The sequence below is a fragment of the Akebia trifoliata genome, chromosome 3 (assembly GCF_017979445.1).
Source record: "Akebia trifoliata isolate Shusen 1 chromosome 3, ASM1797944v1, whole genome shotgun sequence".
In the NCBI taxonomy this organism is placed as follows: Eukaryota; Viridiplantae; Streptophyta; class Magnoliopsida; order Ranunculales; family Lardizabalaceae; genus Akebia; species Akebia trifoliata.
Window position 1 is genome coordinate 45590690 of NC_141377.1, and position 72089 is coordinate 45662778.

At 33.9% G+C, this 72089-nt stretch overlaps 2 protein-coding genes and 3 pseudogenes across 4 annotated transcripts; all 5 read left to right on the plus strand.

Moving 5' to 3' along the window:
* Nucleotides 1-2759: 2759 nt before the first annotated feature.
* On the plus strand, nucleotides 2760-6718 carry LOC147407332 (cholesterol 22-monohydroxylase CYP90B51-like). Of its 2 annotated transcripts, none has more exons than XM_086435851.1 (9): nucleotides 2760-3124; nucleotides 3213-3537; nucleotides 3639-3791; nucleotides 4037-4288; nucleotides 4427-4519; nucleotides 4608-4686; nucleotides 4775-4881; nucleotides 5692-5919; nucleotides 6432-6718. In XM_086435851.1, the coding sequence occupies exons 1-9, from the start codon at nucleotides 2922-2924 to the stop codon at nucleotides 6603-6605; spliced, it is 1614 nt and encodes a 537-aa protein (XP_086291977.1). In that variant the 5' UTR covers nucleotides 2760-2921; the 3' UTR covers nucleotides 6606-6718. The 2 variants fall into 2 exon arrangements, with proteins under 2 accessions (XP_086291977.1, XP_086291978.1); XM_086435852.1 differs by lacking the exon at nucleotides 6432-6718 and adding an exon at nucleotides 6001-6070.
* A 25630-nt stretch (nucleotides 6719-32348) lies between these two features.
* On the plus strand, nucleotides 32349-33415 carry LOC147407333 (putative glucan endo-1,3-beta-glucosidase GVI pseudogene; annotated as a pseudogene).
* A 1739-nt stretch (nucleotides 33416-35154) lies between these two features.
* LOC147407334 (succinate dehydrogenase [ubiquinone] flavoprotein subunit, mitochondrial-like) lies at nucleotides 35155-47434 on the plus strand (annotated as a pseudogene). The gene is made up of 11 exons (XR_015176764.1): nucleotides 35155-35362; nucleotides 35610-37960; nucleotides 39567-39713; nucleotides 39806-39946; nucleotides 42380-42472; nucleotides 42781-42921; nucleotides 43184-43360; nucleotides 43466-43847; nucleotides 44508-44630; nucleotides 44740-44777; nucleotides 47128-47434. The product of XR_015176764.1 is annotated as a succinate dehydrogenase [ubiquinone] flavoprotein subunit, mitochondrial-like (transcript).
* LOC147407335 (succinate dehydrogenase [ubiquinone] flavoprotein subunit, mitochondrial-like) lies at nucleotides 42828-44620 on the plus strand. The gene is made up of 5 exons (XM_086432602.1): nucleotides 42828-42905; nucleotides 43184-43360; nucleotides 43466-43619; nucleotides 43797-43847; nucleotides 44508-44620. Exons 1-5 carry the CDS (start codon nucleotides 42828-42830, stop codon nucleotides 44618-44620), a joined length of 573 nt encoding a protein of 190 aa, XP_086288728.1.
* A 9646-nt stretch (nucleotides 47435-57080) lies between the features above and the next one.
* On the plus strand, nucleotides 57081-59459 carry LOC147407336 (SCARECROW-LIKE protein 7 pseudogene; annotated as a pseudogene).
* Nucleotides 59460-72089: the final 12630 nt, after the last annotated feature.

Below are 72089 nucleotides of genomic sequence, written 5' to 3' on the forward strand. Positions count from 1 at the left end.
CACTAATCATATTTTCTAAATTAACATTTTATTCTCCTTTTTTCATAAATGTCAGTTTTGACATTCTCTTTTCATGGAACATGTTTTAAATATCATTTTTGTCTCATTTTCTTTTCAACTTTTCAAGTAAATGAATAGTATCTTAAATATCGAATAGTACATCAGAGAAAGGATCGGTTGGAGTTCAAATTGGTTAAGAGGAGAGCCTTCTTTAAATTTAGAAAAGATGCCAATTTGGAAGAAAAATTTAGAGATGTGATTTGGAGTTTTTTTAAGGCTTTACAACCTTTAATCTTTCTTCTCTCTTTCTCAACTCTTCACTTAGGGAGGGACTATGGGCTTTTAAACCATCCAACCACTATCCTCTCCTACAAATGATGGGGAACCACCATTTTCTCTGGGTAAGTTCCTTTCTTTCTCTGTCATCAATCTAGTAAAAAATCTCTTTGATTTTTCCCTCAAAATCCATTATCTTCTCAAGCTCTTTAGTCTTTGGTGAATTTTATTTTAATCTGCTTAATCTTATCTTCAACCATTATTCTCTAGGGTTACAACTTAGGAGGGTTGGAGGATCAACCTAGATTTAACCCAAGTTGTAGAACCCTCAACCCGAGCTCAACTCAACTCAATCATCGAGCCAGAACTCATCAAACCGAAGCTCAACCCGAGATTAAGCTTCTAAAATCGGGTTGAGCTCATATTAACCCAAGTTAAGTAAGTGTGTTGGACTTACTGAGCATGCTTAATTTCATTTTTCAAGTTAAGCAATTTTGGGTGGGTTGAGCTCATTTTGTTTCTTAAAAATTTATGTAAAAAAAAATGACTTTTCATCTATAAAATACTATACTTAAACATATATAACAATAAATTTAAATATAGAAATAAAAATTAATAAAACAATTTTTTTTCTTATTTCTACAAATATATTTAGGAAGAGAAAACTATTTAAAATATATATATGTAAATATATAGCATCGAGTTTGGGTGCCTCAACCTGAGCTCATCAACATGAATTCAATTCGAGTTGAGATTTCCTAGCCTAGGCTCTCATTTTCCATATAACCCAGTTCAAGCTCGCTCATTAATCGAGTTGAGTTTGGGTTAGCCCACACAAGCTACAACCGTAGTTCTTTTAACACTATCTAAAAAATAACTAATATTTCTACCCAAAATTTCATTGTTTTCTATTTCCCAAAAATCTTATATTACCTTGAGTTTTGAAGATTGAAGTAGATAGAATATTAAAGTTGGAGATGATTGGTTTTGAACAAGGTTGAAGATGAATGGTTTTGAATTTTTTTTTCCATCACTGGTAATTCTTTAATTGATCCAATACCAGATGAAATATTATTGAATATTTGATAAGTTTATTGGACTCAAATTTGAATATTGATTCTGAATATTGATCGGATTCAGATTCATATTCAAGTTTGGATACATTTTTTTTTTCCTGATTTGAATATGAGTCACGATAATCTGATACTCTTTTTTTTAGACGTCCCCATCATAGAACTGTAAATCCTTTGCTTCGAGATACACAAGGAAAAGATTTATGATTCTGTAACTGTCATGTCAAGGAGCTTAAGGGGGTGTTTGAAGAAAAAAAAAGGTGTCAAATTATCATTTTCTTTGAATTTTAAATAGAATAATGATGAATGCAAGCGGTCTTGGTAAGCAGCTGATGTGGCAACGGCACATAACACTACATCTTTTTCTTGTGTATCCCGATGAAAACTATCTATTGTTTTGTGTCCTCACCACGCAGCCGTGTAGTAAGACTGCGTGCATTCATCACGACTCTATTGAATATACCTATATCTGTTTCAGTAGTACCCATAGACAGCCTATGTAGATCCAATTAAAGGTGAACCGAAAAATTATCTGTCGGCCCAGAGAATGAGCTACGTGGCGTTTGTGAGGTTGCGGGCCATTGGATATTCAATGTCCCCATGTCATGACAGCATTATCCTCTAAAAGGATAATAGCTTCACCAAGTTTTGAACAAAGGATCAGGGTCAGTTGTGTAATTTTACTATTCTGATATGCTTTTTGTTATTTTTTGAGAGCTGCACTGGTACCCTAGCTTTAACTTATTACATCCCAATTTCTCAAATCATCTATTCCACCCTAATCAAAGATTTAAATACACCATTCAAATTTCATTGTATTCAAGTTATTAATTACTTCAACATCACAAACCATTACAACATGTTCAAACAACTTCAAAAGTTGTTTACAAATATGATTAGGCTCATATAAATCTTAAATCTAGCAAATAAAAATCTAAAAAAGAGAAAGAATTTCTAACGTGACTCCAACTTTTACTTATTAATCCATTGACTTATTTATTTTATGGATTTCTCCCAAAACGTGTGCAACTTATATCCAAATTTCGATTTTGGTGCAGTGGAATTCCTTTTAATTCCCCATACATGCATTTTCGATTGAATTCATCACTTATATAATCAATGAATTCGCTAGTATAACTACAATTTCGTAGATATTAAAAGAGACAAACTCACGAGTTTGTAGATTATGAAAATGATGAATGCATGTTTTGAGAATTAAAATGAATAATGTAACGAACTCAGAATTTTTCATATACAACACATGAAATTGAGATTTACCCTTTTTTATTTATTTTATTCCAATTGGGATTTAATAAGTAAAAGTTGGGGTGTCAATAACAGCTCCTTTTCTTAAAATAAAAAATAAAAAAAGGGCAAAACACCTAGAACTAGAAGGACAGGAAAAAAAAAATCCTTTAAAGCAACCTATTCGCTTCAAGTCTTTCATTACGTTTTGGTTCTTCCATGCTTAAGGCTCTAGAGAGTGAGATCTTTTAAATATTTCAGCAGAACTTATAAAAGAGATCAAATAAAGTTCTCTGCCTAAAACAAATAGAGAGTGAGAGAGTGGAGATGTCAGAACTAGAACTTCTTTTCTTGCTTCCTCTTGCAATTTTAGCTTCAATTCTCATCCGAGATTTCCTCAAAAGTAAGAAAAAATCATTTAAACTTCCACCAGGAAACATGGGTTGGCCTTTTATAGGTGAAACAATCGGTTATTTGAAGCCTTATTCAGCTACTACTATTGGAGAATTCATGGAACAACACATTTCAAGGTAATTGATCTCCAGTTTTCAATACCAATAAAGAAATGAAATAATTAAAACATAACCCAAGGGACTTGAATTTTGTGTATATTTGCAGGTTTGGAAAGATTTACAAGTCAAATTTATTTGGTGGCCCCACTATAGTTTCAGCGGATGCGGGGCTAAATCGATTTATACTACAGAATGAGGGGCGCTTGTTTGAATGCAGTTATCCAAGAAGTATAGGTGGGATTCTAGGTAAATGGTCGATGCTTGTTTTGGTTGGAGACATGCATAGAGACATGAGGATGATATCTCTCAATTTCATGAGCAATGCAAGGCTTCGAACACATCTTTTACAAGAGGTAGAGAGTCATACCTTGTTGGTTATAAGATCTTGGAAGGAGAATACTACATTCTCAGCTCAAGATGAAGCAAAGAAGGTAACTTTTTTTTTTTTTTCTTTCTTGTCAAGATATTTTTTGTTTGTTATTTTCATATGTTAAAAGTTCAAAAATAGCTTATTTGTCAAGAAATTTTGTAGTTTACCTTCAATTTAATGGCGAAACATATCATGAGTATGGAACCTGGAGAGCCCGAAACCGAGCTTTTGAAAAGAGAGTACATTACATTCATGAAAGGAGTTGTATCGGCGCCTTTGAACTTTCCTGGAACAGCTTATAGAAAGGCCTTAAAGGTATAATTCAATCTTCTCTTCATACACAAAAATTTTAATTTTTTTTAGAGAAATACCAGTTTTAATAATTGTCATTAGTTTAAAATTTTCTGTTTTGTGGTTAATTTAATCATAATTTCAAGTTATTAAAGAATAAATCCATTCTCTATTTTTTTTTTTTTCCAGAATTAGTGTACCACTCTAATTATTAATCATGATTAATACTCAACACTAACGTTTTACTTTTGATGAACTATATATGGTAGTCTCGGTCGAGCATCCTTAAAGTTATCGAGCGAAATATGGAAATGAGAATACAGAAGACGAACGATGAGAATGGGAAAATGGAAGAAGATGATCTTCTAGGATGGGTATTGAAGAATTCAAATCTATCGACAGAACAAATTCTCGATTTGATACTAAGCTTGCTTTTCGCTGGTCATGAAACCTCCTCAGTATCCATAGCTTTAAGCATCTATTTCTTGCAAGGTTGTCCTAAAGCTGTTCAAGAGTTGAGGGTAAGCCAATAAATCAAGCATATATTCCCTTTTTATTCATACATATATATATATATATATTAGAATTTAGGAAATTATTACTTAGTACTTATAAAATCCATTTATTTTTTAAAAGAACTCCAATTTCCTTATAATTAGGAAGAGCACCTTGAAATTGCTGGAGCTAAAAAACAGGCAGGAGAGTCTGAATTAGATTGGGAAGACTACAAACAAATGGAATTCACTCAATGTGTAAGCTCTCTTAATCATAATTATTACTTTGATTTAATCATACCTATTATAGAAATTTTATTAATTTAATGTCTCTTTGTAAATTAAGGTAATTAGTGAGACACTCCGGCTTGGAAACGTGGTTAGATTTGTGCACAGAAAGGCTCTCAAAGATGTCAGATACAAAGGTACGTAGGACAACGCAAGCAACTATACCTATGTTTTCTCACCGGATTCTGACCCACTTCGAAATTTTATTGTGTTTCTTTCTTTTAGGTTATGACATTCCACGCGGATGGAAAGTTCTTCCAGTATTTGCAGCTGTTCATTTGGATCCATTGATCTTTGATCAACCTCAACAATTCAATCCATGGAGATGGCAGGTTAGTCAAATAATAAATATACAAAGAAGTAAAAGTTCAATAAAATTTGAGAGGTTTAATTCAAAAAAATTAAAAAAAAAATTTCTCAATTTCTACAAGAGTGTAATAATACTAAATAAAAATAGGTGAAGGAGATTTTTATTTTATTTTTATTTTTAAGGGGAATTATAACTTTTATCCTTATATTTGTTCTGGTGGGCCACATCTAGGATAAGGTATGTCACTGAACTCATATCAATCAAACACAAGGATTAACACTTCTAGAAGTGGCCACCAATGTACGGGATTAGGACCCACATGAATGATGAACATGAAGCCCACCATTTAGCATTATCAGTATCAATATTTCAATTGATTAAGACTTTCATTATTTCTCTAATTTCTTTTTTTTTTCTCCCTTTTTTTTTTGTTTTTTGGGTCTGAGATGATTAAAAGAACATATGAATTGAAGCTCTCACATGCACGTGCACGAGTAACCTTGTTTGTAGTGAGTGAAAATAACAGATCTAATTAAGAACTTTCCTAGAAATTGAAAAAAAAGAAGAAAAAAAAAAAAAGAAATGCACTTTCTGAGGTCCACCCCTTCCATCCATTCAATTTGTGGGCCAATCTTATCTACATTAATATGTACGTTAGTATTTGTTTTTTTTTTTTTTTTTCTAGACAAGTTAGAACCCAAAAATTTAACGAATAGGGTAATCTGGAGCATTGGATGATTTATTATTTTTTCTTAAATGAAAAAAAAAAATCCACTTTTTCTATTTATGGTTAGCTTATAATTTGTTTTTTTTTTTTTTTTTGTTGTTGCAGAATAGAAGAAAAACGGATTGTTCTTCATCAATTTTGAACAAGAGTGTGAACAACAACTTTATGCCATTTGGGGGTGGACCACGTCTATGTGCCGGGTCTGAACTAGCAAAGTTGGAGATGGCAGTGTTTATCCACCATTTGGTCCTTAATTATCATTGGGAGTTAGCCGAACCCGATCATGCTCTTGCCTTCCCATTCGTTGAGTTCCCCAAAGGCCTACCAATCAAGGTCCACCACCACCACTAGCACCTCACCCTCTTATAACAAACAACAAAAATCGTCGAGTTCCCCAAAGGCCTACCAATCAAGGTCCACCACCACCACCACTACCACCTCACCCTCTTATAACAAACAACAAAAATCGTGTAGAAACTTAAAACTAGCTCTCACTCTCAGCCTCACACCTTGGATGTCAAAGACAAACACGAAGTAAAAAATGAGAGGAGGAGAAGAAGAACATATATCCTTCTGTATGTTTAGAGATGAGAAGTTCACACAAAGCCACTCGTTGGTGTTTTTGGATTTTTCCAACGGCTATTGGAAAGATCTTTCGACTTTATCTCACATGAAGACATAATAATTATTAGAATCTAATATATATAAAGATGGGTAGATGTACATATAAGGACCACACCCTTGATTGTAAATTTTATTTTCTTTTACTCCTTCCACTTTGGGCTTGGGCCTCATATTATTATTATTATATGTTTTTAACTATGTTTTCATGTAAAAATTTCCAGTTTTATGTATCAAGGACAAAGTCACTTCTACGATTCCGTTGGGATGAAGAAGAAGAAACGAAGATAGAAATAAAGTCCATTTTGTCGCTTGGCCCTTTTCACTTTGTAAATGTTGTTGGTTCTTTGGCCTTATTTGTCCTACAATATCTTTTGATTATTTCCTGGGCCTACTAGCAATGTCGCCCATATCCATTGTTGTATTTTTTATTATTATTATTATTATTATTTTCCTCAATCAATCCAAACCGCAGAAATCTGTTGTATTTGAGGTACTAATAATCAGCCTTGTAATTCATTCTATAAGTAGACTAAAGGAAACACTGAGTCAAAATCTGTTGTGTACTAGCATTTAAAAGATACAACCTGATCATGCAAGTGGCACATGTGCTTGCCCACGTGGCATACTCAAAATGCTCTCCTGACATGGTATGTGCTCGAACCATAGATTCTATGCCTCAGGATACACGACTGCACATTTGTGTATCCCGAGGGAAAAAGATCAATGGTTCGAGCACATACTACATCATGAGAGTATTTTGAATATGCCTCGTGGGAGAGTCAGAAAAAGATTTATTTATTAATATTTCTCCTCTTTGCTTGTGCTCAGATGATTGATCATGGTAACAAATTATTTGAGTAAAGATTTCTTTGTTAATCTGATGAACCAATGGCATGATGCCACATGTATTGAAAAAATGGAAACAGTGACTGGTTATTGGAGAGAAATTTTTTAGGAATTTCATATGATTTGATTTTACTTGTTTTTTCAATACGCGCCGCATAATGTCATTGGCTCATCAGCTTAGCACAAAATTTTGTAATAGCAAATTTATGTTCCAATTATTTAATCGTGGTAGCCGACAAGTGTAGAGAATAAGGAGTGTATTAGTGTGCAAGATTGGGATTAAAGACAATTATATATATTTAAAAAAAAAGGTAATATGTTTTTACCCTTTTTACACAGTTTTTTTTTATATTTTTAAGTATGAATTTCATTTAAGGGGTTGAATTGCATGACCATTTCAATCGATTCTTGTGGGAAAATCTCTGTGTAATTCATGAAGTATTTGCAGAATTGCTAACAATGCACGTGAGCATGCTAGTAGGGTGTTTATTCCCACTTGGGTGGTCAGCTTTGCCACATTTGTATTAATTAATGATAAGATTGACTGTCTCGATCTCATTTATGTCATGGGGCACACTTTCTAGACCATCAATAGATTGATCTACACATCAAATTGCAGTTTATTGATTGGAGATTTCTAACCATTGGATTCAACCATTATTCTTATCCAGAACTTTACTAACAAAAATAGCTAAAAACATGGATTGGGGCCTTGAAGAAATAAATGCTCATATACAGTGACTAAATTTGTTAATCATTATTATTTTTGGTTGGAAAATTATACGAAGCAAAGATCTTACCCTGTGCTAGTGATCCCCTAAACACCTTTCCACTTTCTTGTGAATTCATCTTGAATGGGGATCTTGGCTCTACTTTATCCCAGTTTTGCAAAGGGGCAACCACATATTTCACCATGAATTGGTCAAAATATATAGAATTTCTTATTTTTCATTGAAGATTAGATCCACTAGTCCTTAAGAAATCCATATTTCTCTAACAATCTCATTTAGAGGGGAGATATGCTCTCTTTGTATTTGAATGATAGTTTGAAATTTATTTCCAACAATAAATGATTTTCTCAAGTAAAATTGTAATTGGAAAATGAACTCCTTATTGTTTTGAGTCAGTGTTGAGATGTCAAGAAGAGTTGCTTTCTAGTTTTGAGGGTGGAAGTAACGTTAATGACATTAAATGAGGGAAAAACCATTTCCTTGGGAAGTGTGGGGGGTTCGAAAACATTTACTTGCCTTAAAGCTAGAAAACGATTTTCCATAAATAAAAAAATACAATTGTACACCTAAAATTCACATTTCTTCTGAAAAATCCAATTTCTACGATCAATTATACAGAGCTTAAGGATATACATCTGAGAAGCAATTTTCCAATTCAAATATATTATAGAAAACTATTGTCGGTTGAGACTCTAGTGTCCTTTGATAAAAAGGGCCTCCGACCCCATCAATATTGAATGGCACTTAAAAGAAGATCAGAATGCTCGTGTGGAAGGCGTAAAACAAGGAGAGATTTGAAGAACCAAATCTGTCTGGCAAGACATCACCATAAGTTAGGTTTTATTTCGCTTTCCAAGCGAAGCTGCTTTAATTGCTACATGTATTCGCTTTCAGTTGTTCGGGTTTCTCAAGTCTCAAGGCTCAAGTCCTACCACTCTCTCTGAGGTCTAAGACGGTGCACGTTGGGGGCTTTAAATGCAAATTATTAAACTTTAGACCAACATTTCCACATTTCTCATCATTCTCTTTGTGAGGACACTGTCTCCTTCAATTCCTTTTTCATTTTATTTTGGGCTTCTTACGAGCCATAGGCATGATTATTGGAAGAGTCTTGCTGGAGTGACCTACAAATTCACTGCATTTCACACAGTGCTGAAGTGGAGATGCACACAAAATCATAGATGATTTTCACTCTTATGTGGATGGAAAGCATTTATGGTTCTGTCACACATTCATGTCGGTAAAGTGTGAAACACGGTGAATTTTGAGGTCACTCTAACATTTTCCTTATTGAAATTGGTAGCAATCCAGAATGATGTCCGGTTCCCATAGTAACATATAGTGTCTCTGTGGCACGTTTTAATTGGAGATTAAACACACCGGTCAACATGCCATGTGGGAAACAGGAGCCTATACCGTTGTGAGAGCGCCACATTTTAGAGATAATCAAAATCCCTTTGAATATTAGGACTTCTGTGACTGATCATTTTCAAAGTCTTTTGATCAAGCTTAAAGAATTTTTTTTTTTTTAAACAAAAAAATAAATCTAATCTAAGACATGATTCTTACAAGTCCAAATTCTGATGGATTAATATATTTTTGTTTCAATATGACTTCACCACCGTAGAAAGCGTATAACATGAAATTACAAGAAAAAAAAGTACTACAGAGGATCAGCTCCCGTAGAATACGGCTTGGTTAGGGAAAGATGTGTTTAAAGTTCAACCAAAACGGGCCAGGTATACACTGTTTCTATCCTATAGGAATGGGACACCTTACCTGATCCTGAGATCCTGATTCTATTAGAATAGGAAGTTGCTGTTAACTAAAAACTATGCTAAGCTTATGATTCGATGGTAGTAGCAGCCACGTATATCAAAAATAAAATCATCATGAGATTGGTTGGCCAGAGAAAAAATAGTAGATGACATTGTTAAGAGGTCTAATGTTTGAATTTTTACCCTCTTTTGTGTGCATGCGGCATCATGCAATTGATGCATCAGGTTGGCATAGTTTTCCATAAACAAAAAAATTATGATTCATCTATTCTCTTTATAGAGATAGAAAGACCTTCCAAAGGCATTAATTAGTTAAGCCAATGACACCACCCAAAAAAAAAAACGAAATGAGGGTTAAACAACAAATTTTTATTTATTTTTACTAGGTAGGGGAAATTAGTTATCACTAATTAGTTGGTGAACCCAACTTGTACTAACGAAATTCACAGATTTTGACCTACTTGAAGAGCTATTAGAATAAAGTCAATTTTGAATGTTGTTTTAGCATTTTATTAGTATTTGATATCCAATGGTGATGACAATATATTCTCATTATTTTATAATTTATATATGAGTCAACCATTGAGTCTTTATAATTTATATAAAGAATAATGTAGTTATAGGAATCGTACGTTTCTAATTTTATTTCTTTTGACCAAAAAGAAAATTGTGAGGACATTTTTGAAAGAAAATTTTGTTGTCAACAAACCACTACTCCGCTTGATCTCGCTGAATTATAATAACTAGTATGTTGTATATGCAAACAAACATATATATACCCCTCCACAATAATGTGGCTACTTAAATGATATCACCTAACAGTGTTGGATGGGTGGTGACACTCAAGCATTAGTTTTGATGAATAAGGTTGCCCCATGGGTTGGATAAAGCCCAATGGATCATGGTCAATCCACTAGACCCAGAGATAACCTATTCCAAAAAAAAAAAAAAAAAAAGGTATTACAAAATAAGGATTTATAACTTTTAATAATTACTTTAAAATTTTTATTTTAAATATATAATCTAAATCTATATCATATTTTTATTACACAGTCTACTATAAAGGTATTTTGTAATTTGAATATTAATTATCTTAATGTTGTAGATAACAGAGTTAAAAAAGAGGATATTTCATATTTTTAAAAAGCTAAAGCCTAGTGGTTATAGGGGATTATAATTTTATTCATTTTTAAGGTAATAATCTTAATATTGATATTATAAGATGTAAATGTGGAGGCATTTTTGGTGTTAAAAAAAAAAACTATTCGACCAACTCCCATTAAAATAGAAAAGATTATTATACTAGTAAAGATAAGTTTCTTAAAGAGAAATACAAACTTATTTTTAATTATTTTATTTTTATTAATGACTAATATTAAAAAGTTAGGATTCATTCGTAAATAAAATTCTTTGTAATTATCTAAAAAGTTTGAAATAAGTGATCTAATTTTATATCTTATTTTATCATTTAATATACTGTCAAGGTCTTTTATAATTTAAAATAGTAACTAGGTAATTTCACAAATAACATAATAAATAAAGGATATTTCAATAATTTTAAAAAATTAAATATTATCATGGATTGTGGCATTGTAATTTTTTTCTAAATTTTTCTTGACAAAAATGACAGGGATGTTTTTGGTTGATAAACTTTGTATCAACAAACACCTATTTGGCCTTCTCTATAGTTAAAGGACAAAAAATACGTAAGTACGATGGACAAATCCATTGTCAAATAAATAATTATTATCAATCAATAATGTGTATTAATTAGTTTTTTGAGGGGTGGCAATTCTTTAACCCAATTTGAAAACAATACAAAATTAGCAGGTTTGGGTTCAGCCTAAATGTGTTTCTATTGTTATAATGTCAAGCTGTCTAACCCGATTATTAAATGGGTTGTTGTTAGGGCTAGGGACAATAATTCATCTAACTCATTTTTGATTAGTTTAATTATCATGTCACTAATGTGTTGCGTTGACCAGCACACAACCCGGCCTTATATAATCTATTTAATGGTTGTGATATAAAGTTTTTAGTGGTGGAACTTAATTTATGTTTTGTGACTCTTAAGTATTGATGTTAATGATAAGTTATACATACTAGATACAAGTTGTGATCATGTTTGGGTTGTAACTGTGCTTGTGTCTCGGTCGTAATTGTGTCATGTTCACGGGTTGTGCATATCAATCTGAATTCTAAACATAACACATTTCAACATGAGTCGGTCTATTTGCGCACACCAAAATGGTTCATTGCACTCATTTAAGTGACTTTTGTTAAAAAAATAAAACAAATTACCATTTTACCCTTTTATTTTTGGCTTATTGCACACACCATCACCTATCAAACAAAAACTCAAAACCCACTTTGTTGTTGTTCTTCTTTTGAATATTGTTAGAGGTTGAATCAATGGAAATTAGGTTTTAAGATTTTTTTTCTTCAAATTATCTTATTTCTTTTACTTTTGTGACTATAATCATTAAGAAAGATGAAGATTAGATTTGAATTAAAAAATTCAAAAAAAAAAAAATTTACATTTTTGTTTTGTAGGTACTTACCGAATAAAACTTTCTATCGACTATTGTAAAATAGATTCAGTAGGTACCCACCAAATCTTATAATATAGTTTCGGTAGGTACCTACCAAACAAAACTTTCTCATGTGAACGGACTTCGACTCGATTGGGTGTATTAGGGTAAGTAGAATAAATATAATCAAAGCTTAAAAATCTTATTGAAATCTTTTCAGATACAAAGAACAAGGAAAAGAAATGAGAGAGAGAATAAGAAGACGAAAATGCTTCGGTACATTTAGATGTGTGCAAATAAGCAATAGAGGTGGTTAAAACAGATTTATTAATTGGGTGTGTGCAAAAGAATATTTTAAAGTTAAAGTAAGTATCAAAGTTAAAATAAGTATCATAGCAAGCAGGTTGGATTTACAGTGGGGGCATTTGCCCTCACAATTTATTTTTTTCATTCTTAATTGCCTCCTCATGGGCAAAATCTTGGCTTGGCCACTAATAACAAGTGAGTGAAATGAGTCATTTCGATGTGCGCAAATAAATTGACTCATTCAACATATCTACTAAATGGGTTATATGGGTCATATCTTGTTAATTGTTTAATAAACTAGTTAAATGATTTGGGGTTTGGGATGGGTAAATTTTTACCTCAACACGACACTATCCAACTCATTGTGAGTCCGACTTTGAAGTGGGTAGACTGCTTGAAAATTGTGAAGATTGCAAGTCACGTGGTGTTTTAAATTTATTTCAGGCCCCTACGTACATTTCCGTTAAAATTTGGAATAACTATATGGAAATGCCACATGTGATCCAATGGAGATGGTTCGTTCAAAATTTTGAAGCGTGATAATCCAATCCTAGGTTTTTTGTTTTTTTCAAAAAGAAACTTTTAATTCTTTGTTTAATTTAAAATTTACAATCAATTAATATTTTGTATTATAATTAGTCAGGCATTTTAAATAAGAGGGGATAAATATCCATCACGGAATAAAAGAGAAACGTAGAGATTCTCCCTGGGAATAAGGAATTTGTGTTAGAAGAATAGGAACTTTTCCTTGTTTTGGTTTCTTATTGGAATTAAAGAAATTGAGGGATATTTATTTCAATTCCTATTTTCAAAATCTTATTTAAATTACAGAAATTTTTGTAATTCATGTTCAACACGCATGTCTTGTTCAGATTCTTGAGAGAAATTGAGTCTAATAAGTTGAGATGGAGTGGTTTTCCAGGTAGAAAAGTCTACCGAGTTAGAGTCAAATACCATCAAGATGTATATGGAGGACGAAGGCAGTACATGCAACGTTGTTCCCCTTCCCAACGTATATGCTCGAAGAAGTGATACTCTACTGCAAAAGGCACGTCGAGGCCCATACCACTGACCAAATAGAGACGAATCTCAAGAGATTTGATTCTTATTTTATTTGGACATAAAGGAGCTCCTTAAATTGATTTGTCAAGTTATTGCCGATAAAATCAAGAATAAAAGTGTGGAGGAGATTCGATCATACTTCAACATTGAAAACGATTTCACCCGCGAAGAGGAGGCCCAGCTTCGTACGGAGAATAATTGGGATATTAATGATTAATTATATTATTTTTCCAATTGCCCATTTTGTGTTTCATCTTCTAGATTAATTTATTTTTCTTGCTTTATTTTATATATATATATATATATATATATGGGAAATGTTCAGCACCCTAAGTTTTACCACACACTTTAACAAACGTTTTTTGTCTTACATGGGTTAGAAGTTTTGGAATGGGCTGATTTTTGGTGAGGATGATCTCTATGATTAGAAGATCATCCTCCCCAAAAATCAGCCCATTCTGAAATGTTTAGCCCCATGTTTACACGTTGAAAAATCGTGGACCGTCCATTTTTTGTAAATCAATTTTGATGGGGTTAGAAGTTTTGGAATGAGCTGATTTTTGGTGAGGATGATCTCCTCACCATAGAGATCATCCTCACCAAAAATCAGCTCATTCCGAAACTTCTAACCCATGTAAGACAAAACGCGTTTGTTAAAGTGTGTGGTAAAACTAAGGGTGGCGAACGGGACCCTATATATATATATATATATATATATATATATATATATATATATATATAGGTCCAGTTCAGCACCAAACATTTTCACCAACATTTTAGCCAATCATTTTTGTCCTACATGGGTTAGAAGTTTTGGAATGGGCTGATTTTTGGTGAGGATGATCTCTACGGTGAGGAGATCATCCTCACCAAAAATCAGCCCATTCCAAAACTTCTAACCCATGTTTACAAGCTGAAAAATCGTGGACCGTCCATTTTTTGTAAACTGTTTTTTATGGGATTAGAAGTTTTGGGATGGGCTGATTTTTGGTGATGATGATCTCCTCACCGTAGAGATCATCCTCACCAAAAATCAGCCCATTCCAAAACTTCTAACCCATGTTTTGAAAAATGTGTTTGCCAAAATGTTTGCCATTGAACGCTACCCATATATATATATATATATATATATATATATATATATATATGGATGGCGTTATTACGACCCCCATTACAACCCCCTTTGCGACACATCATTTTGTCTTATATGGGCAAAAATGTTTGGAATGGGCTGATTTTTTGTGAAGATGATCTCTGTGATGATGATTTTTTGCAAAAAATCATCTCATTACAAAACTTCTAACCCCATCAAAATTGATTTACAAAAATTTGACAGTCTAAAATTTTTTAACTTGTAAACATGGGGCTAGAAGTTTCATAATGAGCTGATTTTTGACAAGGATGATCTCCTCACTATAGAGATCAATATGGGGCTAGAAGTTTCATAATGAGCTGATTTTTGACAAGGATGATCTCCTTACTATAGAGATCATCTGCACAAAAAATCAATCCATTCCAAACATTTTTGCCCATATAAGACAAAATGGTGTGTCGCAAAGGGGGTCGTAATGAGGTTCGTAATAACCCGACCCTATATATATATAAATTTTGTATTTAAGTAGAAATGGGACAGTGTGATAAAAACCCATATTTGGCTAATGGCTGTTAAATTTCATAAAATTCAAAATTTGACAGATTAAGAAATTGAATTTTTATTATTTAAATTTTCTTTTTTTGCCTTCAATGGCCAGAAACGTCAAATTAATAGGGGATGGGAGAAATTCAATGAATCTATATGAGCTGAGGTTTGGCCTGTCGAATTTTCCCGTCCAATTGCCCCCCACTCAATTATTTTTGTATGAATTTAGATGCCCTTGCTTTTTTTTCTTTCTTTTTTTTTTTTTTTGTATGATTAAGACACCCATTTAAACTTATAACTAAAATAACTTATTTTTTTCTTTGTAAAATTAATCGTCTCAAGTACTTTAACTTCTCTAGAAATTTAAGTTTAATTTATTTAGGTCCATATGCTATCCATCATTTCAAGCATTGTCTTAATCACTTCTATAAACGTAAAAACTTAAAATTTTCTATCAAAAATCTCATCATCTTTTATTTTAAAAGTCATATCATTTTCTTTGGATTTAAAAGTTAAAGTAAATCTTAAAGTTGAAATTAGTGTAAAAGTTTTGGTAAGACAATTGCCCGTCTGACAAGACCGAGGGGCATTTTGATGGATATTTGAGATATCCTATTTTTTTAATTGATGACATTGCCCTTTGACTTGAGTCTTCTCCCATACACTTATGTGAAATGATCAAAATGCATTTTTCTTGAATCTTCAAGAGTAAAGCATAGACTAGGTCGTTGGATTAAAGACTGAGTAAGGATATTCACACACAAAGCTGGATATGATTATAATGCCTTACCCGATCCACACAAAACTCATTGCCAACTCTAGTTATATTTTGAGTCATGCTAGGGTGACACAGGATTTACTGTAATTCTCACAATTCTGATGTGGACATGCATACATAACCGTAGATGATTTTTACTCATATCACGAGAAAATACATTTATGTTTACGTGCACATCCCACATCAGATTTGTGAGAATTGCAGCAAATACATTTTGTCATTTCAACATTTTCCTTATATTTTCCCCCTGGAGGGATAGAAGAATTACATTTTTAATAATCTTTGCAAAACGAGGTGATAAGACCTAAAAAAAAGTAGTCTCAAAAAGAAAGAGAACTGCTATTGGCACCCCAACTTTTCCTTATTACACTACAATTTCTTAAATTATTTAACAGACCTCAGAAACACTCTTCATACATTATAAAGGTTTGGTTCAAATTATAATCTCAACATACAAAACATTATTACATTCGCTCAAACAATTTCAGAACTTGTTTACAATTATGATTAGCCTCATACAAAATCCTAAATTCAAAAACTAGAAATCTAATCTAAAAAAAAAATGAGAGAGCTTCTATTGGCACCCTAACTTTTACTTATTCTCTACCATTCACTTATTATCTTTATTTTAAATTGGGTTGTAATAAGTAAAAGCAGGGATGCCAATAGCAACTCTAAAAAAATAAAATCTGTTTTTAAGATTGTCACTGTGAAAATTACACTCCCCCAATTAATTATTTTTTTAAAATAGAACCTTGTCCCAAGTGGAGAGAAGGTCCCAAAAAAATATAAAAAAATATGAGTGTTGATTTTCTAATTCAATTTGAAAGACTAACTCAAAAACTCACTATTGATGTTTTCCCTGGGGATACATGACTAAACATGTTTATAGGGATGCGCAATTCTGTATCTCGAGGAAAAATCTATGATTCTTGCACATGCCACATCAGTAACTTTTTGAGTTATTCTTGTTAATGTTGAGTTAGAAAATCATTACACAAAAAATATTACTTTAGAATAATGATAAATGCACACGGTTTTGATACACGGATTGGTACATGACTGACATGGCAAGGACATAAAACTGCACATCTTTTTTTTTTTTTGTATCCCTAAGAAAAACATTTATATTTATGTGCCCTTGTGTCACGGCCCTATTCTTTCGAAGCGGGGTCGTGCGGCGCAAGGGGGTCAAATCCACTTGCAAGCCTGTAAAATGATCGTACACCACACACACGTAGCTAGCAAACAAGTAAACGAGGCAACACGAGATAAAGCCCAGAGGCAACTTTGTTGATATAATATTGGTTACACGGTGTAACGCGTTATAAAAGCAAATAGATGCGTTACAAGCAATTGATAATCCTATGACACGCGGGACTTCCACGGAGCTGGGCTTCAAGGCTTCAACAACGTGGGTGTAGGCCGGGGATTGGGATAGCACTGACACCCTTCCTAGAAAGTGTATGCTAAGTCTTTACTAGGTTTCCAGAAGGAAACATCAAAAGTAGAGGCCGGTCATACTCCCTTATTACGAAAATGCCACTAAGCTAACAAGTGTGCCCTGGCACGGGACTGACACGTACCCTAAGCTAACAGATATGCCCTGGTACGGGGGCTGACATGGCTTCATAACGAGCCTTACATACTGTTACATGAGTGCTCTCGGGTAGCTCCGGGGCGAGCTTACACCTAACTCTAGGTGACAGATGATGTGGCCGTTACAGTCTCCCCCACTTATTCTGCAGACGTCCTCGTCGCATTGACCCGGCAAACTCTTCAATCTGCTGCTTGAAAGGTTGTAGGTTCTCTGCACTCTCCTATGTAGCTTCAAATTCTGGCATGTATGGTGTGACGAAGTACTCCACGTGCTGCTGCTGCTGCTGCTGTTGCTGGATGGAACTGCTGCTGAAATGACGTCTTCGAGAACTTTGTCGACAACACGCTCTGGCTGAAAAGCTGAATGAGAAGTGGTACGTGTTGGAATGCTGCGCGCGGGATCTCCTTGATCTACTTGATACGGCTTGAGACTTCTTGCATGGATGACAGAGTAGATGCTGTGTAACCTGTACGGTAACCAGAGTTTAGCAAACCTGTACGTCCTTGGACTGTGTCTCCTGTAGCCTGAAACAATAATGTGAGAAGTTAAACACTGTTGGCCTGATATAAGTTCAAAAGTACTCTTGTTGGAGGAAGAGTTCTTCTGAGTGGTGGAATTGAACAAATTCGCCCAATTCGGATGATCGGCATTGGCAAGATGTCTAAAATACTCCAACGCAGAACTGAATCTCTCCGTTGGCCAAACTGATTGATGATGTACACTGCTCGGAAAATCAAGCTGGAATCTAAGTAGTCTGCACGGTCCGTTCCATAACTTCCCTGTGACTCTTAAATCTCTGACGCTGACAACACTTTGAGGTACATCACAATTCTTGCTGACACTCTGACTAAATGGCTGAGGGGCTTCTTCTGCAACTTGAATCTTACAGTAACCTGATCTCTGACCTAACTCTGAAAAACACTTGGCTGTCCCAAGCTTATCAAACAATGCGACACTCTGCTGGATAGGATACTTGTTCTTGATGGTGATCTTCTTCACTGCTCGATAATCGATATAACGTCTTGAAGACCCATACTGCTGCTTGCTCAACTCAGCTAGTCTTGGATGATTCATCCTGTAAGGCCTCTCTATAAGAGGTGTGGCAACAAGTAGCAATTCATTCTGATGATCATTCGACCTACGTGGCTGTAGAGTCTTCGGAAGCAAATTCGTTATCTCGTCATCATCTTCTGCTAAAACCTGTGTAACCTGTGTGGGAGTTGAACTATGGTCCTTTTCTTCGGCTTCAACTCTCAAGGAAGCAATGTACGGTTGCTTACCTTTCTTCAACCCTTTCTTCACCTGAATGGCTGAAATCAAATTTCCCTCTTCCTTGCCTGTGGAGACGGGAACAAAGCTTGGACATTCACCTAGCATGCCCAAGGTGTTGGCGAATGGCATTGGTACAACCCTGTTCTGTCGCATGAAATCCATCCCAATGACAACTCTGAACTCATCGAGCGGAACTGCGAGTAAATCAAGCTTACCCTTCCATGTACCTATCTTGACGGACACTGACTTGGCCGAACCTTGGATAGGAGTGGCTTGGGAGTTTACAGCTTTCATACGGCTTTAACCCTTATCGAGCCGGATATTGAGACGCTTCGCCTCTGCAGGGGTAATAAAGCTGTGAGTAGCTCCTGTATCAACCATTGCTTGGGTGGTCTTCCCACCAACTTCAATATCGACATACATTAGACCCTTCCGTTTCTGGCTATTCTGAGTCTCAGATGTCTGTTTCATTGCATTCAAAATATGCAAGGCTCCCATGTGAGGAGAATCTTCATGATCTCGCCCACTCGTACTCTCGTGACTAGGGTCACTCTGGGAAGCTAATAGTGCAGTCAGTTTGGCTCGCTGTGGGCACTTGATTGTCTTATGAGGCCCACCACACAAAACATATCCATGCTTGTGACGACGCTTGACTGGCGAGGTACTTCTGCTCTGTGAAGGAGAGGAGTTCCGTGATGATCCCGGACTGGAACTCTTTCTATGCCTTCCATTCTTGCCATTCGAAGACTTCTTTGTGTACTCAGGTTGCTGGTAGTAACCCTTCGATTGAGGATGTACATACTGTTGGCTCCCTCCCGCGGGAGTATAATCAGTCAACCGCTCGGCTGCTGCAATTGCAGACGCGAGATCTTCCACACGTTGCCGTTGGAGTTCTGTCTGAACCCAAGGCTTGAGTCCTTCTTGGAATGAGAACAGCTTGTCTTTCTCTAACATATCACGGATATCAAGCATCAAGACGGAAAACTGCTTGACGTACTCGTGAACTGTACCTGTATGTTGGAGTTGCCTCAACTTTCTGCGGGCAATGAACTCCACGTTCTCGGGTAAGAACTGGTGCTTCAATTCTTTCTTGAGGTCCTCCCATGTATCGATGGAACATTGGCCACTTTCCATCTCGGTGTACTTTGTCCGCCACCATAGCTTGGCGTCACCTGCAAGATACATAGAAGCAGTTGTTACTTTTACCTCTTCGGAATCCGGACGAGCTGCACGGAAGTACTGCTCCATGTCGAACAGGAAATTCTCGAGCTCTTTCGCATCGCAAACACCATCGAAGGTACGTGGCTCGGGTACTCGCAAGCGCGAGGGAGAAGCTTCACTATTGGTAGGCCGTTCGTTACCGACGGCGCGGACCAGGAGACCTACTTTTGTAGTGAGCTCTGTAATCTGTTCCTGTAAGACGGCTAGACTGTCTCGGGTATCTTCCTCGAGGGCTGTCACTCTAGCTCTGGATGTCTCGGATCTTTCCTCCAGCGTGCTCTGACGATCATCTATTCGTGCAATACCATCAACAATACCGGATAGCATACCTATCTTTTCCTCCAATACCTCGATGCATTCCTTGTTTGTACGTGGTGCTGATGTGTTTGGAGCGGGTAGATCCGCGGTACTAGTAGTTCCTCTTACCATCGTTCGCGTGAACCAAATGGAATCTCGGGGAATAGCTAGGGGGAATACCTACTGTGCTCAAACAACTGCTGCTCTGATACCAACTGTCACGGCCCTATTCTTTCGAAGCGGGGTCGTGCGGCGCAAGGGGGTCAAATCCACTTGTAAGCCTGTAAAATGATCGTACACCACACACACGTAGCTAGCAAACAAGTAAACGAGGCAACACGAGATAAAGCCCAAAGGCAACTTTGTTGATATAATATTGGTTACACGGTGTAACGCGTTATAAAAGCAAATAGATGCGTTACAAGCAATTGATGATCCTATGACACGCGGGACTTCCATGGAGCTGGGCTTCAAGGCTTCAACAACATGGGTGTAGGCCGGGGATTGGGATAGCACTGACACCCTTCCTACAAAGTGTATGCTAAGTCTTTACTAGGTTTCCAGAAGGAAACATCAAAAGTAGAGGCCGGTCATACTCCCTTATTACGAAAATGCCACTAAGCTAACAAGTGTGCCCTGGCACGGGGCTGACACGTACCCTAAGCTAACAGATATGCCCTGGTACGGGGGCTGACATGGCTTCATAACGAGCCTTACATACTGTTACATGAGTGCTCCCGGGTAGCTCCGGGGCGAGCTTACACCTAACTCTAGGTGACAGATGATGTGGCCGTTACACCTTGGCACGTCGCATACTTATCCTCGTACCAAAATTGTGTGCATTCATCACAACTCATTACTTTAAGATTCTGACGGTGGGAATGTCCTACACCCCACCCCTCAAATTTTTTTTAATAGACCCTGGAATTAAGAATTTTTCCAAAAAATATATGTTAATTAAGATCTCTAAAATCCCCACTTGTTTAAAAATTTGTAGTTTCCTAAAATTCAAAAAACTCTTTAGATCTCCATCCCCTTCCACATTGAAACTTCTAAGTTTTATTTATTATCAAAACATGCCCTAAAAATTGGAAATTTTTGAAAATAGTAGACTATTCATTATTTTAATTAAATTTTCTTATCGTTTTTCAGAACTAACATTTTGATTCAAGTGGGGGAAAAACTTATTGTTTTATAAAGTAGACTTAAATTAAACGGGAAAATATTTACTATTTTATAAAATAGGAAAAAAAAATTTCACTTCAACCAAAAAAATTTAATTCAAAAAATGGCAATTTACCAATTCGGGAATTTAAAAAACCAGTCTACTATTTTGGGATTTTTTCAAAATTTTCTTTACCTTTCTTGGAATTTTTCCTAAAAATTCTTCTAAGGTCCCCTTCCTTTGTATGTTAATTAAAGTTAAAAAAATAAAAGTCTAAACAAATCTCTCTATCTCTTCTCTCTCTGTCCCTCTTTATAAATAAGTAAAAGAGTTAGATAGAGATTGATTTATTTTGGAGCATCAATAGATAAAGAGCATGATTTTTAAACTCGTCCGAGACCGAGATGTATCGCCCGAGTTAATTCGGTATCAGAGCTGAACGAGACCAACTCTCAAAGTCATTTTTTGATCGAGTTTTATGTCTCACAATATAATTTTTTGAGTTATCTCACGAGACGTTTCAAACGTATCGAAAAACTCGTCCGAGACGACTCGGTATCGGAGCTGAACGAGACGAGACACTATACCGAGTTTAAAAACCATGATAAAGAGAGCATCATATAAATGTAAATTTAATATTTTAATTAATTAAACATAATTTCAATTTATCTTTCTCTCTTCATCATCCTTTTATAAAATCTATTCATCCTCATTTAAATCTCACATAATTTTATTTAGTTGTTAGCTTATTTTAGAATTAGATGGGTTTTTCGTTAGTATTTTTAGGTTAAGATTTTGAGTTATCATTGGTTTGATTGGAAACCTTTTCCATTTCTATTTTTTTAAATATTTGTCTTATATTAATTAGTCTTTTCTTTTTAAATTTCAAGCAATGTTGGGGTTTACATAATTACATGATGTCATTCCATGAAAATATGGATAATGGATAACCACTTGCTGATTAATTTTTAGGGATATATATTGGACAAAATTAACTTATTGGATTTGTAGGTTTGGTGATTTGGTAACTAGCGGTCATAAACACCCACAAAATTCATGTTTGTGGTAATGTTATTGACAAGTCATACTTGAACTAAGCTTTTGTAATATTTTATGTCATAAATAATTTATGGTGTTCCTAACCTCCGAAGAAAATAAAAGTATAATTTTGAAAAAAGAAAATTAGAAGATTCTCATTATTTTTTTATTATATAGACAGTTAATTAATATACATATATATAAACACAATTGAGTTGCTACAGTTATGAGATACAAATCTTTGTATGAGACTTGTAGATGCAAAAACTTGAATTACTTCGAAATTCCCATTGGATGAATGTTTTCATCTCCCTATATACTTAGGTGTGCCTGTAATAATACATCTCTAACGTTTAAGTCAGAACCTTACTACCAAAAGTAGTGTAGAGTTTTAATGGGAAAAAATTACGTAGCTTTTAATGTCTTATTTTCACATACATATAGAGGTTTACTCCCTGATGTTCTCATTGATTTTTGTTCTTTCTATTTAATCGGTTCTGTTCCTTTAGGAACTTCCCTTAATCCTCGCTAATATGATTAGATTCTTGATTCTCAGGGATCTAACGCGACCGATTTATTGTATCAGTCCACGGTATCTCACATTAAGATTTGCTTTCTAAATATCCGATTTCTCTTATTCCGATCTTAATCAATCGGTCAGATCTTCCTTACTTCTTTAACACGGGAGCTTGATAGGTATTTCTCTTAGTTGCCATGTGTTAGTATTTGTAATCATACGAAAAATATCCACCCACTTTAATCACTTCATTTCTTTTCCTCTTTACTCATGCACACCGTATCAGATGATACAAATTGGAAGATTTCCAAAAGATTTTTAAGATTTGAAATTTGTCCACCAAACCTAACTTTATTAAGTTTGTTACCCAACAAAACTTGAAATGGGTTAAAGAGGTGAAAGATGAAATATGATCTCAATGTATGGCATCAAAAAACATGATCTAATACCACAGGGTTATAAAGGAAAAAATCCTTCGAATTTTTAAAAATATATGATAATTTTAACAGTTAAATTTTAGTTTTACCTTTGGGAATTAGGTAGCCTTCCATTTTCATCACCTTCAACTATGCTAAAAAAAGAAATTGTTCTGAATTGTTTTTTCTTTGAATATGAGGTTTTCCATGAAATCTAGGAGGTTGTGGTGTTGGATTGCCAATTTAATCGTTTATGTAGGCCCAATAAACCTTAGTAAAAATCAAAATCTTATTAATTTAGTCATACTAGTCTAATTCATAAAGTTATTCCAACCAAACCAAATTGATAAAGTAATGAGAAACCATTTCCCTAATAACATAGTAAGATTTTGAACTTTATTAAGGGTTGTTTTGCTTAAACGGATTATCACATCAGAAATCTAACACTACAACCCTCAAAGTTTCATTTAAAAACTCAAATCCAGAAAACAATATTCAAAAACTATTTCTTTGGAACTAGGTCCAAGGTTCTGAAAATGACCTGCTACCGAATTTTCACATAATTCCGAAAGTTAAAAATGAAATTTAATGATAAAAAATAACTTTTTTTTAATTATTTTCAAAATTCATAGAATTTTGTCCTCTACAGCAATAGGTGAGCTCAATCCTTACTAACTTAGTAAGGCTAGGCGGAATCTGAAGTAAGGGTTCCACACATTACACATCATTCCCGCCCATTTCATTCTCCTCCTAATCCCTCCATCACTACATCCAACTCTCTGCCATGGCCTATCTTCTCTACCCATTCCCTCTCTTCCTTTGGTTTCTCCTCTCGTCTCCACTCTACCAAGTCTCTCTCCACTCTCGCTCTCCGCTGTGTTCGTCATCTCTACCATGTTCGTCAAGTAGAGAAGGTAAGCTCTCTCTCTCTCTCTCTCTCTGTATGTGTGTGTATCGATAGATATTAAAAGTGACGAATTCATGAGTTCGTAGGTTAAAATGGAAATTTATCCCTGATGATTCCTAAATAAATAGATCTACTATTTTCATCCCAACTATTACTTATTAAATTCCAATTAAAAATAAAGAAATAATTGACTGGTTGAGAATAAGTAAAAGTTGGGGTATCAATAGAAGATTATAATGGTTTTGGGTATAAAATTTTATACGAGCCTAATCATAATTGTAATCAACTATTGAAATTGTTTGCAAGAGTGTCATAACATTTTGTAACATTGAGATTATAATTTGAGCCTAATCATGAGTTATAATATGATTGTCAAGAGGATAAAGATGATGAGTTGGAATGGATTTTCCACAAGGATTATAACATTTGTGAGAAGTGTCATAATATTTCTTAATGTTGTATTATAATTTGAGCCAAACCTTTGTAATGTTTGAAGAGTGCTTTAATCTTCCATTGGCACTCCATCTTTTACTTATTAAACCTCAATTAAAAATAAAAGTAAAAGTTGGGGTGCCAATAAAATTTTTTTTTTTTTTTTCTAAATTTTTATTTTTGTTTGTATAGGATTTTATATGACCCTAATCATAATTGTAATCAACTATCTAAATTGCTTGCACAAGTCTTAAAATAGCCAAACATTTATATTGTTTGAAGAGTGTTAATATACAAGAAAATTTGGAAGTAAATAATTTGTAAGGAGATTTTTTTTTTTTTTTTTTTTTGTTTTTTTGCAACTTTGCATGTAGGATCCGATGCATTTTAAAGAATAAATTCAATTTTCAATATGTAAAGAATATTCGACATGTAAGGACACGTGAAATAGTGACTAACCCATGCCTACGGCACAAGCATTCACTAGTATATATAAAAGGCCTCATTTAAAATTATTGTCTTAGGCCTCAACTTCTATTGAGATGATGAGGGGCCTTTTTGATATTTAATATGTTAGTATAAATAATATTAATTAATTATTTATATAATAAATATTTATTTTTCTTGAAACACAAAACTACTAATTAAGTTTTGGTATGCAAATTTTGATGGCAAATTTATATAATGCGACCAATGATAATATCAATTTTTTATTCGATAAAAGAATTCTTTTTGGGAACATATCAATTTTTAAGAGTTATTGAGTGGTCCAACAACTATAATTTAACAGTAAAAAATTGTCTAACTCAATAAATTTTTTAAAAATTGTCGAACTTAACAATGAAAATTTTCGATCTCAATAATAAAAAATGATGAGCTTAACAATAAAAATGTTGTTCTCAACAAAAAAAAAATTGGTGAACTCTACACTGTAAGTGTGATCCATATTTTTTCATTTTTTAAACTTCGATATTGAATAGATCTTCTCAAAATATATAAAATGCGTATACTATAATTGGGAAATGACTACTCAAATCAAACATTACAACATAAATCTTCAAAGAATTTAGAATATCAACTTCATTCATCAATTTTTTTGTTACAAATAGTAAAAAATAGATTATAAATAAATAAATGCTCAAATCAGGAGTAAATCATTCTCCATTCGTGAATGTCATTCACGACAAAAAATTGTCAGAAATAGGTGCACCTGCTATTAAAAAATCTAAATATGTGAAGAAGATGAGAAAATGATAGTTTAGGTACTTTAAAATATGTTATAAGGGGTGATGATGTTGAGAGACCGATTAGATATAAAAAGTTGAGAAAGTCTAGCCTATTTTTATGATAGGGGTTCCAAACCCTAAGCCCGACTAGTGGGGAAGAGGCAACTAGCCTATTAGAGCACCTTATCTCGCTCAAATCCCCCAAGTAAATGCAATATCCTACAAATCACACATACCAAGTAAAATTTCAAATCTTACTAAAGGTCGTTGTACTCACCTTGTGGCATCCAAAAACATGATCGGATGTCATCGGAGGACAAATTTCTAATTATTTTAAAATAAAATAAATTAAAAAACTTTAAAAAGATTGTTTTCACCATTAAATTTTATTTTTAAATAGTTTGGGGGAGCTTAGTGTCCATCCATTTTCAAATCCGTGGATCAAGCTGAAAAAATTATATTTATATTTCTTTTCATCTGAGTTTTCAATGAAATCTAGAGGCTATAGTGTTGGATTGCCACTTTTGGTAATCCATTTGAATTCAACAACACTTAGTAAGATTTGATATCTTCCTAAGTTAGTAAGAAAAGAGTTTCTTTTAAAAAGCAACAATTGTCAAGACACACGAACAAACCCCTTTAAGTAATTTATCTTTTTAAAAACGGGAAAATGACTGACAAGGCTTGTTTATTGAAAGTATGTACCATAAAGTCCTCTCCCAAATAATAATAAAAACTCTTTTAAGGCCAAATTAAAACATTATTTTATAAAATGATGTTTGGAAACCGAGTGTTTCGTTTTGGTGAATATTTGAGATACCCATATCTTCTAAAATTGACTACAAACCTCCTTGATCTTGGTCTTCTATGACAGATTAATGAAAAATGATCAAAATGAAAGAAAAGAAAAAAAAAAAAAAAACAGTTACGTAACTAAGATCAAATGTCCATCAAATTGAATCAACTTAAATAAAGTTATATTAATTTTAAGAAAATTAAAAAAAATATATATATATATATATATATGTAGGGTAGCGTTCAATGGCCAACAGTTTGGCAAACACATTTTTCAAATATGGGTTAGAGGTCTTGGAATGGGCTGATTTTTGGTGAGGATGATCTCTACGGTGAGGAGATCATCATCACCAAAAATCAGCCCATTCCAAGACCTCTAACCCATGTTTTGAAAAAGTGTTTGCCAAACTGTTAGCCATTGAATGGGACCCATATATATATATATATTTAAAATAACTAAAAATATATTTTTGTTATCACAAAAAATAATATATAACTAAGATCAAGTTTTTGACCTTACTTAGTTCATTTTTTAGTTGACTCCACAAGTTGGTTCAACTTAGTTTGGGCTCGAGTCAACTTGACCAACCAAGTTCTATACATTGTTATCAACTCGATTGAAATTTTGCAATGACGTGTCATCAAATTCGGTGGAACCAATGTTTTGAGTCAACTTGTTTGAGTCAGCTTGAAAATGCACCGAGTTAATTAAAAAACTTGACCGACTTATTTGCTTATGTAAAATATTTTTTCTGGAGAACAAGAAATGTATTTTTATTTATTTTCAACATTATTTTTTAAATATTTATAAAACTAATATATGTATATAGGGTCGGGTTCTGCAACACACATTGCGACACACATATAGACAACGTGTTTGTCTTATATGGGCAAAAATGTTTGGAATGGGCTGATTTTTTGTGAGGATGATCTCTGTGATGAGGGGATCATCCTGGCAAAAAATCATCCCATTCCAAAACTTGTAACCCCATCAAAATTGATTTACAAAAATTGGACGGTCTATAATTTTTCAAAAAAAATTGGACGGTCTAGAAGTTTCATAATGAGCTGATTTTTTGCCAGGATGATCTCCTCACCACAGAGATCATCCTCACAAAAAATCAGCCCATTCCAAACATTTTTTCCCATATAAGACAAAACACGTTGTCTATATGTGTGTTGAAATGGTTGTCATTTGAACCTGACCCATATATATATATATAGGGTGGCATTCGGAGGCCCTAAAGAGAGCCAAACATTTTTTCAATGTATGGGTTAGAAGTTTCGGAATGAGTTGATTTTTGGTGAGGATGATCTCTTCACCATAGAGATCATCCTCACAAAAAAGCAGCCCATTATGAAACTTATAACCGCTATTTTGAAAAATGTTTGGCACAATGTTTCGTTTTCTCTAGGTTCTCTGAACGCTTCTCATCTATATATTGCTTGATGGGGTTAGTGAGAAACAATTAACACTAGTACAAGGAGGGGTTTGAACTAGGGGTGTCAATGGGTACCCATTTAACTGGAATTGGAATCGAAAACCCTAGTTCCGGTTCCCTTTTTATTGGAATCCATTAGAGTTGGGTCTAAAATGGAACAAAACTGAAACCGACAAAAATCGAAACCAAACTAAATATGATGGTTATGGTTCTAAGTTCCTTAAGAATCGAACCGGAATCAACCCATTGACACCCCTAATTTAAACCTAAGACCTTGGGAACAACCTCCACCAGGTCTTACCACTCAGCTAAGTAGTCATTCTTTAATATAATTTTATCTAACTTATTTGAGTTGACACACAAATTTTGAGGTTGATTCAATTCAATGGAGATTTGAGTTAAGTTTTAAAAATATGTTTTGAATATTTATATATATTTTAATAAATTCAATTATATATTTGAAGCGTTCTAAATATTTTAGAGCTTACATCGGTCTACCTACACACTAAAAATAGTCTGATCATTATCATCTTAGATTAAGATGAATAATTTTGAGAAGAGAAACAATAGCTTTTTTTATTATCATTATTTAGATCATTTTTCTTTAGTATGTAAGAAAAGACTAAGGTCAAAGGGGGCATGTCATCAATTTTACAACATAGGGATATCTCAAATATTCATCAAAACGTGGAGGGCCACCTCTCATACAAACACCGTTTTTCTTAAACATTTAAAATAGTTATTGTAAGGGTAGGGGGATTTTTTGGTATGTATTTTCAAAAACCAAACCTTCGCCATCATTGTCCCTAAAAAAAGTTGGGAATTGAGATTTTCACCGAGGAAATTTTTTTGGGGGACTTCTCTCAGTTTGAGGCAAGTTTTATTTTATTTTGGTTTTGGGGGGGGGGGGGGGGGGGGTTGGGGTTGGTTGGTTTGCCTAAGTGGGCTCATGGTTGAGCAGGCACTGTAGACAGCCCTGATCTCCATGAGTACATGGTGCTTGGGTTTTTCGACCTTAATGCAATCGAAGGATGGAGAAGAAAAAAAGGGGATAAAAAAATGTTAGTTTGTGTGCGCTTAGCCCAAAATAAAGTGTGGCTAATAGTCAGCTTGGAAATAGTAGTAAGGGTAAAATTAGCAAGGATTGGAACCTCTTATAGAACTTTTTTCCTAGAATACTTTGTGGCATTTTTTGATGGTTAAGCGAACGCAAGAATACATATATAATAACAGTGAAATAGTCCAGCAATTTTACTCAACATCTGTTTCACTATCCTTATATAAGCATTTGAAATATTTCATGAAGATCTATTTAGTGGCAAGTTTGGCGTTTGCTTAATATTTTTCAACCATCGAGCTCACCATAGGAAAAATCTTTACAAAATACCAAAATACATATATAACAATAATAAAATGGAAATTGGTTCAAAGTCACGCCTAAATCTTCAAGAAATATAAGTGTCATTCATTGTTAGTCATTCACGATCATAAATTTGTCAGAATAGAGTAAAAGTTATATCTAATTGTAAAAGAAAATTACATCAAAATCTTCAAAATTATGAATATATCATTCTCAGTTCTTCATTCATTCAATAAAAATTGCAATTGCCGTTGAAAAACTTATGTAAGATAAAAGTTTCTCTCCCCAGTCAATTTCCCTTATTTTTTAATCTCAAATGTTGACTTTTAGAGCACATGCATACTTGTAGTCAGATCTTATATATTATAAGCTAAAAGCTTCAATATAAGCAAGAGAGGCAGAAATGATGAGGAAGGAGAAATGGAATGAGTTATTGATCAATTGGAATGTGAAGTAACAATTTGGTTTCATCTTTTATACCAAAGTGAATTAAATCTTTGAATGTCGTCTTTGTTTACTAACAATCATTTCTCAATTCTTTATATTCTTATGATCTCTTCTTAATTTGAAGCATAAGTATTTGAATGATCATTGTAACTTTAAAAACCAAAGAATGCTTCCATTTGTTTTATGAAAAAGGAAAAATTTTCCTATTTGTCTTGACATTCTCATCTTCTATGGTCATATTAAAGTTGAATAGATGTTGATTTCGTTGCCCATACTCCATACATAGAGTTTGCTTTACCCGACCCAGAAAATTGGCCCAACTTCAAGTAAGAATTAAATTCACGTGGCCCATTGACCTACACGGTTTTGATTTTTGACTTGCGGTTCTATAATAACAGAAACGTCAATAATTAAGGGATATCCCAAATATAATTGAAAATAGAAATAATTTTTAAAGTTTTAGAGGGAAACCTTAATAGATAGGAACCTATTATGGTTAAGGAAAAGGAAGAGGTTTTGTTTTGAGATGATCTCCATCAATCACCAAAACCTTAAGGCCGAACCAATAGAGAGAGGGAATCAAACAACGTGGATCGAACGATTCACATACGTTGGAGAGTTTAGCACATGGATAATGAAAGGCACACCTTCAACAAATCGGTGTGCAAGGTAGTTGCATCTAATTTTAATCTTTAAGAACATGTTAGGATTTTTGAGATATATGTGATTCTTGATCTTGAAAATATTATAAAAATAATTGTTATTTGAAAAAGATTTAGAATATGTTAAATATCACACTGCAGTCTGAAGCGACTGGAGACCGGTTAGTCTTGGACAAACAGATTTTAATTTCTAAGGTATAATTTAAGAATGAATAAAGCTAAAGTGACCTCAAGATTGTACCTCATATTTCACATCCTGATGTGAAAGTGTGTGAGAACCATAGATATTTTCATCGAGATACAAGTCAAAAGCATACACTTTCATGAGGTACAATCTTAAGGTCACTCGAGAATTAATTAGACGGGATATGTATGGGTAACATTTTTGAGGCCAAATAAATTGACCCATTGAACTCTGACACAAATCCGACCCGGCCCTGTTCATTAACAATAGTTCATGGTATTTTCTTTTAAGGCTGAACAAGGCTGTTAAGCAGTCAAATAGTAGCCACAATTCAGCAGATCAATGGTTCCTATCATCGAATCTGTCTAATTAAGTTTTGACACGCAAAAGATCCTTAAATAGGAGCCTTTTAAGGAGTGGATCCCCACATGTATATTATGCTTATGTTCGGACATCACTCACAATTGACTGTGGCTCACGTGTCCCGTGAGAAGGTCATATTCTTAAAAATCGAAATATTAATATTAAAAGAAAAATTTGTTGATGCTTGGATCATGATATCCTTTTGTTTTCAAATGCAATCTTTGTAACTTAATTTCATTAATGTACTCAACTTCTGACTTGTGCCTTCTTTGCTGTCAGAACTTTTTAGGTAACACATATGAAAAATATTTTACTTACAAAAAAGTCAATCTAAGGTTTCACAGAATTCTGAATTGATTAATCACAATAACTAATGTGCATTGAGAGCATCCCTAATTTACAAAACTACCTTCATTAGGTTTCTGGGGATTTGTCATTTGGGATTCTGTGAAATCTCGGATTGATTTTCTTGTGAGTAAAAAATCTCTCATATCCATCAAAAGAAAAACAAATAAGAGTTCCACAGCTCACAAAAGAGACCTGAATTCGTTATCTATCCAATTCCATAAAACACTAATCTCATCAATTAATAGCAAAGATGGTCCAATAATACAAATAGATCCATCAAATATGCATTTAATTGAGAAAAGATAGTGTATCCTTCCTATTTCAAGCATTCTCTCGGAGTGCATATGTTTTTTCCTCCACAAAAATCAATGTGACGCATGAGAAGCTTTAAACAAACCCTTTAAATGCAAAATCCATATTGATTCTTAGAAGTAGCAAAATTCTGTCTATAAAGCCCTATTTCTCATTCTCACTTCACCACTGTTAGTATTAGAGGTTTAGAAAGAACACAAGTGTTGCAAAATGAGGAGCTTTGTTTCAGTCAAAGGGTTATTGCTTTGTGCTGTGGCACTTTTCATTGCTAAATACAACACATTAACAGGCATGTTTTATTATTTCCTTTGTTTTGGATTTATTTATTTTTTAAATCTTTTTTCTACTTAATTCATTATACTTGGTATTGTCGTCATTGGTATGTACTTGGTCAAATATATGATTTAAGATGGACTCAAAATTATGAAACAAGATTCATGATCAAAATTTTATTCTATTTTTAATGTTTTCGATTTTAATTTATTCAGAAGCTCTGGAAATTGGTGTAAATTATGGTATGGTGAGTAACAATCTCCCAAACCCTGACCAAGTGGTAGCCCTCTTCAAATCAAGAAACATTCAAAGGATTCGCCTCTTCGACCCGAATCCAGATGCCCTGAAAGCTCTAGAAGGTTCTGAAATTCAAATCATCCTTGGAACACGCAATGAAGATATCCCAAAACTTGGGACTGACCCATCCTTTGCGACATCATGGATCAACACAAATGTGCTTCCACATGCTTCCACCATACACTTCAGATGCATATCGATAGGTAATGAAGTAATTCCCGGTGATTTGGCAACATATGTTCTTCCAGCAATGCAAAACATTGACACCGCTCTGAAAGCTGCCAGTATTGCAATCCCCGTTAGTACTGCGGTCCCCATGCAAGTGTTAGGTGTGTCATATCCACCTTCTCAAGGGGCATTTTCGAAAACCATGGAAGCCATCATGGGACCTATCACAACGTTCTTAGCAAACAATGGGTATCCATTGCTCACCAATTTGTATCCCTACTTTGCCCACACTAGTGACCCTACAAATATACCATTGGACTATGCCATCTTCGAGGCCAAAACTGTGGTTGTAAAGGATGGTTCATTTGGGTATCAGAATCTCTTGGATGCTATGCTGGATTCGATGTATTCAGCATTAGAAAAGGTGGGTGGACCAAAAGTTGACATTATCATATCAGAGACAGGATGGCCTTCAGCGGGAAATGGTGACATAGCAAGTGTACCCAACGCTCAAGCTTATAACAACAACCTGATAGCTCATCTTGCAGACACACCTGGGACACCGAAGAGACCTGGCAAGGAAATAGAGACTTATGTGTTTGCCATGTTCAATGAGAACCTTAAGCCTGCAGGCACCGAGGCAAACTTTGGGCTCTACCACCCCGACATGACTGAGGTCTATCATGTTAATTTTAGCCCTTAAAACTGATATATGGGTTAAAGCACCCTGAAGTTGTTTTAGTTTCTGTGCCATTGTAAATAGAAGTATGCTATATGAAGTATGAGCTATGTATGAACCAATCCAGAATGAATTAATAGGTATTTCACTCAAAGACTGATAAATTTGGAGGTCCAACTCAAAATCAATTGGCAATGAGTGGAGAGGCCCAGGAGCTTATAAGGAGAGAGACAAGGCAATGAGTGTCCGATATGAGACTAAGCTCAACAAAGAATGCATTATTAATTTATCAGTAAAAGTTTTGAGTTAACAAGGGGGCCATTGGCCCCTTGCCCGAAAGGTTGGGATTCAGAGCCTTTAAAGAAAATTTCCCAAGGTTATTTCCATAATTTCATTATTATTATTATATAAAACACTAGCTACCTTTCATGGGGTATACAGTTTTCATTATTCAATGAAAGAGTGGAATCTGTAACAAGAGTTCCCTTCATATATGGGTGGAATCGGTGTGATCTGTGAACCACGTATATCTCTGTGATTGCATCTTGTAAAATTTTTGTTCTCCATTGCTTCAGTTTTTTCTTAGCCTCGAGAGGCCAACAACAAGGTAGTAGTTGCTGCAGGTAGAGGAAGTATTAATGCACCAGTAATGCAATCTAATCTTCAAAATGGCTTCAGCCAGCTTTCTAATATTCACCATTGGTTACTTCACCTTATACACTAAAATAATGTGAAAAAGCCACCACAATTGATGTCGACAACGACACCACTCACCCACGGAAGTAGCAACCTGTGTTCACTTTCCCACACCATTGATCACTTTGTTTTTTTACTCAAATTCCAAGTCTCATTTTCATGTACGTGGTTTATTCTTCATAGTAGACCCATGAATTTATGTTCAATGATCTATTCTTTTGGTAATCATAAATTCATAATATGACCTGTTTTGGATGATTTACCAAAACATAGCTGGAAAATCATGAAATTCACATTTCAGCATATTCCTCACTTTTTCTGAAATGGTAAATTGTTATTTGAGAAATTAAAATGTTTTACTTAAAGCAAGGAAATTCGCATTTCGCCATGCTATTTTACAAGATAGAACTTTTTTTTTCTTTTTTAACCGTAACGGACTCCCCCTCTGACATACTCCCCACTACTCTCTTGACATGTCAGTGCATAAAACCATAGATTTTCTCGGGAGATGCAATTGTAGATCCACATAAATATATGCAGTTGTGTATCCCGAGAAAATTTATGATTCTATGCCCATGTTAAGGAGAGTAAAAATAATAATAATAACAATTCATTTGTTTCTCAAGAAAAAAAATATATATGATTCTATGCACATGCCACATTAAGAGCGTAGAGGAGGAGTTAATTTATTATTTTTTGACTCCCCATACTCTCCTGACGTGGCATGTGTTAGAACCATAGTTTTCTCCGTGGCATGTAGTTATGTATTCTGAGAAAAAATTTATGATTCTAGAACATGACACGTCATGAGATTATGGGAGAGTTAGAAAATCACGACTATTCAAAAATTATGATTCTTTGCCCACTACCACGTCAACATAAAGTAAAATGACATATGAGTGTTAGATTTCTAATTGGAAAGTCTTCATTGGATCAATACTTAAGACTGATGTGACACAAACATGGAATCATGGATCATTTTCCTTGGATTACACAACTGAACATATTCTTCACTCGGTCAATTCTAGGCTGGCATGGAAGATGTGAAATTGTGTATCTCAAGGAAAAAGATTCATGATTTCGGATCTTACCCCGTCATCTAAGTATTGACCGAGTGAACACTTTTTATTATTCATAACGTACACCATTTCCTCGGACCTTAGCATCAACTAATCAATTACAACTATAACCAACCAGACAACAAACAAACGGAAAAAAAAGAAAGAGAGAAACAAAGATTTGGAGACATTGAGATGTGGCGCTGCGTTTCTCGTGGAGTAGCTCTTTCTTCTTCGTCTACGAAGAGATTGATCTCAATCGAACCTCTTAAACCCCACTTTTCAAGATTACTCTCCACTAATTCAGTACGAAAACATTCTAATTCTTTCCCTCCGAAACTCATTCAATGATATCTCTCTACGTTATAAATAACCCTTCTTAAATCGATGTTCTCATCCAATTTCCATTCAAATTCATGTTATCGCCTACATTTTTCAATTTGGTTTTTTTTTTTTTCCCATTTTTTGTTCAAGAACTAGGGTTTAAAGTTCAGTTTTTTAATTACTTTCGTTGATTTTTTTGTGATAATTTTGGGTAATTTGATCGTAACAGACTGGGGGACGATCTTCTTATACAATCTTCGATCACGCTTATGATGCAGTCGTCGTGGGAGCAGGCGGAGCTGGGCTCAAAGCTGCCATTGGACTCTCTGAGCATGGATTCAACACTGTTTGTATTACCAAACTTTTCCCTACTCGTTCACATACTCTGTCGCTGCTCAGGTAAGAGAACAATTTTAGGGTTTTGGAGTTTTTCGTTTCAGCAGTCTTCGGATGGTGTTAGGCTTTGTAAACTCTATTTGTTATTCCAATTGGTGTATTTGTTGTTCCACATTGTGATTGATCTCAAATATTTGTTGTTCCAATTGGTCTCCCTTGTAGATGGGCTGATGAAGTTTTGAATTTGTTATATGATCATCAACCTGGACTATCCAGATGTTAGATCAGCTCTTCGATTAGACATTGCATGAATTTCGTGCTTTTTAAACACTTGTAACTATCTAATCGACTGGATTATTTTTTTGTTTCCGTGTGGTGTGATAATTTGGCTGTAACTAAGCCATGGTGTGCCCTAATAGTTGGATGATCTAGATTGTTGACCATGAGGATGTTGAGATGGATTAGTGTAAACACTTAAGATAAAATTAGAAATGATCACATTTGTAGAGTTGTAAGAGTAACTTTAATTGGTGATAACCTAAGAGAAAGTCAATTGATAATGTTTGGTTATGGAGAAGAGGAATAGTGTCTTTGAAGGGAAAGAACAATCTTTTCAATAAGCCATTATTTCTTGTCTTTTTTAATTTTTTGGGTGCCTTGTGAAACAAGGTTTTTATGGAATCGAAAGGTGTTTTCTTCGAAGATGTTTTGTCTAGGTGGGAGTTACTTTGTAAGTTGAGAGTAAGATTTTTTGCTTTGTGCTCTTTAAGGTCGTGAGATTGAGTCTCCCCACTCGCGACTTAACCCGATGCTCCCGTTTTTAGTGATTGGGCATATCCATAGGGATTAGTTCCACTTCCAAAGGGGATGGGGACACCCTGTCGCATAAAACAAAAGGAAAAAAATTATAGTCACCAAGTCGAGGTTCGAGAACAAGTCGGCAAGGGGAAATTTTCGGAAAGATCGGGAAAAAAATCAGAAATCGGGCTAGGGTTAAGTTTGTGTAATTGTTCATACTAGGAGGTTTTCTTATATTAAACCACAATAATAAATTACCAATCACCCCCCCCCCCCCCACACACACACACGCACACATAGATATCATCCTTGCATCCACAAGTACACAACACCATTCAAGATTTAAAAATATTCAATGTCGTCCTCATTTGCATCCTCATTATTTAATGCTTCATCAATACAATGATCACCATCATCTTTATCAAGGTCATCCTCTCTTACTTGTGCTTTAATTTCATCTTTTGTTTTAATCTAATTTAATCGCAAAGTTAGCAATTTAACCATGATGTTCGTAAAAGTCATGATTTATTGAAAAGCTGTGATTAAATCGATGAAGGAAAAAAGTCACAATTAATTGCGACTTTTTCAACAAGTCGGAGAATTTGGTGACTATGCTTGTATTTTGATGATAAAAGACCATATTTAAAATGACAAGTTTGGAGGTATCCTCATTATTTAATGCTTCATCAATTCAATGGTCACCATCGTCTTCATCAAGGTCATCTTCTCTTACTTGTGCTTCAATTTCATCTTTTGTTTTAATCTGATTTAATGCAAAGTTCACAACTTATTCATGATGTTCGTAAAAGTCATGATTTATTGAAAAAGTTTTGATTAAATCGATGAAGGAAAAAAGTCACGATTTAATCGCGACTTTTTCAATAAGTCGGAGAATTTAGTGACTATGCTTGTTATTTTGATGATAAAAGACCATATTTATAGTGTTAAACTCAAGCAAGTATTTTTGCATGTAAAGATGTGTACTTTTTTTCTTTTAATCAATCGCAACTATCATATAATGACTGTTTATACCATTAAGGTTTTTGACATCTACTTGGTTTTAGCTTACTAGTGACTCTGGATTTCCTAAAAGCAGCTCCATAAATTGACAGGTGCATTAGAATGCAATATCATGCATTGAAAGAGATTCAGATACAAAAAACTTGTCTCGTTCTGTCACCATTTTTCATTTAAAATATCATCCACCATGTTGTCTGGCTGTTCTGAAATAGTACTAGTTGCATCTAACACCTGTTGCAGAATTGGCTCAAGTACGATCTTTTAGAAGTTTATTACTTTATATTCTATTGTTACTGACTTGTATCTATTATTAATTTGTCCTGGTGGATCCCCATGCAGGGTGGTATTAATGCAGCATTAGGAAATATGACTGAAGATGACTGGGGTGGCACATGTATGATACAGTAAAAGGAAGTGATTAGTTAGGTACAGTATTTGTTTAAACTAATCACTTTTTTTAACTCCAAATTTTGGCCATGTTAATAAAGCTTTATTATTATATATAAATGAATTATTGAAGGAGTGTTCTTTGTATCAGTTTCTTTCAAATCTTTGCTAAGTTAAATTCAAGGGTATCTAGTTCAGTGTTTTTAAAGGGGTGTGAGGTGCATGCTTCGAGGCACATATTAGGGTGTGGCTCACTAAAAGCACTACACGAACAATCGTAGAAACAGCTGACACAAACGCCTTACACATTAATTTTTCTACTCCTTTACCTATTTTTTATTGCTATATATTAGTCATATTTTCTGATTTTCCCCACTTTTTTGTTGTCTTCTTTTGTTCTCTTATTCTATTTATTTGTTATTGTTGACATGCAACATAATTGGAGTATTTAGAAACAAATTTAAATTATAAAATAGTAATATATGCGAAGGAAGTTGATGAATTGATTTGATCCATAAACAGATTTGTCTAGTTGTTAGAATTATGTGGAGAAAGTTATTGAAAACCTGTATGTAGTTTATTTTGGCTATAAACATAAAATAGTCATTTACTACACAAGTTGTCAACTATTCAAATATAAAATATTTATTTGTTGTTGAAATATAACATAGGTATTTACTGTTAATGTAGTGGAATAGAACTTGGAATTTAATTATGCGGATTTAAAACTTATAATTTGTGAGCATGTGATACTCTAACACTTCTATTTTCTAATTTTTTTCCCTTACATAGGTATTATATTATTTATTTAAAAACCCCATGCATGTGAGGTTACACATTATGCACCAAGATTTACGCTTCAATACTTGGCCAGTTGAGCGCTTTGCTTCACCCCTCAATGTCTAAAACATTATAATTCATCTGTTGTATGTTTGGATTAGGGGTGCAACTTGGTCCGGTTCAAACTGAGAACCAAACCAAACCGATAGCTTTGGAGTGGTTTGGTTCGGTTTGGAACAAGTTGAGGTCGGTTCCAGGTTATGAAAATGGAGAACCGATCAATTTGGTTTGGTTCTCGGATCAAGCTTGTATAGAACCGAACCAAACCGAGAACTGAATCCTTATGCAATAAATAAATATATATGTATATAATAATTATTATGAATTATTTTAGGAGTTCAGATATAGATTAATGATCTTTTATGGTTAAACTAATGACTTTTTATGAATAAATTAGTAGTTTATTGTATGAAAATTTATGTTTATTATATGTTTATTTTTTCATTATAAAATATTATTTATAATTTATAGAATATTGGCAACCCATAGAACCAAACCGACTTTAGTTTGGTTTGGGTTGGTTTGGTTCTGGTTCTTATTTAGTGGAACCAACCTATGTCGGTTTGGTTCCAATTTGACCTCAAACCAAACCAAGTTGCAACCCTAGTTTGGATTGCTTCGATGCATTTGTCTTTTTTTCTTTAAGTGTCTATCAATACAATAACAGGCTATTTTATTTAATGGGCTGTGTTACATCTCCCTCGGCTTTTTGTTTTTATTTTTCCTCTGTCATTCAAAATCCATTAGTACATTTGTGGAGGCCTCTCTTGTTTCTCAATGTGCAAGCTGTGTTGAATTTTTGTAGGTGATCAGGATGCTATCCAATACATGTGTAGAGAGGCACCTAAAGCTGCAATAGAGCTTGAGTATTATGGATTACCATTTTCTCGAATGGAAGATGGAAAAATATATCAGCATTCATTTGGTGGTCAAATCTTGGATTTCAGTAAAGGTATTAAAATGCAGATTCATTACAGGATTTTTCCTCTATATGATTTATCTGTAACTTTTCTGAGTTTAGCTTCTTCTATGTTTGTGGTACAGGTGGACAGGCCTACTGTTGTGCATGTGCTGCTGATCAAATTGGTCATGCTTTGCTGCACACTCTATACGGTCAAGCAATGAAACACAATACACAGTTCTTTGCGGAATATTTTTCTTTTGAGCTTATCATGGATAATAGTGGTAAGTTACAGCATAATTTTCCTAGCTTCTTATACCAATTAATATATTTCGGTTTTCTTTTCCACAGATTTTACCTTTGTTATTTAATTATTGTCTATGCTAGCTTACCAATGGTGATGGGGACATCAACTCTTAAAGAGTAGATTTTAGTTTTTATTTAGATTTCTGTTTTAGAGCTTTATTTTAGTGTTTAGATTGAGTATTTGATGTTATTTTCATGTTTTATTAACCTATGGTGTTAGTATAAGTGTTTAAGGGGAATTTGGTAACTTTATATTGATTTTTTTAATGAGTTTTCGTAGACTGAAAATTGAAGGGAAATAAAGTTACAGGATTGGGACATAGATGGTATTTCTGCTTTTGTTTTATTTAAGTTAGTTTAAGCTTATTTACAATTGTTGGATCTCTTTGTTTTAATTGGATGGTTGAGATTAGATTTAGGGTTTAAAGAACATTATAAGAACTTGCTTCTTGCTGTAATTTTCAAAAATGATGAATAAAATTGAGATTGAAGTTTTAATATTCTCATTGATGGTGTGGTGTGAGGCGATTTTGGAGTGAGTCAAATATCTTTTTCTTCTTCTAATCTTTATTTTTCTTTATTTTTATTCTTTTAATTTTCTTGAAATCTGGAATTCTTGAATCCATCAAGAATTTCTTGATTTTCTTTTAATCTTTTATTCTTGATTTTCTTGATTCTTGATTCTTGAAACCTACAAACCCCATTTGGTTTTTCCATTTAATCATTCCCCACTTTCTTTAACTCTTACTTCATTAATCTCTTAAACCAAATCAAATTCTAATTTTCTTACCAAAATCTATACTCAAATACCTTAAATTCCCAATTTTCTTACCAAAATCAAATTCCATTTCTTACATTGAGATTGTGGTCATACTTGCCCAAAATCCAAAAATCAAATTCCATTTTCTTATCTCCCCTAATCCAAATACCCTCAATTTTGTAATTTCAAAATGTTATAATTGGAAACTTTTGCAATTGTCGCCCAAATCCTTAATCCTTAACCCAATCCTCAACCAGATTTCCCTAAATCCCAAATTTTTCCAAAATCAAATTCCATTTTCTTATCTCCCCTCATCATTCTACATCAGATGGTTTTCTTGATTCGCTTGAAAATCCCTAATGAATGCCTTTTGAAGTTTGTATGATGCCTCTTTTCAACAAGTTTGGAGATTATGAGACGATCTTATAACAAGTCACTACAAGATGCATCACATTTACAAAATACTAAAGAAATGGGTTTTGCCAAGCATTTAGCCTCTTCTTACCCATCTATGCAAAATATCATTTTCAAATCATTGTTATAGCTACTGATCAAAAAATAATAATAATAATAATTGTTATAGCATATTTTAATTATTGTAAATGATACTCAGGTACCTACCTGCAATGTATTAAATTTCGATCTCGGTGTCTATTTTGGTTAGTCTGGAAATGGAAATATTTCGTGGAAATATTTCGATGAATGTGGAAATGAATACAATTTTTGGAAATAACAGAAATATTGATGAAATTTTCATTTACCCTGTAGGAAAAGATAAAATAGGCATTAAAACACATTCATTAAGTCATCAAAATACAATGAACTATCATATGGAGTGAGAAATTGAACATCAACAACATTTTGCTACACATATGCACAGTACTAAGAGGCTACCAGTGGAAATAACAATAATAATGTTGCATTAACTACATACAACTTAATATATAAGACATTAATATGAGGAAACTATTAAGTATTGTATTCATGTGTAATTATATTTCTTTTATTTTTTGAATTAGTATGAATAAATTGCTAATGTATCCGACTAATTGGAACATGGTTTATTGTATGCGTGCTTAAGTAAACGTACTAATATGCTTCGAATTCATTAAAATAAAATGATATATATAACTAACTAATCATAATTCATTTATAATATTGGATGAATGTTCTATGCAATTTTTATTAGTAAATACTATATGTAATTTACAAGTTCTTCCTAAAAGCAATTATAAGTTTTTTTCAAAAAAGAAAATATTTCAGTCAAAATTTACTTTTCATCGACATATTTCCACCGAAATATTGCATTTTTATACCTAAAAAATGATAATTTCAGCCGAAATTCACTTTTCATCGAAATAGTTCACAAAATGAATAGTGATTTCCACTGAAATATATACAAAATGAAATTGTCGGTTAAATGTTGTGTCGGAACTTGTGGAAATGGAAATATTTCATGGAAATATGTTGAAATTTAATACTATGGGTACCTACCAAGGAGTAATTGCACTAAATATGGACGGAACTCTACATCGGTTCCATGCTGCTTCAACTATTTTGGCTAAGGGCCACCCATCTTTGTTTATATACTGCTTCATCCTAATAATTTTACCTTGGTACTAATTTCTTCTCTATTTGATGCTTCTTTTAGGGTTATGGTAGAACATACTTTTCTGCAACCCCAGCTCATACATGTACTAGAGATGGCAATGCCATGGTCGCACATGCTGGGCTACCCTTTCAGGTTTCTGTCTTGTTATCACAATGCAAAATTTCTTTACCTTCCTACCATCTATTGTTGAGTTCTTCTTGGTGAACTTTTTTTTTTTATTCTTTTTTATTTTTATTTTTTCTTATTTAGAATTGGAGAATTAGATTTGTGGTTCCAACCTCAAATACCTGGGATAAGGCATTTAAGGATGATGATTCTTGAACTTCATTAGTTTTCTATTTTATGATTAAAATACAACTTCGACCTGATACCACAATGCTCATGTTCAAATTGAATTTCTTTTACAGTATGTTCATTCTTAGTTTCTATGTAACTTGTAGGATCTCGTGGAGGAGGTATCCTTAGGAACAGTCAAGGCGAACGATTTATGGAACAATATGCCCCAACTGTGAAGGATCTTGCATCAAGAGATGTTGTTTTGAGATCTATGACCATGGAAATTCGAGTAGGTCATGGTGTAGGTATGTTTTCTCCATGATCAATATTCTCGTTATATTTGCTTACATCACATGGTTGTCTGCACCATGCCAAATAAAAATTTGTTAAACTAAATGGGGAGCCTCCTATTGTTTGATTATAGTTTTATTTATATTAGGACCTACATCCAAGTACAGTGTTGTACCAGAAATTCTCTTTTGGGATTTCCTACTTGTGTGAATGCTTGTGTCCTTATCTTGCTTCATGTTTCTACTTTCTAGTAATTTGAATTTTGATTGTCTACAGGACCACCTCTATCTCCACTTGAATCACTTACCCCCAGATGTACTGAAGGAAAGAGTTCCTGGCATCTCTGAGACCGCTGCCATTTTTGCAGGTGTCGATGTTACTAAGGAACCCATTCATGTGTTACCTACTGTTCACTATAATATGGGAGGAATCCCCACAAATTACCAAGGACAGGTAAGACTGAACTAACATGCTATTTAAGATGATACCGAGGCTTTGATTCTGTTGTTTCGATCCATATTTGCGGTTTCAATCCTTGTTATGCATGCTGCCCCTTAGGTAGTTCACGTCAAAGGGGATAATTCAGATGTTCCTGGACTAATGGCTGCTGGGGAGGCAGCATGTGCATCAGTTCATGGTGCAAATTCCTTGCTCGACATAGTTGTTTTTGGTCGAGCTTGTGCAAATAGGGTTTCAGAGATCCAGAAGCCAGGCAAGTTTTTTTTCCAAATCCATTCCATATAGCATAACTCAACTAAGCGTCTTTTAGGAGAGAAGCAAAAACCTTCGGAAAGTGATGCTGGGGAGAAGACCATCACATGGCTGGATAAATTTAGGATCTGAAATGGTTCATTGCCAACTTCAAAGATCCACCTGAATGTGCAAACAGTGATGCAAAATAATGCTGCTGTTTTCCGTACGCAGGAGACATTAGAAGAAGGTAACAAAGACACATTTCTCATCTCCTTCGATTAATTTATTTATAACTTCATGTGATGGATTAAACAAAACTAAATTTTAACATCAATTATTAAAAAAAATTAAAAAAAAATTTTAACATTACATTATCCTTTTCTCTTGGAACATGGTTCTCTCTATTACTGTTTTGCAGTTGAATATCAGACTTTGGAGTAATATGATTGCTCTTGTCCTTGTCATCAGGTCTTTTGCTCACCACAAGGGTGGATTTACAGTGTGGGATGTGGGGGCACTTGCCCCCGCAATAATTTTCAAAGTCTATGGATTAGTGAGCTATTGCGACAAATTTTAGCGGCAGATAAAAAAATCTGCCACTATTGCCCCCACAAAAAAAAAAAAAATTCTAGGTGCCCCCACAACTATTTTTTTTTTTTTTTTCACTCTTAGTTGTTCCCACAAAAAAATTTCTACTCTTGATTGCCCCCACATGGACAAAATCCTCCCCTTCTCTGTAGGAAGCTAGTTAATTAACAAACCATGGGAGAGCTTTCATGATGTTAAGCTTCAGGATCAGAGTCTAATATGCTAAACTATTTGTTTCTATTGTTGATGATACCGTAATTCACAAAATATCCATCTTCAATGGACCAGTTTTTTTTTACATTTTTTCGTTTTTTGGCAGGGACTCTTGACTTGATGGAGACTGTAGAATTGGAAAACCTTTTGATAAATGCATGTATCACCATGCATTCAGCTGAGGCTAAAAAGGAGAGCAGAGGGAGCACATGCCCATGAAGATTTTACTGTCAGTTCATGTTCTCTTCAAGTTGATCGTTTACCTTGTAAACTTATCTTTCATTGGTCATACTAAGTTCCTTTCTTTCTTTTCTTTTCTTTTTCTTGTCTTTTTGCAGAAAAGGGATGATGAGAACTGGATGAAGCACACTTTAGGGTGAGTCTTCTTTGTTTTCCTTTGTCTGATTCAGAAGGTCAGGGTTTGCAATAGTTATTATTGGAATTCATGTCTGATTAAAAATTGCTGCTGACCCCAAATCTTTGGGATAAGGCTTTATTGGAATTCATATCTGATTAAAAAGTGTCTGTATATGAGCTCGAGATATGATGTTTCACCACATGATTTTTTTCATAGGTATTGATAATAAGGGTTGATTTTGTTTATTGCAAGTTATTTGGTGGGTAATGAATTTGAAGTAGATGATTTAGATTACGTGAAAGTGGGACAATTAGATTACCCTAACCACTGGTACTAATGTATTCCTATACAAAGAAAAAGTCATGAGGTGCTCTATAGGATGATCTGAAGAATGACATCCAGTCCTGAAAAATTATGTTATCTTGGATGATCTATGTATGTCTTATTTTACCTGTACGCTTCAAGATAGATGTCATACCCATATGAGACTCCTCGTTTTTAAGTGGAAACTTTGTATCCGTGTAGTACTGATGCAAGATGAAGAGGGAAGATAAGAAAATGGAATTTGATTTTGGAAAAATAGGGGATTGGTTTAAGGATTTGGGTGACAATAGGAGAGATAAGAAAATGGAATTTGATTTAGGAAAAATAAGGGATTTAGGGTATTTGGGTATAGGGTAGATTTGGTTTAGGAAATTAATGTGTTGGAAATTTTATTTCTACAAACTTGTTTTGTAACTTGGGTGATTTTATAAATAAAATTTATTTTGATGGTCCAAAAAAATAAAGCTTTTTAGAAGGATTGAAATATTTGCTCAAAAGGGGTAAAGGTTGAAATTGGAAATTTGATTTGCAATCTAATTGGGTTTCCAAATACGATGGTTAAGTAGTTTCCATATTGATGGGAGAAGATATCTCTCCTAATTCTATGAAGGGCCGAATTAGGGGATGAATTGCTATTTAAGTGGAGCCGTCCCCACTTCACAAACAACAGACGAGCATTCTCTTAAGTTTCCCATCAACAAAGTCGTGTGTAGAGGCATGGGTAGTGTGCCACTGTTGGGGCTGTTCTTGTGTTGCAGATTGTTCATTGAAATCATTAGATTTCCACCATTGTTAATTGAATTGAAGAGCTTGAAGAATCAAGATCAAGCCAAGAAAGGGATTCATTATTCTTTATTGATCTACCCCTAATCTTCATAGATTGCTATAGGTATGTGTATTAAACTCTTTATTTTTGTTGATGAGATTCAGTTGAAGAAACAACAATTAAATGTGTTGGCTTAAGATCCATGATTTATTCGATACTGGACTAACATAATGAAGTAAGGGTCAAAGAAAGTGGGAAAGAATTAAAGGTAAAACAAAATGGGATTTGTAGGTTTCAAGAATCAAGAATAAAGAAAGGGGTTTCAAGATTCAAGAATTCAAGATTTCTTGAAAAATCAAGAAAACAAAAGTTTATGGGTTGGGTTCTAGAAAGGATTAGAGGGTTCTCGATGGTTTTTTAATTTCTCACAAATAAAAAAAGAAGATAGATGATAAGAAGAAGATTAAAGAAAAGAAAAAAAAAATATTTATTTTGGAATGACCCCAATGATTTCCATGACATCAACCATGTTAAATGCACTCAGATTCAAAGAAAACAGAAACTTCTTGTTTTTTTCATTCATCCTCTCTAAATTAACTTTAATACAATCTATAAATAAAGAAAATCAATCAAGAGTCCTAATAAAATTAAAATATTTAATTTCCGTAACTTTCTCTCTTCTAATTTACAAACCCTAATAAACTTAAATAGAAGACAAGGTAAAGTTACTAAACTACCCATAAATATTATACTAAGACCATGGGCTAATAAAACATGAAAATAAACCCTAAAAACATGAAATTAAAGTCCTAAAACATAAATCTAAATAAAAACTAAAATCTACTCTTCAAGATTTGATGTCCCCATTGGCGAAATAAAATTGTAGTAATTCTCATCATCATTTGCGTTCTGCATTAAGTACCCTCGTCTTGTCTGCTATGCAATGTATTTCAACTTTCTAAGTAGGAGATTTTCTAAGAAAGTCCGACCCACTCGTTTACATGCCAGGTGGATTCCTATGATGTTGCTAGACTGCCTCTTTAGTTTCTCTAACAGTAACATTGGATGCTAAATAAATGTAAAGGCCTCAGTTTCAAGTCTTAATGGAAACAGTTAGGCTTTTACCTTGAGAGACCATTGGTGTCTCAACAGGTGTTGTATGCAATGGTGGTGAAACCTTCTAATTACTGATTTCATTTGACTTGTATCGATTGCTTGTCTTCTTAATCCTTTATTTATTTATTTGTGACTGGAACCGATATTTACTTTGATCTGCAGATATTGGGAGAATGAGAAGGTCCGGCTAGATTATAGGTCAGTTCATATGGATACATTTGATGGTGAAGTTGAGACATTCCCTCCAAAAGCACGTGTGTATTGAATTTCATCCTCATAAACAATGGATAGGATCTCATGTGGATCACCCAAGTTCCCAATGACGTGTTGATATAATGATTGTAGCATACAGCGGAATGGTTGATCTGATAAGATGATCATTTAATATTTATTCCAATTTAAAATAAAAAGTTGGCGTTGCATTTACACTCTTGAATAAGCTCTTTGATCCCCTTGTGGACTTGTGCAATTGATTTTTTTGCGTTCAGCTATACCACAGTTATAAATACACATTATACTTCTATTATGTATAATAAGCTCTTTGATCGCCTTGTAAACTAGTGCAATTGATTTTTTTGCTTTCAGCTATACCACAGTTATAAATACACATTATACTTCTATTATATATATATATATATAAGTATAATCTATATGATGGAATGAAAGCATACCATAATTAGTTCACAGCTTTCATAATTGTTTTGATATTGTATGGTGGTAAAAAAAATTCTCTTGCAGACACTCTCTACAAGTTCATTGATCACAAACTTCTCCTTTACCTTATGACTCCTTATTCTCAAGATATTTGCATATGGATTATTGTCTTGGATGTCCCTCTTGTATGCTTTAGACTTCGCACCATATTTAGTGCTCCCATTAGTAGAATAGAATTTCAACTTGTTAAGATCCTCATATGTTTTGAAAATCATTTTTTTTTTTTTAGAGTCGTGCTGGATTAACATTGAAATTGACATCATTCCACACATTGGTGAGCACAGAACCATAGATGCTTCTCACTCGTATCTCAATGAAAAGTATTTTATGGTTTTGTACATGTCCATGTTAGCAATGTGTGAAACAATGCCAATTTCAATGTTACTTTGGAATTTTCCTTTTTATATATATATATTTTCAAATTATTGTCGAATGTGTTGTTACAGCATTATTAATTGAATCAGAAATATACCTGAGTGGGTGAAGGGGGGATAGAAAAAGCTTCTGGAGGCGTCGTGGCAGGATGTTATGTTCAGTATTATAGGCTTTCTGGATTGATAGTCTCGGGTTCTTGTGGCCTTTGGGATTCGTCTCCCATGTGATTACCTGGAATTAGTAAGGTCAGTTGTTTTTTTTTCCGTGTGAAGGTGAGATTCTTTCTGCTGTTGCTTCTTTGGACACACTGATGCTTCTGTTATTTTTAGACCCTTTTCTAGAACTTCTCTTACGGCTGTGGCATGATTGGAATATCTGCTTCTTTCTTGACATTTGCAACTTGTGTGTCTAACATGCTTCGCCATCCTCTGTAAACCATCGTTTCTCTTAGAATTTGAATTCTTCTACATTCCCTCGTTTTTCCTGTAAATCGGGTGGAATCCATTTTAACTTGGGTTGAAATGAGGCATGATGGGTGAAATTTAGATATATTCGTACCCAGTAATTTGGAAAGTTGACTTCTTTGAACTTGACAATAATCATTTGTAATTTCTTGGGCCCTCAGGGTGGGGTTTTCTTGCAACCTTAAATATGATAAAATGAAATAAATGCTATAATGGATCTCTAGCCTGCTATCTACATAAACAAACAAATAATTCGTAGCTTAATATGATTGTAGTCATTTTTTCAACTATATGAGGTGGGCCATCCCACCCAATGAAATATGGATTGATCTGATACAAAAAATCAAAAGTTGGGTAGCCTAATTTGGAAACATATGCTCCTAGAAGAGTTTAACACTATAGCAGATGTAGGCATCATGATAACAATCGTCGGATTTTAAAAAAACATTGTAATTAATTTGCAACTCATTCAATTTTAGTGTCTTCAAAGTCAGAATATATATCGAATCATAATGAGGTTCAAGTCGTTTAACATTGTTCCCTTTTACAATCTGTTTTTGGTAATTTTGCACTTAAGACCCTACTAGTTATCGTGGAAATCATTTGCAAATGCGAATGTTTAAATGATTTAGATTAATTAATGATTTCAATCACTCTATGGTGAGGATGATGATGATAATTACAACTTTTGACTAAATTTTTTTTTATAAAACCTTCATGATCTTTATTCACATTCTTTTGGTTCTTCCTCTTGTTCTTTTAAGACCTTCCACCTGATTATTTCATGTAATTGGGATTGTAAAATGACCTTTGTTGAAAATTTATCACTTATTAGATCTACTACTTCTTTTCAAATACATTCTTTTTTAATTTTATTTTTTCTTATCTTTCCACTTACATCCTCTCATCCCTGTTAAACTCAATTTGTTAATAAGATGTTACTTAACCATCTAACATTTACGAAGCACACAGTCTTATTATCATCTTACAAATTTTTTATCTTTTTATTTATTTATTGGTATGCATGTATAATACAATGCTCAAAAAGCACATCCACTTTTATCATGCAACTCTAATTTTATATTCAACATTCAATTCCGTAAGGTAGATTAATAGATACCCCATTAAATCTATAATGAGTCAAAAACTTCAAATATGATTCACTTGGCTGAATTTTCATAAAGATTTTTGAATGATCGGGCAAGTCATTTCGAACCTTGTATGATGAATGCTTCAGAGTGACTTTCTTGCTCAATTGTGTTTAGACCGAGATGACTTCTCTAAAAATAACTTATTTTTTCCTAAATGCCAGAACATTGATTTGTAAGTTGGTTTTAATTTAAAATGGAAAAGTCTGAAAGTTTTTGTCAAGATCTTGACAAAGATATCCATGCTTAATTAGATATTTTAATAAACTTTTAATATTAAACATTTTATTAGTGAAAATGTAGTTTTTCTAGTATGGGTTTTGAAATTAAATAGTTTTACATCACAATCACTTAGGGACCAAATTCAATAATTTGGGCCAACTGGTTGTTTTTTATTTATTTGTTTGGCCCTAAATAAACCTTATTTGATCTGTCAAAGGTACAGTGTCTACCACCAACACCATCTCTCTTCAACCCAAAACCGCTCTTTAGTCTGCTAATAAGTCTTTGATGTAGACATGTCCGCTCATTATATCTTTGACTATAATAAGTCATCTTTATAATTATAAAAAAAAAATGTAATCTAGGTGGCCTTGTCAGGCATTCTATCCTGTTGAGACAGGTTCTCTTTCTATGTTAGATGCTGACATGGAAAATCTCCACCCATAATGCACAACAATCTGGATCTCGCACGTGTGTAAGTGTGCCCACACTTATCTCCTTTCATTTATACATCATCTGCATCCCAGCCACATCAGCTGCCATGTACCCTTGTGGGGTAGAGATCTGATTGTCAAATTGGATCTTAATCCTTATGAGTTTATTATGAGTTCTGACTCGAAAATTTTCACTCAGTCTCTACTCGAATGCCGTAACAAGGGCACAGAATCATAAATCTTTTTCTTCGAGATACACAAGAAAACAATCAATAGTTTTGTGCCCTTATCACATTATCTAAGTACAGACTGAATGTAAATTTTCGAGTTAGAAAATTATTTGTGTTTTATTATTAAAGACGTCTTTTTATAATATAGCTTTTTCCAAAATTCTTATATTGGAAAAATAAAAATAAAAATGTAACAAATCAAAATTTTGTAATTTAAATCTGTTCCTTTATTGAAATTATAAGCCGGTATGTCATAATGAAAATTTCAACAATTTAATGATCTTGGATTCCATTTTCAATAGATATAACTATGTTGCTATGAATACAAAATGAAATTTCCAAGTTGATTCACCTTAAAAAAAATTATATGCCTCACTTATGATAATATCATTATTCAAAATAATTTTACAACTTATGAGAGAAATCGTTCAAATCTATCAACTTATTTTACTGCACCTAATTATATTTACTCGCGTGTTTTTCTTTTAGGGTTTGTGTGATTGTGGGGTATTATTTTCAGGAGTGGAGCCACGATTTTCTTTAAATAGGGGCAAATTTATAGTTAATTGTAGGGGGAGAGGGCAAAAATTGGAGAGAGTGGGGGCAATAGGGTAAACCTGGATATATCAGTGGTTCAAAATTCAAGGGTATCTCGAATTTAAGTATAAATTCAAGGATATCTAAAATGCTCAAAAAAGGTGAGTGGGGGCAATTGCCCCAATGTCTCCTTACTAACTCCGCCTCTGATTGTTTTCTCGAGAATATAAAGTACTCTGAGAAATTAATTATTAAAAAAATGAAAATATGTAAATAAATGAATTCGATCATTTGATTAGACCTAATAAAATGTCTAAATGAGAATTGATTAATAGTTTTGGGGGACAGGGTAATAAGTCATGGGAAAATAATATTCAAAAATGGGAAAATGATTTTCCTAGGGTTGGTTCCGGAAAAAAAATTCCAAGCCTGTGGTGAAAAGTTGCTTTGAATAGAAAATTTAACATAGCAGATATTGTCACACAACTTTTACTAATGCCACACCTATTCATATGTAGATCGTTAGAGAATGGTACACAATTGGTGTGGCATTAGCAAAAGTTGGTGTGACAATAATAACTCTCAAAATTAATTCCATTATGTAATTATTTACATAAGAATCACAATTCCAAGAGAAATCACTTTCCCACCCATTTTCCAAGCACAGTGAAGAATATCATAAATCAAGAGAGCTGCTCTTGGCACCTCAACTTTTACTTATTGCTCTCCAATTTCTTATATTATTTTTCACACCCTAATTAAAAATTAAAATACCCAATTCAATCATTAGAGAGGTTGGGCTCAAATTATTATCTGAACGTTAGAAAACATTATAACACTTGTTCAAACAATTTCATAATTCAGAAGTTGTTTTCAATTATGATTAGCCTCACATAAAATCTTACAAGCAAAAAATAAAAATCTAGTAAAAAAAAAAGTGAAACATAATTTCTATTGGCACCCCAATTTTTATTTATTCTCATTCATATATATATTTATTTTCTTTATTTTTTAATTGAAGTGTAATAAGTAAAAGTTGAGGTGCCAATAGCAGCTTTCTAAATCAATCTCCAAATTTTGGACTTCAAACTATCGTAGTAGAGAGTATGGGTTTTTCATTTGGTGCTCTCCATGAATGAATGTCTCGATCGTCCATGAAGGTACGGAGTGATTGCTTGCTTGTAGCTTTAGTTATTTAATTGACTACTATTTCAATAAAATTACTTTCGTCACCTTTTTATTTTTTTAATAGAAGCCTAAGAAGTTCGAGACTAAAATATTAGCCGATTGATATAGAGAGTTTATATTGCCACACCAACTTTTTTCAAGTGACATACTAAATAATAAAATTATTTATGACATCTATGATTGAAAATTCATTCTATCTTCTAATGATTACACCTTCTTTGCTTCTAAAAATACAAAATCTTCAACTTGGAAATCTACTCATTTTGAAAAAAGTTGCCAAGCTCTAAAAAGATTGATTGTGAGATCAAGTTAGAAATTTATGATTTGCGGATCCATATATAGATAGGGCTGGGTTTCTGACTCAAGAAATAATACACGGTCCTAACTGTGCAAACATAAATTTAATGATTGAAAATTATCGTCAAGATATGTATTATTAGAATAGACATAAAATCCCGATCATCGAATTTTGTGTTTACATTGTTAAGATCATGAGTCATATTTCTCAATCGTTAGATCTTACATTTATATGGTCAAGATTGTGTGTGAACATATGAGTTCACTTTCAGATCCCAACCTTTTATTAATTGATTTGTCATTAAAGTGGCAATTTGAGATTTTTTTTTTTTGAAGAAAATAAATACTGACAATAGAGGCGCTTTCCACGGATAATGAAATTTTCATGTATTTCTTGATTCAATGCACTCTGTATACAAGTTGCAAGCATTCCTCTTGTCTAATTCACTGTTATTGCAATTATTGGTAATACAAGTGTACCTATTTGTTGTCTCATCTAGTTGTCGTCATCATCATCATCATCAAATATTTATCTCAAGTAAATTGAGTCAATTAACATGTCCTTTCCACCATTCAATTCTATCAACACACCATTTATTTGTAGCATGATTTCAGAACTCGCCTGAGACGTATCGTCCAAGTCATCTTGGTATAAGGCATGGACAATATGGACGGAAAAGATAATTTTTTGATGAGATTTATTATCCCACGTTCATTTTTTTTTTTTTTTTGAACGAGACATCTCAAATGTATTGAAAAACTTGTACAACTCGATATTTGGGCTGGACAAGACGAGATGCGAAACCAAGTTTTAAATCATGATTTGTAGCCTACTTAACTAAGTTAAGAGTGAAATTGCTTAAACACCCTAATATCAGCTTTAAAGTTTGTTTAAGTCATTAATTATTGCTTAGTATTAATATTTGACAGATCTTAAGCTTCAGATCCTAATAATTATTTTTTTAACTAATCTCTAATTGATCTTACACTATATAAATATGATTGAAACTAGGTTCATTGGTTTCATTATAATTAGAATAATGATTTTCTAACACCCCCTTTGACATGCACCCCCATCACAGAATCGTCGATCATTTACCTTGGGATACATAGAATCATAAATCTTTTTCTTGTATATCTCGAGATAAATGATTTACAATTTTGTGATGGGACGTAGGGGAGCGAATGTCAGAGGAGGGCGCTAGATTATCATGACTCTTATAATTATATAAAGATGGGAAAATTATGAAAAAAATAAAAAATAAAAAATTTATTTATCAAAAACAATCTAATTTTTGAAAAATTAAAAAAAAGATACAAATCCGATCATTGAAAAATCGATTTTTCTCTCTCTTCACTTCTCTCTCCTCTTTCTCTCTCCTTTATATTTAAAAAAAAATGGCCTTTCAATGACCGAATTTGTATCTTTTTTCTAATTTTTTAAAAATTAGATTGTTTTTTATAAATATATATATATTCATAATTTTCCCTATAAAGATTTAGAGTCCATTTGGATATATTTACAATATAAAAATAAAAAATCAAGTTTAAAAACTTGTTTGGATTAACTTTAAAAAATAATATTTTAAAAGTAAAAAAAATATAAATTTTTGAAGAAGTAAAAAATAAAAAAATACTTTTTTAATTTCTACTTTCTATAAATATTTTCTCACAAAGTTTGTTTCATCTGCTTTTTACTTTTTACTTTTTTTTTTTTGGGTATGCATATGGGATCTTAAAAACACAATCCTACTCACAAGTGCCCAAAAAGATCAAAAGATATGGTTGAGTGGACCGTCGTTGTAACTATTGAATCATCTTCCATTTATTATACATAATCAATAAAAGGGAAGATAATACATTTTACCATTTTAATCAATCAAGGTCATGTAAGATATTTGAAATTTGATGATATAAAATATATGATATTAATTTTATTTAGATATCTTTAATTTGATGTAAAGAAAATAGATGAAACTTTATAATTAAACATTGGAAAGAAGTATGAAAACAAAGATGAAGAAAGAGAATGATTGGAGCAAATGTGGAGCCTACACATAGTACGAGATAAGTTTGGAACGCGTCGATTTCGTGTTCAAATCAACCAACTCAAGATGGTGGAGAACGACCTCTGATTTTGTCTCCACTCTTCGAAGTTTTTTTGCTTCTAAATAAATAATAATAATAATAAAAAAAAGAAACCCTTTTCTTTGTATTAAAATAGTCACTCTCTTCTATATTTATGCTTTTTCAAGATGTGGGCTTAATTTTAACAGTGACTCGTCCGCATTAAACTTTAGCTTTTATTGATTTCGATTAGTAGGAAATAACATAAAATATATATATATATATAGAGAGAGAGAGAGAGAGAGTGATGAGTAATGAGACTGCAACAGTACACCTGTGTGAGTCTCCATATAACAGATAGAGACCAAAAGAAGAAAGTGGACCACTAATGGTCTATATAGATCGATCAGCTGGACTGTCCATGGTTCTCGTGCTGTACACGTGGCTATCGTAAGAAGAGTTGGGACCACAAGTTATAGGGTACATACCCTTATGAATATGTACTAATGTATATCTCAAATATCACATTCTTGCTTGCAGTGTAGACAATTACAGTGTTTATTTGGATGTTTTTATTTCCACACAAAAAAAAAAAACTTATAAGAGAAGTAGATTTAGAAACAATAGACTCCATAGAAAAATAACTTTATATTTTATAATTTGAAATAATAAAAGATATAATAAAAAAATGAATTATTTGATTGTTACTTTATTCGTTCTAGTTAGAGTCCATTTGGATAGAAAGTAAAAAGTGATTCTTTTTTTCTTTTTAAAAGTTAAAATTTTAAATTTAAAAGTAATTTTTTAAAATGAATTCAAATAAATTTTTTAATTTATTAAATTTTAAAAATAAATATATATATATATATTTTATGTGTATCCAATGGACTCTAATCAAGATTGATGATAGTAGCGTATATTGAAAAACAGAACTTAATATCTTGGTGTATGAAATTATTTGAAGAGAATGAATAAGAAATCAACCACAACACACAAATTTATGTGAAAAAGATTATATTTAAAAAAAAATTGAAACTAAACCAATTACACAATCTTAATTAAATTGAGTCCTATCTTAAAGGGGAGTTCACTTGTAGCTAAAAGTATCATAGAAAATCCAAAATTTTGGGGATAGATTTTTAATTTTCTTATGTGAAATTGAGGGGCAAACACCAAGATTTTGATTAAATTTTGTAACATGTACATAGTGAACAATGGATTACAACTTTGAAGATAGTAACTCCTTCAAAATTTTGAAGAAATCTTTTTCATTGGATTACAGTTGGAATTTTCAATGAGGTTTTTCAAATGTTGGCAGATAGGTAGGGGCATGAAATAAATTTAAAATGCCACGTGTATTATATTGAGGTGGGTTCAAGTCAAAGTTGGACTCCTAAAAAATACATCACATATTCCTAAAAATCTTGAATGGTGGGGGTGCAGTAGTAGGAGGGTATGGGAGGTCCCCTTCTAAGACAGCACGAGTTGACACAGGGAAGACGAGTTATGACATCTAATTAAGCACTTATGGGAATGTGAGGTTGCTGTCGCTTCGCCATTTTCGTCCATCACATTCACAGTCCTCCTCCACTACTAACACACCCACCCACCGCTTTTTTATCTTCGTTGTATTTTGATAGGTCCAGCAAACACTAAGTGGGGGGTCCACAGTCCGCGTCTTTCCTCATAAGTCTACAGCGAGTGGGACCATTGTAAGCACATGGGACCCATAAACCGTCCATAAAGAACGGAGGCCAATTCGCGATATGGCAATTCTCCACTTTACAAATAGACCCCTCACTATAGAAAAACAATTATTAGAAATAATAATTTAAAAAATCTTTTTTACCACTTTTTGTTTTACCCTGACTTACCTTTTTGACTGTGTGACTAAAAATATATATATATATATATCTATCTACGCCTGTTTACTGATTAACTTCCCAACGTCTCTCATGTGGTTGCTTGCCACGTGTCTTCCTTTTTTACTACTTTTTTGATTTTCGGCGGTGGAGATCCATCACTCGTTTCGGTAGACGACTGTTACGCTGACGTCATGAAGACAGCGACCACAACGCGCCGTATACAAACGTCTGATGACAAGACAAAGAATGGTGTGGACCCAAGATAGGCAGACAGGTCCGCTCAGAGCGGGTGTTGTGGTTACACGTGGAGAGATGTAATCCTGTGGTGTCATTTCTAAATGTGGGTCCTCGCCACGTCATACATGGCGTACAACACTTACAGAGAGATGGAGTGAGGTAGGACTGGAAAGCAACTCCTGCATGGCAGATAGTGATAGAGAGAGAGGCTTTGCTTTTGTTTTGTTTTTAAGCTTTTTTTTTTTTTCGATATTTTTCTTCTTAGTTATGATATGTTCACGCTTACTTATGTGTATTTTTTTTTCTCTTGTGGTGTGTGGGACCCACTTAGTTTTGGCTTCGTTTACAGGGCTCTGATTGTGTTGCTTCTCTCTTTTAAATAAAGATCTCTCTCAACGATTAAAACCTCTGAGCAACGGCAGCTTCAGCTTTCTCTCTCTTACACCCAAATCGCATTTGTTTTGGGGCATTTAAAAAGAAAAAAAAAAAAAGCAAATCGACTCTCTCTCTCTCTCTGTAAGATTTCAGTGAGTGAGCGAGCAAGGAGAATGGCGTATATGTGCGCCGACAGTGAAAATCTAATGGCTATCGCTCAACAAGTAATCAAGCAAAATCACCAACATCAGCAACAGCAGCAGCAGCAGCAGCAACAACTAGTGAACTTAAACCCTCTCTCTCTAAACCCATGGGGTGCACCACACTACCCAATCTCAAACACTCCATCTTTCGGATTCGGTCTCGCCAGTATCGGATTCTCTGACCACTACCCGATCGGTGGGACGTCAGATACTGGTGACTCCTCCCTTCGATTCTCTCACTTGGATCACCACTCTGCGTTCAATGTCTCCGATTTGAGTGGAGCGACAGGTGGTGAATTCGACTCGGACGATTGGATGGAGAGCTTGATATGTGGTGGTGGAGAATCGACAGAGAGTTCTGAGTTTCCGCCCGTCTGTGACACGTGGAGTGACACAGAGTTCGCTTTCTATAACGGTGACCCTTTCGCCTGCTCTAGTCGACTCACTCTTTCTTCCTCTCCGCTTTCGGATCTCAATCGAATCGTTTTCTCAGACACACAGAAGAATCATAGTTCGATTGAAGCTCAAATAACGACATGGAGTTCACCACCCACCACAAATCCTCCAACTTCACAAATGCAGGACGAGTCCGAGTTACCAGATCCACTGCAACCGACTCAACTCACCAGCATCGTATCTCAATCCTCAGAACCTGAGTTGGACTCGCCGCTTTTGGAATCCCTCCTCGACTGCGCCCGTTTAGTGGATTCTGAACCTGATCGCGCGAAGAAACCATTGAATCGGTTACGTGAATTGTCGTCTGAACGGGGCGATCCTACCCAACGAGTCGCGTTTTACTTCTCTGACGCTCTTTACAGTCGTATTTCTTCGAAATCTGGGAACAATTCGCCTATGTTCGAGACTTCTTCAGAGGATTTCATTCTATCTTACAAAACTCTGAACGAAGCTTGCCCATATTCAAAGTTCGCCCATTTGACAGCAAATCAGGCGATTCTCGACGCCACCGAGTCAGCGAGTCTGATACACATCGTAGACTTTGGAATCGTTCAAGGGCTACAATGGGCAGCGCTTCTCCAAGCAATGGCGACTCGTTCAGCTGGGAAACCCACGAGAATCAGAATATCTGGCATTCCTGCTCCAGCTTTGGGAAGCTCGCCTGCATCTTCCCTTTTCGCTACTGGTAATCGTCTCCGCGAATTTGCAGAAGTTCTCGAGCTCAATCTAGTGTTCGAGCCCATTTTAACCCAGATTCAGGATCTCAATGAGTCAAGCTTCCGAGTTGACCCAGACGAGGTTTTGGCCGTGAATTTCATGCTTCAATTGTACAACCTGTTAGACGAGACTACAGATTCTGTTGAGAAAGCTCTGAGACTTGCGAAATCTCTGAACCCAAAGGTCTTGACTCTTGGAGAATACGAAGCGAACATGAACCGAGGCGATTACTTTGACCGGTTCAAGAATGCGTTGAGATACTACTCGGCCATTTTCGAATCGCTCGAGCCAAGCTTAACAAGGGACTCTGCCGAACGACTCCAGGTTGAAAGATTGCTACTTGGGAGGAGAATTGCCGGTGTTATAGGGCCTGGAGAAGGATCAAATAGAAGGGAACGAATGGAAGAGAAAGAACAATGGAAGGTTTTAATGGAAGATTGTGGGTTCAAGTCAATCGCCTTAAGCCATTACGCAGTAAGTCAAGCTGATATACTTCTTTGGAACTACCACTACAGTTCTAAGTATTCTATAATGGAATCACCACCTGGGTTTCTTTCGCTAGTATGGAGTGGTGTTCCTCTTCTCACTGTTTCTTCTTGGCGTTGATAAGTGGTTCTTTGATCCATAAATTAGGTTAGCTAATTAGGAGGTTTTAGCTCAGTTGGGGGTGTGGGGGAGGCACACAATACAGGGGTTTCCCTCCTAAATTCCACTACTCACTGATGTTTGAAGCTTTTGGGACAAAGAGAGGGAATCCTCATTAGTCCTGATTTGTCTGGCGTGGGTTTTTCGCCATTAGACCTTGTTTGGAGCTTCTTCATTAAAACAAGTGCTTGTTATTTTGCCCTTGTGTTTGTTTTTTATTAGTTTTTGTGTTTTTTACAAGTTTCAGTAAGACTCAACTGTAAAAAAAAGAAAAGGGGGTTTTGTAAATGGTTTATTTATATTTCTACGTTCTAGTACTCTGTTAATTGTTCTCATTTATGTTGAACCCATTTATAATTTAATACTAGGCAAGATTTAAGTGAGGGTCGAGTCAAAACGGGAATAGACGAGTCCAACTCAAAGCGAATCATCCATATAAAATTGGCCAATTCATTTGATAATTGGAAAGAGAGGAAATATTTCAATGAGAGTAGGGGCCATGAATTTAAAACTCGGGGAAAATTTGGCTCACAGAAGCGAATCCCCTTAATCCAACTTATAGCAGGAAATTATTTGATTTTGAAATCTTAATCAGATGGTGAAGGACACATTTTTCTCTCAAGGTTTACAAATGCCATACGTGTGTACAGACAAACAGAGCAGGATTAACTTGAGAGGCAATCTATCCTTCTGCAGTCTTAAAGCTTAGCCTCGAATTTCTTGGATTATCAGATTAGCCAAAGGGTATTTAGATAAATTTATTGATCTTCTTGTCAATCTGTTGCTCCGAATGATATTTGGACATTGTGAATGATGATCACTTTTCCTTTCTTTTCTTTTCTTCTCTTTTATGGAGAGAGAATATGAGCAATAATATATTATTTTTTTCACATTAATTTTTGTGGGAAGTTATTTTATTTTCACAGGCTGTCACATCACATGTTAGGTAACAGAAAAAAGGAAATTATTTTCTTCCCCTGTTTTAGCTATGCAACTCTAATCTTGTTTGCCCGCTTGATATTGCAATGAATACAGGGTACTTGCCAATTCTACTCAACGCCAAAGAAGCAAGCTATTGATGAATGTAAAAGACTACAAATCTCTTTGGTTTCCTTCTTCTGTTTCACTTTTTCTACCTCTCCCTTTTTATCTATGTACTTGGTAAGATTGCCAACACACAAATGTTTTTTTTCAGAATTATTGTTTTTAATCTGGGCAAGATTTTGTTTTAGCAAATATTTGTCCCCACGAATTTGAATGAAAATTTATAAAATAGTGAAGACTAGGAAAAATTGTGATGGGAAAGATAGCAAGATGAACATGCGGGCTTCATCTAATTTGCATGGAATATTTATAGATCTCGAAGGGAACAAATTTAAGGAGCTCAAATTTGTGCCATATCATTATTAAGTGAGACATTACAAGCACAAGAGAGGGTACGTCAACTTAGGAGTAACCTCAAGGTACGAGTTGTGGAAAGACTAATGATAATCTAACGCTCTTTTTTCAAATGCTCCTTGATCTAGTAGTTAAAGAACCATAAATCTTTTTCTTGTCTATCTCAAAGCTAAGGATCTATGTTTATGTGATGAGAGCGTAACCTTGAATGATAGATAAACTTGGGAAAATCCTCACCTTACAAGTTGGGTTTGTGAGGATGAGTTAGGCCCATGAACTTCTGTAGATATGATTAGATCTTTTAAAAAAAACTGTTTAACTACTGTAAGGACAGACCAAAATGTCAACTTCTTTAATAAATGAATGATCCTACGTATAAGAATAACAAATAAATGGAAAGGAAATTGAGAAAGAGAGAACAAAACTGAAGAATCGACCATCTCCAACACCTATAAAAAATTGAAGGATTAAAGCTATGGTATCCATCTCCCTAATTCAATAATTTCTTAAACTAAAAGAATTGATTTGGATGTTTGAGTGCAATTTGTTGACATAGATCTAAATTCTCTTGTAATTTGTATTTTTTTTAATCTAATATTCCTATTTTAACTTGAGACACATCTCTGCAATTTTATTGAGCCATCTGCATTGACAAATTTATGCAAATATCCACACCAACTTTTCCCTTAGGAACTTAAGGATAAACCAAATTTAGGTAATTAGAGTACATGAAAGACAACTATTAAGAAACGGATAGTTGTGCAAAGACAACTATCAAAATCTGTAATAAAAATGCATTCTTTCTCTTTTTTTTTTTTCTTTATTTCATAATTGAGTTTCGACAGACAGAAATAACTTAAAAAATAAAAAATGTTAAATCCGATGAAGAGGAATGATATTTCAAACAAAATTTTAATGTCTAGATTCACAAAAGGATAAGCTAAAGTTTAAAATATTAGTGGGTCCATAAGTTGTCCCATTAGGAAAATTCGGTATGGCAAAAAGATAGACATGGATCACTGATTAAATAACATTTTCTTTTAATCTAGATTTTAATTTTATTTCACATAGTATGAAACAAAAAGCATAAAAGTCTCAAATGGGGAAATATGTATTTCAATTGAACTGAGAATGCATAAATAACTTCATATGGCTGCATTTTAAGTTGATGGTGTCATTTTGTTAAATATAGTTCGTATAGAGTTTGCTTTCGTGATTTCATTTACGAGGCAGGTACAACTTAAACCGTCAGATAATCCTTGAGATGGAGAATGGTATCACAACAATCCCAAGAACCATGAGCCCCTGATTAGCTGACTACCTCAATAGTACAAAAAACAGCGTTCGTTTGAAGACAAATCTAATCCACCAATGGAACAGAAACAAGAAAGTGTCTTCAGCCTCATTCAAGAAGACTTTTCCTCAGTAGAGAGACAGAGAGGCCTGTACGTGATGAGAGTGCTAAATGACGTCATTGCCCCTGCCACAACGGTCGGCTGGTGCCACTCTCTGTCTCTTGACAATGGACGTACACCATTGTCCATTGTCATTTGTCAGTCCGTCCACTTCACAAATGATGTTGCTCAGCGAGTGGGCCCCTTTTGCCTCCTTTTTAGTTTCGACAAATTCTTGAGAGCAAAACGGGTACAACAACACTAACGGCGCGTTTGTTTCGTATCATTACAACTTCTTTCTTTCTTTCTAGAACCTATATTAATCATTAAAATCAAAAGCCAAACATGTCTATCTTTATGATTTTTGATAGAATCGCTTTCGAGTTTTCTATGGGTTGAGTCTCTCCGTCAACATGACCGTTGGGATTGGAGGCAACAGTAGTATCGAGATTACTATTTTTACTCAAATCCCAATGATCTCGTTAATAGAGAACCTTAACTCGTGGATTGAAACTAGCATTTTTCATTAGTCAAGTAAATTATGACTATAACAGCAGTAAAACTCCACTCCAGCCCATGGTTTTTAAACTCGTCCGAGACCGAGACGTATCGTCCGAGTTAACTCGGTATCAGAGTTGAACGAGACCAACTCACAAAGTGATTTTTTTGACCGAGTTTTACAACTCATGTACAAATTTTCGAGTTATCTCGTGACACGTCTCAAACGTATCTGAAAACTCATCCGAAATGACTCGGTATCGGAGCTGAACGAGACGAGACGCGATACCAAATTTAAAAACCATGCTCCAGCCATGAAGCGATAGATATCACTAGAGATCTTCTGAAAAGACAAGGCATCCTATAAGAAAAAAAAAAAAAAAAAAAAAGAGAGCAATTGGGAGATCCGATGAGTTAAAATCAAAAGTGACAATATGAATAACAATGATCCACTTAAATGGTCCATTAATTGTAGAGAATTTTTTTTGTTGGGACAACCGATAGTGATTTGTTTGTGTGTGAGAGAGAAATAGTGACGGATTTTATTATCAACCATTATTATCTGTTGTAATAATCCTTAAATTCTTATAAACTTTTAAAAAATTTATGAAGGCAAATTCCACCTTTCTAAATCCGCTCATAATTAATTATTTCAATTGACAAGGTAGTTCACTTATTTGTACGTGATCTCTGACAAGAGTATCTACATTCTCATTCTCTAATCAATTAACACAAAGTAAGTCACCTACTCTGGTAAAATTAAATGGTGTGTCTGGCCACATTATTAAACTGTGAGCATAACAATTTATATAAGATGCCAACATAAGTCCATCCGATCCTAAAAGCATGGTAACCCTACAATTAATGGAATGATCAATTGAAAGCGAAGGCATGCAATTTTAATCTCTGTGAGCCTTTGGTCTATCGAAATATCATTTGACTTGATTTTCAAAGTGCTTGTAAGTCTCCACCAACGAAAAGAGAAAGTTCAAAGATAACACCGATCAATTGAAGAAGAGGAACAAAGATTAAAGATAGGACAAAGACTCTTACTACCGAAACAACTTCAAATTCCAAAATTAAATTATAAATAAGAACAAATGGAGATTCAATACAAACAAGGCTAGCATGCAGTCCGATTTTATTTTTTATATGTGAATAAATTTAAATTTCAATAGGATGATATAGATATAAATAACTTGTGTTGGGACAATTTGAGTTGGATTGGTGTCGTATGCTCCATTTATGAAATTAAGAATAGGTTTGCCTCTTTAATCCAGTTGGGATCTTTAGTTTTAGCTCATAACAACAACATATTGAGGATAATGGATCCAATCCGGATCCGGGAATGATGCTCCAGTCAAAATGGATTTATCTGGACCCAAATAAGGTCTCAATCAATATTTGTATCCTTCTTGCATGAGTTCCAATTTGCATTTAAGAAATGAAGATTTTATAAGTAGTATATGAACAACAAATAGTCATACGTTCTCTAAAATATAAAATACACCACCAGACCATGTTTATCTTTCTCATTTGACAAAACACACGAAAACGACATGAAATAAAAACAACCGAAACATGCCAAGAACAACGCGCCATATTCCATCAAGAAACGTTTTATTAGGTTAAAAAAACATAGAATGCTTGTAGGTTTGAGATTTGTGATGGGGGCATTGCGCACGTGAATAATCACAAATAGGCAGAATCTCGAGGATATGAGATGGGATAAACAAATATTAATACCATAATATGGGATTTAGGCATTCGACTACAAAAAGAAGCATCTTGTCCTCAAAGATAGCATGACATAATTGGAACATGGTAGGACACCAATTGAGAATAATGCACCAACCTATAGCTGATGATCGTATTCTTAGATGATCCTAATTGCCTAAGATCAGAGAAGGCATGATGGATGCAATCGTAGAGAAAATGAGACATCTTAAAACAAGGAGGGTGTGTTGATCTGGTATGGTTTGTGGAACCTGATGGTATTGGTCAACAAGGAGTATTGTTTATTGTGGAGGAAAAATTTACCTGTGGAGGAGTAGGGCCACGTGGAAAAATGATAATCCATGCCATTTATGAGAATAAAAAAAGATGTAAGCCATGGGATCAGAAGAAGCGTCTAGATCTAAGATTCCTAGAAATGCGGGATCTTATACTAAACTGAGCAATTTTGTTTCGAATGAAGAATAATTAGGAGGAAATCAAGGAAAGATAGGATGGGAGATCAAGATAAACCAGGAATCTTCAGAAAATCTATAAACAAGGGCTCAACATCATGAATAGGTACGCAAGATTTTCTATCTAAATAAGATCTTATAACTTAGGCTCTTTCTAACTTAAGCATCAGAATCTTTGTGGAACAGGAGACAGGTAAAAGACCTGGAGAGCTCAAGATCCGAGCGATCATAATGCGGAGAATATTGAGGTATTCATGAAAAATATCTCTACATTTATCATTCGACATTGGTATTTATCTAAAACCCCTATTAGATTGTCCTAGGGGTATATATATATTTATTTATTTCTCCTTTCGGTGAAAGGGTGTAATTTAATTGAGAATTTTTTCTTCGTGATGGAATACATGTGAATCATAGACGTACCTCAATCTTGTGGGAATTATATTAAACTCTTTTAGTTTTCAATGTGTGATTTCATCTTGATCTATTTTCTTTCTTTATTGTTCTTGGATCAATTACTCTACAGAATTTATAGGGAGTAAAAAATTTACTTGTTTGAGAGAGGTGATTCGACATACTTCACCAATGCTCATAGATGAATATTGGAATAATAGTGCTGAGAAACTCACGGTGTATGATTGAAGGGAAATTTCCCAGATACGTTAATCATGAATGAATGAAAAACACTTGGGCTTCACGTCCTTTGCAAAGAAGATGCAATGTGGTAATAATTAGCATTACCAACAGTATTAGAGATGACAAACTATCGAGTGTTAGGTGTGGTAGCCAAAACCTCCCTCTAAGAAAAGAGACGTCTTGAATTCAAGACCCCTCATTGATCACCCATAGGGATTTATCTCGTCTTGAATGATATGTATATGATTTGTGGGTAATTTCATCTTGCATGATATGTATATGATTGTAGGGGGTTTTACATGTACTCTGGGGGATTTGTACAAGATATGGTGCTCTAAAAGATCAGTTGCCTTACCCCATAATCGGGCCACAGGTCCAGACCCCTCATCATAAGATTTTTTATTTCAAAAGATGGACAGTGGGGATGACCACCACCTGAGGTCTCCTCATGGGCAATGCCATTATTTGAGCAACATGTGCGCTTCTGATAGTATAGATGAAACAGTCAGATGCGCCATCACACATGACAGTGAAAATTTAACTTATAAAAGAAAAATTATTTTATTGGAGTGATGGGCCTGCTGGACCCTCTTATAATTTTTTATTTAATTACAGGGTTACTATTGCCACACCAAAATTTACTAACGCCTGACCAATTGTGTGCAATTCTTTCACGTTTTACATAGGAATTGGTGTGGTAATTATTACTGTTCTCTTAATAATATAAAATCACTTGAAACAGTGACCTATAAATCTTAAGGTTCTGGCCTTTTGGGACACCGTTCTGAAGCCCCACTCTTATATTAGAGAGCTGCTTTTGGCACCCCCAACATTTACTCATTTCACCCCAATAAAAAATAAAGAAAATAAGTGAAAGTTTGAGACTAAGTAAAAAATTGGGGATTTCAATACATGTTCTTCCTCTTTTTTCCTAGATTTCTCTATCTTCTGTATTTAGGTATTCTATATGAACATAATTATAATTGTAAACAACTAGAAAGCATTCGAACGAGGGTTATAATGTTTTGTAATGTTGGGATTATATTTTGAGTCAAACCTTTGAAATGTTTGAAGAGATTGTCTTTTAATCTTTAATTGGGGTGTGATAAATAATTTAAGAAAATAGGATGTGATAAGTAAAAGTTGGGGTGCCAATAGCAGCTCTATTGTTTTATTATCAGAGTTAAGTTAAAACTTGAAAATAGATTTAAACGAAGGCGATATTATGAATGAACGGGTCAAAATAGGCATATTTATTGGGCCTCTAGGCCGGGCTGTTTGCAGATACAACATGAACCAACCAAGCCCAACCCTTACCTGATAAATAACAGACCTTAGGGTCCACTTCCAGCCAACCCATTAGAGCTGTATATCAGCCCAAGCCCATCGTGCTAGTTGTTGTGAATTGTAACTACAACCCATTAACCATGATTAATCTATTTATTGAATCTACTTCTCTATCTACTATCATAATGTTCATATATTCTAAAACCGATCTTAAGCCATTAATTTTCCAAAACTTCCTTGGATCTATATGAACTTTAATTAAGAGTACTGGTTTTAAAGAGAGGGATTTTTTAACTTTCAGCCACTAAGACCATCAAGTGAGGCAACTACTTTAGTGTAGCTTCATTTTTGGAACATTTCTTAGTAGGGTGTCACTAAACGTTTAGGGATGTTTTCAATATAAATGTATGTAAGATAACATTTTTATGAGAATTACAAATAACATTGAATTGTTAACAGGAACTAGTCCTTGGACAAGACCATGGTCTATGGACTGAACACGGGCCTGGTCTACTGTCCACAGCGATACCCGGTAATAAATAAATAAAATGTCGATTATTTTGGAGACTAATTATAAAAATGCTTTTTTGAGGTCTACAAACAAGCACTTCCCAGAATCCATGGGATATTAGATAAAGATTAGCCTAATGCAGAAATTTTGGTCATTAATTTAAAATTTGTTAAAAGCTCTTGGGATATTTTGGTATTAGTTTAAATATTATGAATATTAATTTCGTTAGAAAAATCTCTTTTTTTTTTTTTTTTTTTTTACTTTCCAAGTAAATTTCCACAGAAGCAATAATACAAGATCTGATCCTGCCAACTTTGACTTCTAGCCCATTTTTATTTTAACTATTGCTACTTAACTATATATGTATATTTTAAGAACCAAAAAAAAAAAAAACAATTTCATTATTTAAGTGACCTACAAATAAATCTAAACCGTTGATCAGTTGAACACTTCAACTAGCTCAGAAGGCCCCATCAATTGCTGATGTCATCTTCAAAAACTGGTGTGGGGGTTGAGTGGGTACGTGGGGTCGGGTGGGGTTGGGGGAGGGCAAATGAGACATGTAGTTGGTTGAAATTACTGATTATCTCTAAGTTCAATGGGGGCAATAGCCGCCCCCCAGACTCTTTAATAGCCCTGCCCATGCAGGGATGGATTTGTCCCAAACGTATTTGCTAGTGGATTGTGCAACCTGTTTGGACATGCAAATATGCAACATGACAAGTTGATAGATTTACATTTGTCATATAATGGTTCACCCGTTTAGACATGCATGATGCATCCTAAGCGTTTACAGACGATGACCATGTCGTTCTGATACATGATCGAGTTAAAAAGTGGGTGAACCCACCAAATGATTGACCCATTTCGTTTTTCAATTTTTATTATTATTATTATTATAAATTATCAAAATAAATGAATAAAAAATACTATTAGATGTTCAAAATGTTGTCTTTCATAATCAAAGATTCTTGAAAAACCTACATGAAGAAGATGAGAAAATTGTAATTTGAATATTTCAAATACGAACAAAAGGAGAGAATGAGCTTGAGGGACCATTTAGAAAAGAATAAATTTACTAAATGTCCCAAACTACCATAAAAAATTTAATAGAACTTAAAATGAGACGGATTTTATTTGAAATTCTAATGCACTAAATCTGAATTTAGCAGATTTGGTCCCATCAAGTATATCCAAATAAAAATATGATTCGGATATAGGTTGATGTTCCTTGATCTGAGTCAGATACAAATTCATTCCTATATCCTCCAAGATTCAAATAATATATTATTTTACAAGTTATATTTTTCTATTTTTCAAATTATCTTTAATAATTAACAATAGTTAGGTGTAGTGATCAAGACTTCTCTTTAAAATGGAAAGGTCTTGAGTTTAATTACTATTTTTTATCATATTTTAGTAATTTTATTTAAAATAGTATTAAATAATTTATATTATTTGACCCGATTGTTTGACTAATTCAGATTTGAATTTGATAAAAGTAAAATGATTCGAATATGCTTGTAGTTATTAGGATCCGAGTCGGATCCAGATCCGGATATGAATCCGAATAAAAAATTCAAATATAAATATAAATATACTTATACCCAAACCGTATCCAATCTATTTTAAATCTTAAGTTGTTAGAACTATTTAGAAAAAAATACATCCATGAGGACCCTTTTAAGTAATTTTCCCTCATGGGAGTATAGAACATTTGAATAATCAACTTTGGATTAAGGCATTTATGGATTGCCATGTTAACAAAATAACACAACAACTCCCAGTTTATGACCTAGATCAGATTTAAAATAAAAATAGAAACCAACCTTTTTTTTTTTACTTGATCCAAGATTTTGAAAATGGAGGTTCACTGAATTCTTAAATTTCAAATTCATATCCAATGGTAAAAAATTATCGTTAAACTTCTAGAAGAGATGGCCCACTTTAAGCACAATTACATAGTTTATACGAAGAGTTATCGGAGAATTTCTCATCTCACTAGGAGCTTTCCAAAGAAATAACTTAGTAGCCACTTTAGCAGCACTTGGGATGATTTTAGGTGTGGCATATTCCCTTTGGCTATATAATTGTGTGGTTTTTGGAAATTAAAAACCTGATTTCCTTCATAAATTCTCTGATCCAATGAACAACTCTATGTAATATCTACTGACTTTATATGGTAGGGAAACATTCAATCGTCTACGATATAAAAATAAATGACAAAACAAATTGATTCTGGATACCAATGGGTTCCTATTGAATAGAATCTATCGGTTTGGTTTCTTTTAAATCGACTCTAAGTATAGAAAAAGAGATCCGGAACCTAAATATTTGGTTTGGTTCTTGTTGGTTTTTGGTAAAAAGGTACTTGTTGACATGCCTATGTTTATTGGATCAGTTTGGGATCCAATCCTTATTGAATTAATTAGGACCATCCGTTTGATTCTTTCCTGATCCATTAACAGCCCTTCTGGTGATGTATCCTCGATGAGGTGCGGGATGGTATAATTGAAATTTTAAATTTCACTGGGATCTTTTCTTAACTGATCCCATACCCAGAGAATCCGATTCATGGATTCGTTTATTATTAATATTGTGGGATAATGTTGTTCATGTGATTGCTTATTTTGGTGTTTGGTAATGTGGAAAGGGATGTGATGTCTCATTCATTTGGGGAGGGATATTCAACCAGGTCAGATGAAGAAGGCTTTGGAGGAACTTGCGGAGGGAACCAATCTCTTCCCAACTCTGTTAAGGATAAGGTTGTCCATGAAAATCACCCTGGTATGTCTCTGTGCCCCAAGCAACCAATTGTAGTTTAAAATGACAAAAACTTGTTTATTATCTCTTGTTAATTAATTTTCCAATTCTGTCTTTAGTCTCTAAATATTGATACTATGTTAGGTACTAATTTTCAATCTATGTTTATTTGCTTGTGCTGTGGTGTAAAGACTACGACAAGACACAAGGAAGCCATGTACAGCAGAAAGAGAAAGCTCGAAACCAACCTAATAATGCTTCTACTTGATTTTGCTCTTAGAACTTGGGTGCAGCACCGCACGCCATGAGATGGATTGTTTTTTTCCTGAGTCCCCGGTCGTAGTTGCTTCACTTGTTTATATGGCTTAATGCAAATACTAAGCCATTTTGGTAAATCTTCGATGCTATAGTACTATAATAAATGCGATGCACCATCAATTCGCTTAATAATCTTATTCGATAACCTGTTTTAGAAATGGATTTACCTTCTCTTTGATAAGCAAGTTTTCTTCAATTGAAATTGGATTTTCCAAAAAAGGTGTATAGTTTAATTACTACACATTGCATCATTATATTTATGAGATTGGGATAAGATGAGTTGATATAGTATAACTATGTGGATGTTATACATGTACGGTCTTAGGTTCAAGCATCATCATCATCAAAGGCCCTACTCTACAAATTTGGAGTAGCTTAGGAGAATCTTGATCTTATATGTGATTTTGTTTAGAGATGCATCTTATACTCAAATGATTATGTCTAAAGTCATATCTTCTACAATATATCTATATGCTTTAACTTAATTCAATTAGGGGGAGGAGATCCTCTATGGCACTTTTTCTACAGTGAGGATACCATTTGAGCAAAAATAACACCATACCCATCATTCGTGTCGTAGATCAGATTAAAAAAGGAAGAAATCTTTAAGATGAGATCGCAACGGATATAGTCTGTAGTCAGTAAAGGGAGCTAATAAAATCATTCAATCAACTTGATCTTTAATTTACATCATTTATAAAGACTAACCCTAAATGTTTACAAATACATTTATTTTTAATTTTATCTTTTTTTTCCCCTTAAATCAATCCATTGTACCTTTCTCATTTTTGCTATAGCCATCATTTATAGAATCCAACATCTCTTTCCATAATTTAATTTTGTATTGACCTCCTTTATATTAGAAAACTGAATACAACATATTATGATATATGAGATAAATTGTATTATATCAATGTATCTCATCTTAAAAGAAAGGGAATGTTGGAGAATAATATATGTAACAATATCAATTAGGATATTCTACATTAGAAAATTCTAATAAAGTAAAATATTTATGTTAGGTTAATTTATGTAATATTCATCCAAGAATACTCAATAAATCAAATTTCACACTTCATAGTTTATTGTCTATACACTATATTCTACGACATCATCCATGTATAATATACATGCTAGTACTCTATTCTTCATCATCAATATCAAAGCCTCATTCCACTTGGCCAACCAATATTACTAAGGCTTTTGGTTTGGATTAGATGATCTCATTTGTTCTCATGGTACAATTATGGGATTTGATGTTACTCTCGATTCGATATACAATTCCATAATTCAATGTTAATTATAGAACACAAGAAAGTGGTATGTGCAAACTCACGTATATATCAAAAGAGTTTATTTGTAATTTAAAATATTAATTAGAAGATTTTTTTAAGATTACATAGTAAAAAGGGTATTTTTTGAAATTTTAAAAAGTAATTGACGTGATAATGATATCAGTGGTGTCAATGGGTGCCATTTAACTCGAATCGAACCAAAATCAAAAACCCTATTTCTTATTTCCTTTGTATTGGTAATGATTAGAGTTTGTTGTAAAATGGAACCAAAACAAATACAAATCAGAACCTTTTAGATTTTGTTTCATAAATACCTTGAACTGCCATATTTTGTCAAATTTTTTAATATTATATATGATTTAAGCTTTTTCTACATTTTAATTTGCAAATATTATGTAGAGTATTTCGATTTTTTATACAAAATATGCATTGGAGCATTTTTTTTTTTAACATTTGCGAAGCAACGATATATTGGAGATAATATTCCATATCTTCTAAAAGTATATTATTTGCAAAGAAGATTGATTTTGATTTCTAAGAAGAAAAAAAATCATCAATTTTTATTTTTAATAAAACAAGAATACAACATTCTTTAAAAGTATCTCTAACAATGTTCTTTACAATAAAGAGTATTGTATATACCAAAATTTACATTACCTCA

What these genes read in the sequence shown, in the direction of transcription:
- LOC147407332 (XM_086435851.1), top strand. Translation starts at nt 2,922, where the DNA reads ATGTCAGAACTAGAACTTCTTTTCTTGCTTCCTCTTGCAATTTTAGCT. An exon ending in CAAAGATGTCAGATACAAAG is followed by an intron (nt 4,687 to 4,774) that starts GTACGTAGGACA and finishes TCTTTCTTTTAG; the next exon opens with GTTATGACATTCCACGCGGA. An exon ending in TCAATCCATGGAGATGGCAG is followed by an intron (nt 4,882 to 5,691) that starts GTTAGTCAAATA and finishes TTGTTGTTGCAG; the next exon opens with AATAGAAGAAAAACGGATTG.
- LOC147407335 (XM_086432602.1), top strand. Translation starts at nt 42,828, where the DNA reads ATGGAACAATATGCCCCAACTGTGAAGGATCTTGCATCAAGAGATGTT. An exon ending in CTATGACCATGGAAATTCGA is followed by an intron (nt 42,906 to 43,183) that starts GTAGGTCATGGT and finishes GATTGTCTACAG; the next exon opens with GACCACCTCTATCTCCACTT. An exon ending in CCACAAATTACCAAGGACAG is followed by an intron (nt 43,361 to 43,465) that starts GTAAGACTGAAC and finishes GCTGCCCCTTAG; the next exon opens with GTAGTTCACGTCAAAGGGGA.